Source organism: Borostomias antarcticus (assembly GCF_949987555.1).
Source record: "Borostomias antarcticus genome assembly, chromosome: 12".
Taxonomy (NCBI): Eukaryota; Metazoa; Chordata; class Actinopteri; order Stomiiformes; family Stomiidae; genus Borostomias; species Borostomias antarcticus.
The window spans coordinates 15084428-15139427 of record NC_140245.1 but is presented as its reverse complement, the minus strand read 5'-3'; the positions used below and the strand labels follow the sequence as shown (position 1 = coordinate 15139427).

Sequence of the window (55000 nt, the reverse complement as noted above, 5' to 3'; positions counted from 1 at the left end):
CTTCAGGACAGCCTGGCCACCTTCATCAACCGGCTCGCGGACCCCGCCGCTCCGCCCAGCGCCCAGACCCGGACTCCTCCTGCCCAGCTACTGACCCGGCTGGGGCCGGACGATGACATCGAGGCCTACCTTGAGCTGTTCGAGAGGACGGCCGACCGGGAACGCTGGCCCCGGGTGGAATGGGCAACTCTCCTCGCCCCCTTCCTGACGGGAGAAGCCCAGCGAGCCTGCCGTGACTTGGGAGAGGACGAGGCCGCGGACTACCACACCCTTAAGGCTTCCATTCTGGCCCAATACGGAGTCCACCTACAGGCACGAGCCCAGCAGTGGCACGCGTGGGACATGGATCTCCACGGCCCTGTCCGAAGTCAAGTAACACACCTCGTCCGACTCACCCGCCGATGGCTCACCACCGGAGAGGGACCCACCGCCGTGGACCGGCTGGTTATGGACCGTTGCCTTCGGTCCCTACCCCCCGGTGCTCGAAGACAGACGGCGCTGAAAAACCCCTCCTCCCTCGAGGAGATGATCACCCATCTGGAGAACTACCAGGTGATGGAACAAATGATGGGGCCCCCTGGTCGGAAGCAGCGTGAGGAGGGCTCCCCACTGGCTGATCCCACGCCTCCTGGAGGCCGCCGGCCGACTCCCCCTGCCCCCCGGAGACGAGGGGACCAGCCCGAGGTCTGGAAGTGCTTCTCCTGTGGCCAGCCTGGACATCTTGCCCGGCAGTGTCCCCAGCCAGACGTCCACATGGCATCCGCCACAGGGACTGAAGACCGACCCACCCCAAGCCGCAGCCTCCACACCACCTGCTGGGCCCACCAGGGGGCAGAGGCACCCCAACTCCCCGTCCGGGTAGGTGAAACTGATACCTACGCTTTGATTGATACGGGTAGTGGGGTAACGTTGGTACGCCCCAATTTGGCCCCAACCCCCCAGGGACCTTACATTGATGTTGGCTGTGTCCATGGTGTAACCCGTTCATACCCTACGGCGGGCATACAAGTGCGCACACCTAGGGGGATGTTTTCAGTCCAGGCTGGGGTTGTGCCGGAACTTCCGGTCCCCCTCCTTATTGGGAGAGACTGCCCCCTGTTTGAGCGGCTGGTGTGGGAAGGTGGAAGGGCCCAGTCCCGACTCAGACGGCGACGGCGCCACCCCACGCCGGAGCTAGCCATGGTCACCCCGCCTGCCGCCCGCTGCACTCCGGCCGACGAGAGCTCGCCATCCTCCACACCCTCTGAGGATGAGGGTAGCCCCGACGAGGCGGCCCCGACCGCCACCCTGGCTGCCCGGCCACAAGAGGAAGATGACCTCAGCTCGCCACTGACCGGGTTGTCAGACTTCCCCTTCCAGCGCGAGGGACACAAAGAGGCCGGCGGCAGTTTCGCCACAGCCCAACTCCGAGACCCCAACCTGCAGCATGCCTGGGCGAGTGTGGCAGCACGTGATGGTGTTCTCGTCGACCCGGTGAGCCCCTTAAACCCTCCTTACTTCTGCACCAAAAACCAATTGCTGTATAGAGTGGAGAAGAACAATGACCAGACGGTGGAACAGCTTATCGTACCGAAAGCCTATGTCTCCAAAGTGTTGTACATGGCCCACCACCATGTCTTAGGAGCTCACCTCGGGATGGACAAGACCCGAGATCGTATCCGAGCGAGGTTCTACTGGCCGGGATTGACCCGGGCGGTCAGTGACTATTGCAGACGCTGTGAAAGGTGCCAGATGAACGCGCCTCGACCGACCTACCGTCATCCCCTCGTCCCCCTGCCGATCATAGAGGTACCCTTCGAGCGTATAGCCCTTGACATTGTGGGTCCGCTGCCTAAGTCCAGCCGAGGCCACCGGTATATCCTGGTCATTTTGGACTATGCCACTCGTTACCCAGAGGCTGTCCCCCTCCGGGCCGCTACCGCTAAAGCCGTGGCCAGAGAACTGGTGTTGCTGTATAGCCGGGTGGGGATTTCCAAGGAGGTGCTAACGGACCAGGGGTCATGTTTTATGTCCAATGTGTTCAAGGAGGTCCTTGGCCTCCTGAAGGTGAAACACCTCCGGACCTCCGTCTACCACCCACAGACCGACGGGCTGGTTGAGCGCTTCAACCAGACCCTGAAACGTATGTTGAAGAAAGTGACTGATGTTGACGTCCGTAACTGGGACCGCCTAATCCCCTATGTCCTCTTCGCTATTCGTGAGGTACCCCAGGCTTCTACAGGCTTCTCCCCATTCGAGCTCCTGTTCGGCAGGCGTCCCCGAGGCCTGTTAGATGTCGCCCGGGAGGCCTGGGAGGCCCAGCCCTCTCCCCACCGGACGGTTATCGAGCATGTGGAGCAGATGCAACACCAGCTTAAGCAGGTCTGGCCCATCGTCCGGGAACACATGGAGAGAGCGCAGCAGAGCCAGGCACGCACGTACAACAAGAAAGCCCAGGTACGATCATTCAGTCCAGGGGATTTGGTGCTGGTTTTGATCCCCTCAGCGGAGTGCAAGTTTCTGGCCCAGTGGCAGGGGCCATATGAAGTGATCGAAAGAATAAGCGATGTGAACTACAGGGTCCGGCAGCCCGGAAGGCGCAAGCCTACCCAGCTATACCACATTAACCTCCTTAAGCCCTACCAGGAGCCCCGAGAACCAGTGAGGGAGCAGGTGTCCAGTTTCACGACCACCCCGGCCCTCCCCGACGTACCCATGGGGGAGCAGCTGGGGCCCACCCAAGCCCAGGATTTGCGTGAGTTACTCCTCCAACACCAGGGCCTCTTCTCCGAGCGGCCCGGCCGGACGGCTCTCATCCAGCATGACATCCACACTCCCCCCGACCAGTGTGTACGGCTGCGACCATACCGCATCCCAGAGGCCCGCCGTGAGGCCATCCGGAAGGAGGTGCAGGACATGCTGGAGCTCGGAGTGATAGAGGAGTCCCGGAGTCCCTGGTCCAGTCCCATTGTCCTGGTGCCCAAGCCCAACGGGACATGGCGCTTCTGCAATGACTTCCGCAGGCTCAACGAGATCTCCACCTTCGACGCCTACCCCATGCCGCGGGTGGATGAGCTGATTGACCGCCTGGGCCCGGCACGGTTTGTCTCCACCTTGGACCTGACAAAGGGGTACTGGCAGGTGCCCCTGGCCACGAGGGCGAAAGAGAAGACTGCCTTCTCTACCCCAGACGGGCTCTACCACTACACCGTGCTACCCTTTGGTGTGCATGGCGCCCCAGCCACCTTCCAGCGCCTGATGGACCAGGTGCTACGGCCCCACCGTGAGTATGCAGCTGCCTACCTCGATGATATTGTCATCCACAGCCCCGACTGGGAGGGGCACCTCTTGCACCTGCGAGCAGTCTTCCGGGCCCTTGTCCAGGCCGGCCTGAAGGCCAACCCCCAAAAGTGTCGTCTCGGTTTGGAGGAGGCCGCATACCTGGGGTACCGGATCGGAAGGGGGTGCGTCCGGCCACAACAGGAGAAAGTGGACGCCGTGGCCTCCTGGCCCCGCCCCTCATCCAAGAAAGAGGTGAAATCCTTCCTAGGCCTGGTTGGGTATTATCAACGCTTCGTCCCTGGTTTTGCCTCCCTGGCCGCACCCTTGCACAGTCTCACCCGGAAGTGCCTGCCGGATAAGGTCACCTGGAGCCCGGAGGCGGAGGTGGCCTTTGCGTCCCTGAAACGGGCCCTGTGCCAGGAGCCGGTACTGGCTGCCCCAGACTTCGCCTTGCCCTTCGTGGTCCACACCGACGCATCGGAGGTGGGGCTGGGTGCCGTATTGTCACAAGAAAAGCGGGGTGAAGAACACCCGGTCGTGTACGTGAGCCGAAAGCTCCTTCCCCACGAAAAGAACTATTCCACCATTGAGAAGGAGGCGCTTGCCATTAAATGGGCCCTTCAACAGTTGAGGTATTACCTCCTGGGTAGGCGTTTCACGCTGATAACGGACCATGCCCCCCTCCGCTGGCTTAGCGTGGCGAAGGACACTAACCCCCGTATAACCCGGTGGTTCCTCAGCCTGCAGGAGTTTCACTTCCAGGTCCAGCACCGGCCCGGCAGGGACCATGCCAATGCGGACGCCCTCTCCAGGAGGGCGGCGTCCTACTGGGCTCTCTACGGGGACCCCGGCTTGGATCTGAGGGGGGGGGTGTGTGGCATTCCCCCGCCGGTGGGACGTCGCGGGCCTGCCACGGGAGCCCGCAAGACTCGGGTAGGCACCCGGTCGCTGCCACTTCAGCACCGTGGAGAGCGCCACACTGGGACAGGCAAACCTTGCCCTCCACTTCAGAACCCTGGACAGCGGGGATCTGTGGTGGAGGGGATCTACAGGCCATTCGCCACACCTGACCCTCATCAGCTCATCAAGGACCAACCCAGTTGCCAGCCAGCTGGGTCCCATCACCTAATGACGGCAAGGAGAGGTGAAAAGGCCAGGCTGGACAGAGAGGAGGGAGAGAGGAACACAGACTAACCCGAGGGATCCACGCAGCCCGGCTGACCAGCCCTCGAGGAGCCGCCCCACCACCGGGGAATCTTCTGTTTGATTTTGACCTGGTTTTTTCTGTTTATCGGTGGAATAAATACGCGCCCCGGCGCTAAAGAGTACAGCCCGACCGGAACCTCCCATTGTTTCCCCCGGGACTACCACAACAGCATAAGTCCCAACTGAGTGGTGGTCAATGAGCAGTTCTTCTCCATTGTTCTCTTGTGCTCATAGCGACTTAACTGACCCCAAACTGCTCAGAAGCGGATACAGCAGCTAGATTCTGTAGGCTGAGAGGAATCCAATGACGTCCATCTCTTGACATTTGGTTGATTTTACAGGCAGGTCTCAATAAGAAACCTCTGAGGGTCACAAAGTACGACGGTGGCAGAAAACAGCGTGACACCAGAACCCAGCTCGTTATATGTGCAGGTGTTATAGAGAAGTTCAAATCTATCTTCTATCATTTCATGTCTGACACTGCAGAACCAGAACTCTAAAGGCGTGTTAGAAAAGTTGTCATCAACACCCCTTACCTCTCTAGCCTTCTATGGTTAGCCGTTGTTTATAAGGAAGGGGGTTGCTCACCTATTTTTTCGACTCTTCTATGTCCTAGCAGCTGAATCCTAAGGCCATAAACAATGACATGGGGTCTTCACATACAGGTTAGCTGCTGACCTGTAGAACTGCCCTATTCTCTGATCATCCTCTCATATAATTGGTTAGTGGAGTTTTACATTCACGCATATGGTTTATGCCCATAGTGGATATAATGCTGTGTTTAACAATATGACTCTTGGCAAAAGATTCACGAGTCACTTCAGGATCCGGCGCAAATTAAGCCCTTGGTCTGGGGAGGTAAATCAGGAACGGTTACAGAAGGTCGGACGGGGATCAGCTACCGAGGCGAGCGCAGACGTAGTAGATGTAATTAGATTGTTGCATTTGAATGGAAACATTCTTGAAAAACAATGTGAAATCTCTCTCACCCACTCAGGGATCACCACTGTGCTCACGATGACCACCATCAACACACACCTGAGGGAGACGCTGCCCAAGATCCCCTACGTCAAGGCCATCGACATGTACCTGATGGGCTGCTTCGTCATGGTCTTCCTGGCCCTGCTGGAGTACGCCTTCGTCAACTACATCTTCTTCGGTAGAGGCCCCCAGATGCAAAAGAGGCTGGCTGAGAAGGCCGAGAAAGCCAACAACGAGAGGGCCAAGTACGACTCCAACAGAGTAAGGCTTTACCCATGGCTTTTTAGACGTTTGTAGACGTTTGAAACGCTAACCGCCCTTCACAGGTCCCTTCACAGGGTTTTTTCAGGTGAAGACGTTGAGATTGGAACTTGTGTGAGATGTTGTTGTTGTTGTTGTGGGGACGTTTCCTGGTCAGCGAGTCTGACCCCAGTGTTTTGTGTTTGTCTTGGTGGATACGGCCAGGAGGGGGCTGGTAGAACGTCTTCTCTTAAACGCTCCAATCAGGTGAAAGGGCTCCGCCACTCACGCTCGGTGAGTCTCAACCCAGACGCCGGATGCCGCCGCTCAACTGTTTTGTTGTTCCGGTCTGTCGGCGTGTCATTGGTCGGCAGGCTCTGCCTTTCTTCCATCCTGTTTCTCCATTAGGATGTCCTGACTTTTTCTTTTTTCACTTAACTCTAGCATTGTCACATGTCTTCAGCGCTTTAGCTTGCATGTCTACAGATGACTGTCAATGCCGTTGTGGTGATGTACTGAACAGTATCTGTCATTCAGGTTCTCATTCTGGAATAAGAGGTGCTTGTGTTTATTCCATTAAGTCGACTGTCTGTTACTCTCATATCATTCCTCTGCTTTGGTTGCCTTTGGACATAAAAACTAGAGTATAGTACTCATGCCTTACTCCACGAAGCAACGCATTCTAGTAAAACTCTTCAGTCAAGATTAGGGTTGCAAAATTCCAGGTAATATTCACAAACTTCGACATTTATGGGAAATAACGGGAATACATTAACGGGAATAAATTAGTTTTTCCAGTTTATTCCCCTTAATTCTCCTTAATTCCCATGCATTTATGTTAATTCCCACGGGAAGTTGGTGAATATTCATGGGATTTTGCAGCCCTAGTCCAGAGATCCTGTCCACTAATATCTGCTCTGCTATTCGCCCTCATCCCCACAGGCGGAGTCCCACGGGAACATTCTCCTGACCACCCTGGAGATCCACAACGAGGTGGCCGGGAACGAGGTCACCACCAGCCTGGCCGACATGAGGAACTCCACAACCCTGAGTCTGGACAGCACCGGCGTGCAGTGCAGGAAGCAGAGTGCCCGTTCCGCCAGTCGCCACAGCCTCGACCGCAGCGGCCAGCTGAAGAGGAGTCGGCTGAGGAGACGCTCCTCACAGCTCAAGATCAAGATCCCGGACCTGACGGACGTTAACGCCATCGACCGGTGGTCGCGCATCATCTTCCCCTCTGTCTTCTCCCTTTTCAACCTCATCTACTGGATGTACTACGTCCACTAACTGACCGCTCGTGTTTTAGATGTTGTTTTTTCTCCTTTCATCATTGCTTTTTTACGTGATAGGAAATGTTTTACGAATGAAAACACTGCCTGTATTCAGCATGGACAGAATACTTTGACCTCCTTGTCAACATTTCTACAAAGTATTCGCCGTCTGATTAACTCTTGTTAACTGGTTGTATACTGAACAGTGTGCATATGTGCACTGAGAATTGGAACAATCAACATTCCATCTGTAGTGGTCCTCTCAGCAACATGTAAACAAAGAGCACAGCTGTTGAGGATGTGAAACTGGCAAAAGAGACAAAAATGCTACATTTCTATGATGACCCTGGTATTCAGAGAAGGTGTAAGCGTGCAGAAAAGACGCTTGAATAGTGCAGAACAGTGTTTGTTTGTTTGAATACCCAAGAGTATGCATCGTGAATGTTCATTATGTTCAGCCATGTCAAAGGGGGGCTCAGGAAGTCAAACGTGGTATCTGGTTTCTGACTTACCAAGGCTCCTGGATTCATGCATGTCGTTGTAACCTTGGTACGTGGAGAATAAAGTAACATTGTTTGTGGGTTGAGCCCATTCCTTGGATTTTCTTTTGCCTTGGGTAGATACTATTTATAAAGTGCACATACAGAATTTAACAACTTTTATGGTGAAGTGGTCCTGTTTGTGTTTTTTATGTACAGTGTATTATTATTATGATTATTCGACTGACTATATAATTGTCACTATTATGACATATTTTCCTGGTGAATCTTTTCAAAGCAGTTTAACAGTATTTCCACTGGATGATAAAATGATCTCAGGTTTGGAATGTGCTATTTGGCATTTATTAGACAAACATTCAAATCTTTGAAAATGCTTGTAGATAAAGTATGTCCTCAATGACTATATTCTTACTTCTATTATGACTGAATTTCATTTATAATTCTAATTATTTCCATTTGAAATAATCAATGAAATCCACTGCCAAGGGCCTTTTGCTGTAACTGTTGCTGTGTGTGAAATACAACAATATTTTTGTAAGACTATTGTGTTGGATAAAATCTACTTCAAATCGACTTGCAACATTCCAAGGGAGAGGTTAAAAGTTTTATTGTAATTTTTGATTGAAAATGTTGTTGTATATTTTAAATGATATGCATTACTGGAATGACTGCAATTGTATATACATGTGTGTATCCTGTATGTAAAACCAAAAATCAAAATGATCACATATTCAGCATAATTATTAAGCATATATATATAGTATTTATATTTGCTGACTATATGTTCATTTTTACTTTTGGTTACCTAATGCTTGTTTATTTTACATGACAATATAGATCACATACAATTAACTAATATTCTGGAAATAACAATGAACTTAATAGAGTTACAGTACATAGTACATTACATTCCTCTGATGTTCTGTGTCAAGGCAGCGTGTGTATATCTGCAGTATGTATCGATTCACGTTGAGGTGTGCTGACCCAGACAAGAAGCGCAGCAGAAACGCATGCTGACCCAGACAGGAAGCGCAGCAGAAACGCATGCTGACCCAGACAGGAAGCGCAGCAGAAACGCATGCTGACCCAGACAGGAAGCGCAGCAGAACTGCATGCATGCTGCGCCTCGCGTAGTGAATAACATTGAATGTATGCATTCCATTCAGGGAAAGGATATCGAGCCATTATTGTTTCTAGAATGTAACAAGCACAATTCAGATTTGTGAGAATCTTATGAGAGATATTACTACACACACACACACACACAGAGAGAGGGGGGGGTGGCAGATAGCATTCCTTATGCCAGTCTCTCATCACTGTCTTGCATGCTTTAGTTGTGGACCCCAAACAACAGCCCCCTCCCAGCCAATGACAACACACATTACTGGTCCCTAGAACCCTTTATGGCTTGTGACAAACTGCTGTTCTCTCCTGGGTCACAGAACGGATGTCACGCCCTCAGAATAATCTATCATTTCACTAATCTGCCATACCTGCTCTTCAATACTAACAATCTATTAGAGAATGTAGCCATGTCGCTCTTTGCAAGATAACAGCATCAGACTGTCAGTCCATTTTTGCGACCTGATGGTTTTGCCTGTAGTTGGTTCTGGGTGGGATTGTGAATGGGAAGGGAGGTGCATGGTGATGCTGGTCCAACCATCCGCACCATCAGAGATGTCCTCTCCCTTCTCTACTATGCAGATGGGGAGGGTTGATTTGGTCATGAGTGAACAGGGAATGCTTTTTAGTCTATAATGCATTAAACGTGCACCGTGGCTGGTGTCATATGTCGTGTTTTGGGGTGGGTCCATGATGGAGGGTCACATGTCCACAAGTGTATTTAGATATAGAGATATTCATGTATGTTTTCCCTTTTTTTCAATAGGTTATGATGTTGATATATTAAAGAAATAATATCAATTATAGATCAACGTATTCGTTTTTATATCCATGCATTGTTTGTAAAGAGCATCGCTGTCATATTACATATATGTCGTCATGGCATCCAGAGCTGAAAACGAAATGAAAATGTGCTAAGTAGAACCAACAGAGGAACCCTCTGACAGAAGGTTCCATAATGGATCCACACAGGTCCCAATAGAACCCTTCTCAGCTCCATTAGGAACCTTGCAGGGTTTTTTTCTGACCTGAAAAGGGCTCTATAAAACATCCTTATCGAACCGAAAGTGGGTCTATTATAGACCCTTTTTTCAGAGTTATTTTATTGGTCCCAACGGTTCTATAGCACCCTTTCACAGAGCACCTCATGCCTCGTACTCCCATTCCTCCTGGATTCGCTATTAGCTTAATAGTCAGGCTCAACATATTGCTTGAAGATTAATCACACACACTCCTATTGGAGACCTCCACACACACACACACACACACACACACACACACAATCACACACACACACAGTAACCCCCCCAATAAAACCCCCAAACACAGAGTCAGCCATTAGAGTAATGATCCCACCATTACGTCCTGATGGGGCCCTGGTGTCGTGTCGAGTTGTCATGCAGAGTGTCGACTCTGGCGTGGAGGCGGAGATGATATATTGGTTATAATCTTGTCGCAACAGAAAAACTGAGATTTCCCGGGGGGATTTCTCGCCATCGTTAGGGTCTGACTCCGTCACCATGTTGACAAAGGGGATTTTCTTGCAGTGGGATTGATGATGCGGCCGTGGCCGTGAACGGGGTCAAGCCTGCCATGGAGGATTTCTCCTTCCTATCAATCAGGCAACCTTGTGTTCACTCCTCCTCTGGATACTAGCTATTATCAATAATGCACAGCTCCCCTGATAATTCAGTACTACAATATATGTTGTGTTCTTTGTGAATAGGAAATGCAAACAGAAACCCCAGCGAGCTCGCCATGGACTCCATACTGCTCTACGAAACTTTTCAGAGCCATATCTCCTCTATGCAGTAGTGTGTATTTTTTCAGGGACAGGGGCTGGGGTTTAATAATGCAATATTCAATATTTTTCCCACTCTCATGTCGAGTGAAGTCTTGACACTCACATACTGTATAGAACGTGGATTAATTTATCCACAGCACACCAGTTCTCTCAGGTAAAAGCCATATAGCGTATACATAATTAGGAAGAAAACTGCTGTGGTCGGCACTTCCACCCCCCAGCTCCCTCCCAAAGGAGCCCTTGGGGCGCTCATGGTAGATTTTTAATCTCACTTAGACCCTTATAAAGGGGATATGGATCTAGGTACATTATACAGTACCATTATTATTGTCATCTTTAAAATAATTTATAATCAGCACTATGTGTGTGCAACAGTTTCAATTTGCCCTTGTACTGTACGTTTCCCCTAAGAAAACTCATGCAGCCTAAGATGAGGGTAAAACAAGTTTAAATTGTTGGAAAAATAATAAATAAAATTGTTGAAATAAAAAATAAATAAGCTGTTATTTCCCTTGATCTCTAATTAGCTATTTTGATGTCAGTAATGAAGGTCATGGCTGCTGGTGGAGAAATGTTTCCGTATTCCGCCAGTTAGCAGTGATGCTCAGCTGACCCTTCAGCTGCAGTGAAACATTATCTTGCCTCACCTCGACATTGCCTCTGAAAAACAAACTGCAAATTAGATGATTCATTAGGGAGTTGTTCTTACAGTCCACTTGTTTCCTACAGATAGTTTGTATATATATATATGTTATATATACATACGAGGTGCGACCGACTCAAAGTAGTCCCCCCCAGAGTTAATGCACTGCATTCGCGTTTGCCACCCATTGAGAGCACTTGAGCACCCTTAGAGGGCTCAAAGAGGAGGACTTAGCCAAGTGCTTCCATGGGTGGCAAAAGCGAATGCAGAAGTGCATTAACTCTGGGGGGGACTACTTTGAGGGGGACAATGTGTAATTTCTCTGCAGATTCTGTAGTAAAAATGTTTTGAGAGTGTACTTTCTTTATTGTAATAAAATTGTTGAGTTTTGGGAGTTGGTAGAGAAAAGTGCCACAACTGTGACAAACTACCCCTGCGACACTCTACAAAACAGCCTGTCACAGAAGCACTGATTGAGTGAGGTGAACAATATTATACCAGAATAGTTATAGGGCAACAAAGGGATATAATTGTTTTTTTCAATTCAAATAGAGGCATGAGCGTGGCTGACACAATCCGGGGACTTTTCGGTCGCACCTCGTATATATATATACGAGGATATATATATATACCCTGCCCTTTTTTGTCAGCCTCTGTTGTTGTGTCTGTTTTGAAAGTGGCCATCCTAATGTCCTGAGATGATCTTAACTGATAAAAAGTATGGAGTTCACTGCCATTTAGGGGCTTCCAGAGATGTGTTTTTGTAGAGACAAGAGGGTCTGCTACAGTACGGAGTGACCGACTAATCCTGATAGACTGCCTGAGACTAAACAACCCAAAAGCACCAACCACAACAGACCCTAACGATATGAAGATCTTCCTCTGCAGAAGCAGATATGATCTGCAGAATCCATCGCAAAGTGACCCTCTAGGCTACTGTCCCGAGCATGGGTTGACCCAATTGTTGTTTATAATTTTTTATTTTAAACTTTTAACAGTGCGAATTTGCATCCATAAAACATTCAGTTGCTGAACTTACTATAGCCTAATTGTTGTCTAAAATCAGATGACCTCACATTAGTTCGCTAAGAAGGGACAATCTGAGCATGTCTTGTGGCACGTACTTTCTCATGTCCCTTTAGATGCCAAACCATGTAGTTATCTAAATATTCACAGCAGCCTGCAACATGGAAACCGCTGATGGTTTGCCCTGTAGAGGTCAATGCAAGGGCGATGGATATGCTACAGAAGACTAGCTCATTTTACATGCCTTGCCTAGAGTTAAGTCTAATATGTTGAGAGGAGATAGTAAGAACACAGACAGCAACTCAGCTGATACTGAGTCTTACTGTAAAGTGTAAACGAACAGAATATTCCAGAGACACCACTCTTGCCTGAGTGAAACAACGAAGCCAGTAGAGATTGAATTGAAAGTGCCGCAGTGCATTTCAGCATTTTGAAATACAGCGCTATGGAGTCAAAATGAGGCCAGAAAGCATTGTAAACGTAAGTGAAGTATTGTAAACAAAAACATATGAATTGTAAACGTAAGTGAAGTATTGTAAACGTAAGTGAAGTATTGTAAACGTAAGTGAAGTATTGTAAACGTAAGTGAAGTATTGTAAACAAAAAATATATAAATTATTACTTAATTATTAAAAAATAAAATAAAAATTGCATTTACAATACTTTTTTGCGTTTACAAAACCTTTTCTGCATTTACAAAACTTTTCTGCCTTTACAATACTTTTTCTGCGTTTACAAAACATTTCTTGCGCTACAAAACATTCTGGCCTCTCTTTGACGTGGGGGCGGGGTTAGATGAGTGGCGTGTCCAGAGAGGAAGAGGCGGAGTTTCGGGATGCCCACCGCCATATGAGCGCTGCTCAACGTTTTTTGGACTTCTTCTATGGTTTTGATTTATATATGGTGGTGGGCATCCCGAAACCCCGCCTCTTCCTCTCTGGACACGCCACTCATCTAACCCCGCCCCCCCGTCAAAGAGAGGCCAGAATGTTTTGTAGCGCAAGAAATGTTTTGTAAACGCAGAAAAAGTATTGTAAAGGCAGAAAAGTTTCGTAAATGCAGAAAAGGTTTTGTAAACGCAAAAAAGTATTGTAAATGCAATTTTTATTTTATTTTTTAATAATTAAGTAATAATTTATATATTTTTTGTTTACAATACTTCACTTACGTTTACAATACTTCACTTACGTTTACAATACTTCACTTACGTTTACAATACTTCACTTACGTTTACAATTCATATGTTTTGTTTACAATACTTCACTTACGTTTACAATGCTTTCTGGCCTCATTTTGACTCCATAGTTTTGCAGCGCAAGAAAGTTTTGTAAACGCAGAAAAAGTATTGTAAAGGCAGAAAAGTTTTGTAAATGCAGAAAAGGTTTTGTAAACGCAAAAAAGTATTGTTAATGCAATTTTTATTTTATTTTTTAATAATTAAGTAATAATTTATATATTTTTTGTTTACAATACTTCACTTACGTTTCCAATACTTCACTTACATTTACAATTCATATATTTTTGTTTACAATACCTCACTTACGTTTACAATACTTCACTTACGTTTACAATGCTTTCTGGCCTCATTTTGACTCCATACAGCGCCTGATGTTTCTCTTGTACGTTGTACACAACACTGTTTTGTCATTTCAATCAAAAAGGTGAGCGAGGGCCAGGGGGATTAGCTAGATGTCTTTTTGATTGATCATGCATCTGCTTTCTCTCACCTACGGGATCTGATCTGATCCGGAGTTTCTGTCTGCACAGCCCCAAAGGACATGTTCCCCTGATCTCCTGGCCTGGTTGGGGAGAAGCTTCTGTTCCGAAAGCCCAAACCGAAGCAATTCTCCTTCAGCCGTTGTTGATGGAAAGTTGATGGCCGAATATGACCGGTCAGGGTCGTTATAGTTCTTCCTTCTCCTCACGACCTGACATTACGTTACATTACATTACTGACCTGCAGCAAGTTCTACTTATTGACCTAAAAAATCTGCCTGATATATACATGCTAATGTTTTTCCAGCGATATGTAGATCTCTGTTTCGACACAGAGCCTCTCTGAATAAATTCTTTCTGATGTCTTCATCTTGCCTCATCTGACACACTTTTCTTTAATTCAGCAGCAGAGTAGCGTGCGATGGGGGTGGGGGGCGTTTCTCCATCAAAAGAGCGCCTGAAGAGACCGGGGGAATGCGCTCTCTCCTCAATGTGCTTTTGAAGATGCCTTTCTGTTTTAAGCACCCTATTGACACACTTCAACTGGGTTGCTGGATTCCCTCTCTCCTCTGCTAGACAGTAAATATTAATCCAGCAATTGTCCTTGTCAACATAATAACTCCCCCTCACTGCCTACTGATTCAAATAGGTAGGCTACATCTCAGTAACCCTCGACACGTTTAGTATTTCTAATTTAGCAGACACTCAAATATGTCCCTTCCACAACTTGTCCCTTCCACAACTTTAAGCCCAACTACTGTTATGTAAGGATATGCTTTAGCTTTCCTACGGGAGGTGCCATTCACTGATCTAACTTAAAAGGCTTTTCCCCAAGTAGCCAATGCAATGGAGAGTAGCAAGACTTTGCAGCATGGCTGACCTAGATTGGAGTTGTGCTTGTTGTCCGTACAGTAGCTAGATCTGGAGTCACACCCGGGTATCTGGAGAGAAGAGGATGGCGGTGGACGTCATATGTCACAGTTTGTCCCTCGTTCAACCTTGAACGGGCACAGACTCCGCTCACCAGAGTGCATTCGTCTCCCTCTGAGCCACAAGGTCCATCAAGGTATTCCTCATCTGGGCCCTCATCCAGTTCCTCCAGGCTCCTGAGAGCTTAGATATCATTACGGCTGATTGATCTCCAACTTCACCCCGATCAGCATGTTTGGGGCGACCGAGCACTTCATTGCTGCTGGCATTAGTTCCCCTCCCACCACCCCCTCCCAGTGACAGAAGCAATATCTGTCCTCTGGACTCATTACAGGGCGTCAGAGAGCGGAGTGAGCGGTAGCTGGCACTGGGAAGCAGGATCTGGATGACGTTTCTCTCGGCACGTGCCTTCAGAAGGTTAGCCATTTCCTCACATCACGGTGGCTTCCATTAATCAGCGTGAGAGGTGTTATTTATGACTGGCTGCTGTCACCAGGATGACAGAGGTAGAGGGAGGGAGAGAGAGAGATAGAGAGACAGAGAGGGAGGGAGAGACAGAGAGAGAGAGACAGAGAGAGAGAGAGAGTGAGACAGAGAGACAGAGAGGGAGAGACAGAGAGAGACAGAGAGAGACAGAGAGAGAGAAAGAGAGAGAGAGACAGAGAGAGAGTGACAGAGAGAGTGAGACAGAGAGACAGAGAGGGAGAGACAGAGAGAGACAGAGAGAGAGAAAGAGAGAGAGAAAGAGAGAGAGAGACAGAGAGGGAGACAGAGAGAGAGAGATACAGAGAGAGACAGAGAGAGAGTTACACAGAACGAGAGAGAGAGAGATACAGAGAGAGAGAGATACAGAGAGAGAGAGACAGAGAGAGAGAGAGAGAGAAAGAGAGAGAGATACAGAGAGAGAGAGAGAAAGAGATACAGAGAGCGAGACAGAGAGAAAGAGAGAGAGAGAGATAGAGAGAGTGAGAGACAGAGAGAGAGATATAAAGACAGAAAGAGAGAGAGAGAGAGAGAGGCTGAGTCTGCACTGTGACAGTGTGGCTCTGTCTTGCCGTGTTGCCAGGTTTTCTCGTGGATCTGTTTAACCCCCAGGAGAGGAGGAGTGTGTCTGCTCAAGTAAACAGCCCCAATGAGAGAGTGCCAAGTGAGCCCATAATGGAGAGCTAAGGCTCTGTCATGGCAAGAGAACTAAAGCGGATGTGATTGGACAAATAAAACTGGAACAAGAGCACAAAGGGATTATTTTGATACAGTCGCATGCCACATCTCACAAAGAGGGCACTGTTCGTGCAAGCCTTTTCCACTGTACGCGTATTTGAGACAAACTTTGCACCTAATTTCATGATTTTAATATGTCGGAAAAGGGAGATTTATGTCAGATTGAGTGCTTGTTTACAGTAGGTGTTATGTCACCAGGGGACTGTTCATCTGTCCTAGAATTGTGAGCACAATCTGGAGTCTTACTCCCTCTGCTGGACACTCTATGTATGGTATGTGTGTACAGTATTGATGATACAGTGTGTGTGTGTGTGTGTGTGTGTGTGTGTTTGTACTTGTGTGCCTGCATGTGTGTGTGTGTGTGTGTGCGTGCGTGTGTTTGTAATTGTGTGCCTGCATGTGTGTGTGCATGTGCGTGTGTGCCTGGTGCATGCATGGTTAACTTGTACATGTGTGAATGTGTGTGTGTGTGTGTGTGTGTGTGTGTGTGTGTGTGTACGTGTGGGTGTGTGAATATATGCGTGTTGGTGTATAAGTTTGTGTGTGTGTTTGCCTCAGGTGTTTCCTCTGCGTATAAAGCCCCCCCCCCTCTCCTTAACATGTGTGATTAATTAGGATCTCATGTGGTGATTACTGACGGGTCCCCATCTTGATTATTAACACCGTTATCAGGGCATATCAACAAACCCCCTGCTCATTAAAACCAGCTCACTAACTAATTCTGTGACTATGACTGTATTCATATCGACTTTATGTGGACGTATCAATAAATTATGGGATGATTACAGGTTTATTTAGCCTGTCAGCACATTAAATATATGACAATTGTTTTCAAATCCAACAACGGTCCCTCTCCAACTGAGTGGTTGGCCTCTCTCATTGTTCCTCGCGCAACCAGGAGAGCCTTCCACACATTCTGGAGATATTCTAGCCACACAACTCATTTCATAATTCATCTGGCTCCATATGTTTGCAGAGGGCTGTTATTATGCATACAAAGGCTCTCCTTGAGACAGCGATTCACAAAGACCAGGTAACAGCAAAAACTGGAGTGTTGAAATTCCAGGGTTGAATATTTCAGAGTTGATTTAAACTCCCAGAGTGTTATTTCAACACATTCTGATTTAAATGGTGTTTATTGTTGGAGTTATTTGACAGAGTTGATCACATCAGTGTGATTTCAACTCACAGAGTGTTACTTTAACACTTTCTGATTTAAATGTCTTTTAGTGTGGGAGTTATTTGACAGAGTTGATCACATCAGTGTGATTTCAACTCACAGAGTGTTACTTTAACACTTTCTGATTTAAATGTATTTTAGTGTTGGAGTTATTTGACAGAGTTGATCACATCAGTGTGATTTCAACTCCATGGAGATGTAATTGAGTGGTTATGAGTTGACCTCGACTCCCAGGGTGTTATTCTGATTGGACAGAGTTGATCACGTGGTGTACCCAACTGTTCAACAGCGCGCGCCTTTCTTTCACTTCAGTTCGTGCTTGAGCCATTTTCATCTTCCATGCATGGTGCAACCGCTAACTTCGTGGAAGTGCAATTACCGGTGAGTTAACTTATTAAAACAATTATAATTTGGTGCTTTGTGTAGGTTACAATACAATGAAACATCTATGGGGTGCTATACTTTACAACGTTGTTAATTGGCCCAGGTCATCGACCAGAATTAATTAACTTAGCTGAGCGAGCTAGCTAGCTAACTAGCTAACGTTAGCTAGGTAATGTTAGCAAATGTCTCCAGTCCAATTTAATGGATTTAGCAATTTGCATGGAAAACACAGCTTGTTTCTTTTTCCATATAAAACTGTTCCAGGCTGGAGAAACAGACTGAAAATCCGTTTGTAATCATAGTAACAGTCTAGATTAGCTAGCTACACTCCGACCTTGTGTCTGGGTCTAGATAACTTGGCTAGCATTCATTTTAATTTGTCGAACTTTCTTGCATTTCTGAGGAAAATGCTGGTCCAGGTGAAGTGCGGCCAATGTCAGAAGTATGTGAAGTTGGATGTTGAAGATGGACGGTTTGACTTCAAGCAATTCAATGAAAATGGTAATGTTAGCTAACTTTAAACATTGTTTAGGCTAGCTGTTTCAGGTTTAAATATTTCAGAGTTGATTTCAACTCCCAGAGTGTTATTTCAACACATTCTGATTTAAATGTTGTTTAGCGTTGGAGTTCTTTGACAAGAGTTGATCACATCAGTGTGATTTCAACTCCCAGTGTTATTTTAACACTTTCTGATTTAAATGGCTTTTAGTGTTGGAGTTATTTGACAAGAGTGTATCATGTGATGACTCCTGGCTCCCTGTTGGGGGTTGGCTTGGTGTGTTCTATGTCCTACTGGTGGTGATTGGAGAGGTTGTGCACCTGTGATTGCAACCAGCTGCACCTGTGGCAGGGGTGCCATAACTGTTAAAAGACCATAACTCCCAGCCCTCGCTCTCTTCCCCCTCCAGAGCATTTTGATTGTTTGTTTGATTTCACACCATATAACACCCACCATACTGTTTTCACTACATCCATGCACTGCTAAACGCTACTGATTCTCATTAACATGCCATCTTGAGTATTTGTAATTTAGCTTAGTATAGGTTAAATAAATATTCTTAACTTGCCTTGGTTGTGCGACTCCCCACTTTGTTACGGCCCAGCTTGTTACAGGACCGCAACAAATGGGGAGTCGCACAACCAAGGCACGTTTTAAGAATATTTATTTAACCTATACTTAGCTCAATTACAAATACTAAAGATGAGTTGTGTTAATGAGAATCAGTAGTGTTGAGCAGTGCATGGATGTAGTGAAAACGGTATGGTGGGTGTGGGTGTTGTATGGCGTGAAATCAAATAATCAACAACCAAAATGCTCTGGAGGGGGAAGAGAGGGAGGACTGAGAGTTCAGAGGCCTCACTCATAATGGCCGTCCGCTCTTTTCTCCGCAAAGGTGTTGTCCCGAATTCTCACTCCCTGCAGATTTGCACTCCCCTCCACGATTCCTCCGGAGGTAGCTTGCGGGGCTATGGTGCGTGGTGGCTCCGGGAAATGCCCCTACCGCCTCACACACCTACACCAGGCACCTTAGCCCCGCAAGCTACCTCCAGAAACGTCAGGTGCAGTGGAGGGGAGTGGAAATCTGCGGGGAGTGAGAATTCGGCACAACACGTAGAGAAAAAAGGGAACGGCTGTTGTGAGTGACGCCTCTGGTCTCTTAACAGCTATGGCACGTCCTCCACAGGTGCGCAACCTCTCCAATCACCACCTGTAGGACACAGAACACACCAAGCCAACCTCCAGCAGGGAGCCGGGAGTAGTCAAAATCACATCAGTGTGAGCAGATTGTGAGGGACAATTCTCTTGGTCTGTTTAATAATTATATAATGGTGGATGTATTTAAGGTGAATAGTCATTTGCTGTGAGACAAGAAACAGTGTTGACCTTAAAAGCATCTTCAGTTTAATCTCACTCTAGTCCCATCTTTTCCAGTTATCGAGAGATTTTGCCTGCCACCTGATGCAAACGTTACATACAAGGATGCATCAGGGACAGAAGTTGATGATGAGATATTCAGTGACCTCGTTGGTCAAGGCAATGTGGTATTGACAGTTTTCTCAGATGAAGGTGAGGTTTAAAGGCAGATATAATGATGGATGAATGAAGTGATGTCCGCACACCAGATTTGGGTTCCCAACGTGAATTTATGTGGCTGTCTGACATATTGCCCGAATGTTACCCTTTTGACTCGGCGTCAGTATATTCACTTTGAGAGCTCAGATCTGGTGAGCGACATCACTTTATTACTGAAATTGTCTTCTGTCCAGAACTCTGCCACAGTGTCTGGATGTGCGTGCCTCTATGCTTTTTTAGGTATATTCAAGCACTCTACAAACTACTGAATCAAATTATTAAGCTAAGATTTTTTCTGTTTTAGAATTTTCTGGTCCAAGCACCCCTGCTTCTGAGATGTCTGAGATGTCTGACTCAAGCTTCAGCTCAAATGCATCAACTGCAATCCTTGAAATCGAAGAGGTCCCTAGCAAGAGACAAAGGATTGAGGATACACCTGGAGCAATGCCTGCTAAACGGGTATAAAGATTTGATTCTAATGGGTTCCTTTACATTTTTTCATTCTTAGCCCATAGAAAAGTTAACCATGTTTTGTTTTTGCTTTTCATTAGATGGTTGAAGCAGTGCTAAGAGGCAAGTCTGGTGGTGAAGAAGTACTACAGGAGTACCAAAGAACAGAAACCTTAAAAGATGGCACAAGACGCCGAATGGTTAACATCCTGGTGGCTCATATGACTGATACTCATGGGTATGTGTGTTTCTTCATGTTCTTGTTTGCACCAAAACCCAATACTAGAAGGTTCAGTGAAATTTGACTCTGTAGCGGTACATACTAGGAATGTGGGAAATGGGGCTAGATGTCCAAAATAGCGAACTAACCCTTTAAATTTGATTTAATATCTCCTCTCAGTTGCCTCCCCACCAAAGCAACCAGAGAACATTATGCTCTTGGTATAGTGACACTGTTCCCTTCCCTCAAGGATCCATATTCAAAGAAAGGATATGTAAGTCATTATTGTTTGCATGACACTACTTGCATGATGTGACATGAAGCTGTGTGCATCACACTGGCGTTTGAATTATCTGACTTCTTATGAGCGAAGTTTAACAATGTATTAATTTATTTACATTTCAGGAACACTTCTATGATGCTGCAAGCCACACAGGATTCCTTTCTTGGCGTCTGAAAACCGTCAGCAGAAGGCAGAATCGTCAATCATCTGCACTGCCAAGCAGCTCTACTGACCTTCCTTCAGGAGGTATAAGAAGAAGAAAATCCATACACAATAGCTCCTTTCTCAATGTAATCTAGTGACATTTCAAGCCACTGCTCTTCGAACAATGTTTTTTTTTAATCCAGCACCTGCCTGTGCTAAACTTTTTACTCTTTCTTTATCCAGGAGGCCCAACTTCCCAGAGGGCTGGGAAGAGCAACTTGGAAGAGCAACTTGATGGAGATGCTTGCAAAGAGGCCATGTCTTTACTCAACCATACCGCTGACAACTCCCTGATTTTCCAGAAGATGAGAGAGACCTTTCAGCACCGCCAGAAGCTTGTTAATGACCCAGGCAAAGGTGTTGATGTCCTCTCCCTTTTCCCAAGATTCCTGGATACAAAAGGGCTGGTACGTTTGAAATGCGATCTTTAGAATACTGCTACATTTGAAAGTAGTTCCTATTATTTATTATAGCGTTTTTCATGATACGGAAAATGCTTAAAATAAAGTGAGGGGGGTACAGAGGGTGAGGGGGAAGGGAGCCAACCTCATCACAAACCGAAACTACTACACAGCAATTTAATGTCATCTTTCTTAAAGGTGGAGCAAGACTTCACTCTCCTGTTTGGAGATGAGACCGCCTCCCAGCTGTTTCAGAAATGGGATGTGCTCTTCAAGCCATGCATCATCAAAGAGGCGTCACAGCTCACTTCCACACCAGAGTTGCAGCGCTTGGTGCAGTCAGCAGAAAGTCCCCCAGGAAGTGACCTTGATGATGCAACAAGTAAGTTGTATTTATTTAGCTTGTTGTTAACCATCGAACAGAACCAAAAACATCACCTGCCCCCAGATTTAATACCTCTGTTCTATCTATTCTTGTGACTCTTGTCCTCAGCTTACGACCCAGAAATGGCCTCCCTGTTGTTGCTGTTGCATCTCCTTCCACCACCACCAGGGGGACCGAAGTCTCCAAAAGTCTCTGCCTCTGATGCATTTGAGAGACTTTTATTCTTTCACAAGGTAATATTTATTATTTGGGATGACTGTTTAAATAATCACTTCTAATCTTTGCAAATCCAGAATGACGAGTGGATTGGTTAAACTCACTCCGCTTTGCCAAGGGAGCCAGCTCTCTTGGCACAGTTGGTAGAGTAGCTTGACCATTGACATGTCCGTGTCTGCATGCGTGTCTGACTCTGCCCCTGGGCAAGGCCTTTACAAGGGTTACAGCTGCACATTATTCTTGTCTAATGTTCATTTTCCTTATGTCAACCCTAGTCATGCTGCAGTTTGGACGAGCACCTCCAGAACCAGCCTGGTCGGCAGCCATACCTCCTTGCGGTTGGGCGTCAGAAGAGCAAGATTGACTGCTTCTACATCGCCATGGATAAGCACCTCATCCCATGCCAGGCAAACCGCTCGCTCGGGGCATTTGATGAACTTTTCAAAGTTCACTTTGTGTTTAACGTGTCTTACGATGCTGCCCTTGTTAGCTTCTACACATTCTTGCAGACAACGGTGTACAACATAGATGTGGGAAAAATGAAGGAGACACCCAGAGTCAGGGAGCTGAGAGCCAGATTCCTTAACCAATATGTGCTTGCATCCTTTGACTAGACAATGCTGATTTGTTTCCTGTGTCAGAATGTGTATCCCAGCAGTCAGCAGTTGATTTCACATTTAAGAGTCCAACATGGTTACTATCCTGGACCAAAGTTCAAATTATTTTGCGCTCAGCAAGGCTGTAGGCATCAGTTTCTAACATATGCAGGTTTTCGGAAGCACCTTAATGGAGTTCATAGCAATGTACAGCAAATGTCTCAAACTTTATCTGTTGCGGGTTCCAGTGAGCCAGCTGGAATGTCATCTCAGGCAGATGTTCTGATGGACGAAATAAATCCCCCAAGTCAGTGTAGCTCTTCCAGTCTTGATTCAGACTCAGGAATTAGTAAGGATCCAACCAAAGACATGTGTGCATCAATCGTGGCCAAATTACAGGGGAGTGGGATTTCCAACAGTTTGGTATCCTCCATTGTAGGGGATTTGGAGGAACTAACAAGCGAGCTTCGCTCACAAGCAAAGCAGACAGTTATATCCATTTTGCCTGCAACTGACCTCAATATACCTGCAATAAATGCATCTTTAGGCAAATTTGAAAACCCATTCACAGATTTGAATACAGAATGGAAACGAAATAAATATTTCAGCCAAAAGTGGTCAGTTGTAGAGCCAGTACAAATAACTCTGGGAGTGAGATATGACAGCAGACATAATAAGAAAACTGGTACTTATGATCAGCTGCCTGTGAAGGACACTTTCATATATGTGCCAATAAAAGAAACACTAGAGTTTATGTGCAAAAATCCAGACATTTGTGTTTTACTCAAGAGAGAGTGTAGATCGGAGCCTGACACTTACACCGACTTCTGTGATGGCAGTTATTTTAAAACCCACCCATTGTTTACAGCTAAAAGAGACACATTACAAATTCAGTTATACTATGATGATTTTGAAACGGCAAATCCCCTTGGCTCGAAACGTGGAATTCACAAAATAGGCGCTCTGTATTTTATTTTAAGAAATTTCCCCCCAAAATTTAATTCGGTTTTGATGAACATTCATTTGGTATCACTTTTTCATGTACAAGATCTCCAGAAGTATGGCTTTGATGTTATATTGGAACCATTGATAAATGACATTAAAAGTCTAGAGAGCCATGGTATACGTCTTCCATTTTCTGATGAGCAAGTATACGGTACAATCGCTCAGATCACAGGAGATAATCTAGGGATGCACAGTATTCTTGGTTTTAATGAGTCATTCAGTGGCCATTATTTTTGTCGCCTTTGTTTACTTGAGAAGAGTGATACTCAAACAGTATACAGTGAGGATGATCCTAAAGTGATCCTTCGTGGAAAAGATGTGTTTGAAATGCATTGCCAGTCTCTCCAGGAAAACCCCCAACTGAAGTCAGTCTATGGTTTGAAAAGATACTCTACACTTAATTCATTGACATATTTCCATGTGAGTAGTAACTATTCATTTGATATAATGCATGATCTTCTTGAGGGCGTGGCTCAGTACGAGATTAAGTTGCTTTTTGGATATCTCACAGAACACTTTCTATCAGAACAGGACTTGCTTTCTAGGATTTATTCTTTTGATTATGGATTTTTGGAACGAAAAAACCGCCCGACAAAGATTATCTTGGAGAGTGCTGGCAATGGCATTGGTTTGAATTCTATTCAGACACTGTGTCTAGTGAAAAACATTCCATTGTTGTTTGGTGACATTATTCCTGCAGGAAACAAACACTGGACTTTGCTACTGTTGTTACTTCAGATAATGAACATTGTTTTCTCACCTTCTCTCACTAGTGGTATGACAACATATTTAAAGCATTTGATTGCAGAGCACCACACACTGTTCAAGTACCTGTATCCACACAGAAGCTTAATACCCAAGCATCACTTTATGATTCATTACCCGTCGTCTATTAGAAAGATTGGCCCGTTGTTACATATGTGGTGCATGAGGTTTGAGGCCAAACATAAGGTATTTAAAGATTACTTCAAAAATTTCAAAAACATAACCAAATCTCTGGCGAAAAAGCATCAGATGGCCATTGCCTATCACTGGGAAACGTTCAACCTCAAACAGAAAGAGTATGGGCCAATTAAACCCTTTTCCCTCAGAGGTGAAAATGTTGTCGTCAATGAACATTTTGAGATGATGTCCTCAAAAGAGCTTTTCTCTTCTACTTGGGTTAAAGTTGATGGTGTTGAGTATAAAGCTGGACTTGTAATTTGCAGTGCAATGGAGAAAGACATGCCTGTCTTTGGTCAAATAAGTGAAATACTTTTAGTTGAAGAGCATGTTTATTTTTTTATGAACAAGTTATTCACAGAGAACTTTGACGAGCATCATCATGCATTCAGAGTATCACGAAGTGAGGAAAATTGTATAGTTGCATTGGCTGAACTCAAATTTTATACACCGTTTGATGTTCAGAGCTCATACAGTGTGTCCGATGTGAGTTTGTATGTTATACCATCATTTACAATGTTTTGAGTGAATGAGTGAAAGACTCTTGACTGACTGCATTTTGAGAAGCCTGAATAAATTCAGTTAAACTCAGAGCAGTGTTGTGTCTAATCCTTTAACTCTGGTAAAGAGTAAATCATAACTCAGAGCAGTGTTATGTGTCTAATCCTGCAGTGTTATTTTAACTCTGGTAAAGAGTAAATCATAACTCAGAGCAGTGTTATGTGTCTAATCCTGTAGTGTTATTTTAACTCTGGTAAAGAGTAAATCATAACTCAGAGCAGTGTTATGTGTCTACTCCTGTAGTGTTATTTTAACTCTTACCCTGTAGTGTTATTTTAACTCTGGTAAAGAGTCAAACCTTTAACTCAGAGACACTGGCACTTTAACTCTGGTAAAGGGTGAAAGAAGGAACTCTTGACATGGTGTTAAATGTTTAACTATTTTGAAAGTGTTGATTTGACTCAGGTGAGTGTGGAGCTATATAAACCCTGAAAAAGTGTTGAAATTGACTCTGTAAGAGTTAATTCAACACTGGACTTTTTGCTGTGTAGCCTGCTTTGACATGTTGCCAGGTAACTGCAGCTTGGGAGGGTGTTGGATCTGTGTTAAATGGAATTATTGAGGCCTGAAATAAGATTTGACCAGCGCTGAGAAACAGGTTCTCTAGCCGTCCACTGTGGCAGTGGTGAGAAAGCCTGTGGAACATCTATCACTGCACATTAATCCCTAATGCGCCTGATGGCAGCTCCTCTAGGAGGGCAAAGCTCATCCTCGTCCATCCTGGGCCATCCCCTCTCGAACCTACTAATGTCAGATAAAAGTGGCGGGGGAATGGCTCTCAGTGAAGATCTAAAGGCTGCTTAACCAATACATGCACCGGTTTAATCTGACGCAAGTACTGGATCAATCTAAAAGGCCCGGAGTTTACGAGCATCCCGCTGTGATCAGTGCTCAGATGTTAGTATAGTTTTTCCAATCGTGTAGAATAGGCGTAGGCTATAGTAAAAATACTCGTTTGATTTTTTTTTTCACTGTAAATGAGGCCCACACTTCAGTTGATTTTCTCAAGTCAAAATAAAGGTAAAATGAAAAAAAGATAAAAGTGTCATGACTTCTCATTTGGTCCAGTTCCTCTTAAACAGAGAGTGATAGGCCACTGATACCAAACTAAATGTATTACATAGGCTAGCACAAACATGTCATACATCTCATATCTCCTCATCCTCCTTATCATTTTCTGCCAAATCTTCACATGTGGACAGTAGAGTGTTGTATCCGTAGGCAAATGTTTCCAATTTCTTGAAATTAGACAGAAGTCTGACGACCAAGCCTGGACTCACAACACCGAACCCATCCTGAAGAAAGCAAAAACTGGGGTTCCTGTGTAAATTAGCACACAATTGCTTCTGAACTTCTACTGCAGCAACATTGAAAATGTCATGTCGCAATTATACTGGATAAAATAATTCTGATTCACAATATTATCCCAATAAGCATCGGAAAAAATAAATATGCTTACAACTCTTCAAATGGCACTAAAACATACTAGAATCACTTCCATTTTGTTAAGAAACCAATATTTTTATTGCATCATAGCTAGAGGACACATATAATTACTGGACCTTGAAGGTTGTTTATCAGCCACACGGCAATTGCACACAAATACACACCGTGTGTGTGACACACGCATGGGTGAGCAGCGACCCAGGATACGCGCATTAGCGGTCGCCAGTGGAATTAATCGTCAACATTTCTCCCATCCAAGCTGTCCTCCTCCAGGGCCAGCCAGGAGCAGTGAGCAGCCTCGTCAGTGGCGTCCGGGGACCAAGTCCAAGTGCTCAGTCCACGTCCTGGTCAGGGACAGGACTGAAGAGCATCTGTTCTCCTGCATGTTTCTCATATTGTGGTTCTATGTGGAGGGAACCTGAGTGAGCTGGGGGAGAACATGCAAACTCCACACAGAAAGACTCAGGAGATAGCCCATGCGGGAATCGAACCCAGGACCTTGTCGCTGTGAGGTGACAGTGTAATGCGCCACTGAGTCACCCACACCAAGATCTTGATGAATACAGCAATCAAACAATCTTAAAGGGATAGTTCAGAATTTTGTACACAGAGCTTCATATACAACTTCATGTGGTTGATTGATTGAGATCATTTTCAGCTGCTTCCATGCTGTCCACATGTTGCTAATGCTAACGCACTGGCACTGGGGTAACATCCACCATAAACTAAATTAAACACTCCATCGTGCTGGATAGCAAATAAAATCCAAGGACAGGCTGTAGGGTTAATTTGAGGGTTGTACCATCATTCTTGAAGTCAAACATTCCTTAGTTTCAATCAATAGTAGTCTGTGTTGACCTAATGGGTGCTGATTGAAGAAGGGACGTTCACCTAGTGAAACTGTTTCGCCTGGCAAGAGGGAAGCGGGAGAATATTACAGACATCTCGTCTTTTGGGCTGCAGCTCGATGATATTGGAATCTTCAGGAGGTTCGGGGTCGTGACCTTCAGCGCGTGAGAGAACTTTAATTTCCCTGCCTACGAGTGACGTTCCAGAGCTCCTGGTCGCTGACGAGGGAAAGACGCTATCGTTTAAAGTTGTCTTAACAGAGACTGAGTATTTCCTTTTTGAACTATAGTTTCATAGTAAGGTTCATTAATCACACTGTCTATGTGATTGCTTTTGGGAACAGTTTACATTTTGGAATTTATATGGACATTTTGCGTGTTTCTTTCTGTTTGAATCACTTAGACATCTTTGAAAAACTAAAGTGATTCACTGTTTAGTTATGGAAGAGTTTTCTTGGCCCTGATTCTGGTAGAATAGAGGGGTTTAGTAAATTAGTGTAATATAAGAGTTTATTGAAGGGTGAATGCACTAACCATTTTTTTTCTTAATTCTGTGAATCACTTCAATGCAAATCATTAATTGAATGCATAATACACAAATTGATTATTATTGAGAATAGTGTACTTGTACAGTGAATATCCTCTCTGGAATAGTGGCTTGCTGTAGGGTTTCATGGGGGAGCTACACAGTAGCCTAAGTCACACGTTCTCATACCATTTCAGGTTAGCCCCGTGATAAGTAAATCCTGAAGCTCGCCTTATTTTACCGGTCATTTACTGCAAGGTGTGGGAGGGGGCAGGGACTAGGATCCCTTTGTCACCTCAGCCATCCAGAGAACAGTGAGATATTTAGTAGCACCCCTATAGGCGGATATAGCCCTGTCCCCTACACATGCATGCTAAGAGAGTGAAAACACCACTTTCATTCTCGATCATTCTGGGAAACTTGTCCTCTCATTTGCTACCTTGCTGAAACTGCGGCTTCAGCCATGCTAAGCTAACGCTAATGCTAACAAGTCTTAGTGGTTCTTAAACGTTTTTGTCATAAGGGTATAATATATTGATGAGGTGCTTTCCATTTCATTTTACTAGAATTTTGACCTTTAATATGAATTCAAATTAATCGCTAAACAGGGTAATTACAGTAAAGTAGCTAGGCTCTATCGTTAGCTAACGTACCTGCCGCCCCTCCTGAAAGACCCAAAAAGCCAAAAATAGCAGACTTTTAGGTCGCTAACATTTTTAGCATCAGTCAAAGGAGTGTAACATAATGAAAAGTAGCAAAGCGGCTAGCGGACATTTTCTTACTGGGAATGAGAGATGATGAAATGAAAATATTTTCTGTTTCTGTTGCTAGCTACATAAGTACTGTAACCTCAATTAAAGGTATAATATGTAATATGTGAATTAGGCTTCGGCTAGACACGGCAGTGAAATGTGACCCAAATCCGATCTTTTTGCCTACATGCGACTCAGGTCAGATTTTTTCATGACCGTCTGAACAGCGCAAGTCACATGAAATCTGATTTTTTTTAAATCCAACCTGGGTCGCTTTCAGAGATGGTATTATATCGGATACATGTCTGATGTTTTGCAACGCGCCCGCCGTCTGAACGGTCAGTGACTTGAGAATTCGTGAAGCATTTCACTGTGGTGTGCTTGTGTATGGAACGCCAAATGGGTCATAATTCGCCTTGATTTTTCGCCGTCACCAGGCGTATTTTCGTTGAAAAACGCCGTATTGGACAGCGCAAATCCTCGCAATGCGCCGTTTAATAAGCGCCTGGCGCCGCCAGGCGTCGGTTATGGTTAAATACGCCTGTCGCCGTCAGGCGTTTATTAAACGCCGCCAGGCGTCTCATAAGCAATTTTTTGAAAGGTACGCCCACTGGCCTCTACAGTGACTCAGGTAGTACAATTTATCTTTTTCCTCCAGGCTTGTGATGTCTCTGTTCCAATCAGGCCATTATGGCCGTGAGTGTCATGTGGGTATGAAATGTGCTATACAAATAAAGCTTTGATTGATACTATTGATTTAGCTAATGTATATCTAGCTGGCTAACGTTAGCTAACTGGATAGCTTGCCAGCGATTCCTGGCAGACAAAAATCTCGGTGTTATTACAGAAAACATTGTTTAATTAGAATATAAGACAAACTCCAAAGTATTATCACTCATAAAATGATCTGAGGGCTCCCTATCACATGCCATGAGCTCACAGCACTTCTAATCTGACAACTAACTGACAAGTTGAGCTAAGGTGAAGAGTACACAGGCCAGTGAAAGTGATGACGCAACATCATTTTAAACTTAAACAAACGGTAACAAAAATTAATTGTGTGATTTATTTTAATGGTTACCATGCAATGACTGTATTCTTTTAACAATAAAGACCAAGAAATATGTAAAAATATATTAAATGTTGATGATAGATGTGCCGAGGTTGAGCTCCGGCTGATGATGTTTGGGAACCTATGTGCCGGGGCTGAGCTCCGGATAGCCCCGGCCCAATTGAACCCCTGATTATACTTGTTGTCAGCACTTAAGCCATAAAAGCCCGGTCCTGTTGTACTCACTAACAAATAAGTTAGTGTACATAACCGGCGAGACCTGCGGTCGTCACGTCTGATGTTTCCGCAGGGAAGACATCCGCGGCTCGAGCTAGACCCCCATAGCCGGTTGTTAGCGCATGTTACGTTCCATGTAGACATGTAACAGCCGCACCAAACAACCAGATTCACTTACCGGAGGGTTGAAGAGGACATTCTTGATCTCTTCACGCAGACCTGTTAGCGACAACCTAGAAGAAGGCCCGAAAATGTGAAAGGAGCAGCTGAGCTGTGCAGGTGAAGCCCACTTATTCAGTGGTGCACCGGACCTGGTTGGACACAGGTGCGTGTTTTTTTTTTTTTCTTCAGTCAATTCGCCTTATTCACCTCAGGTCAGTCTGACATAATTGGGGGTGTGGATGCGGAAGTGCCCGTTGACTTCAATGTTAAAAGTTCACTTTAAAAACACCACTTCAAGAACCAAAATAGTCAAAATAACAGGCTGAATACACTATTGGGGTTACAAACTCATCATTACCAGACTCTGATTGTTTTTCACTGCTGTTGTTTTCGCGTTTGGAAATACATGGGGGTGAATGCAGCTGACGGCTAACTATGGCTCATTCACCTCCATGTATTTCCAAACGCGAAAACAACGGCAGTGAAAAACCATCAGAGTGGTGTTTTTACAGTGAACTTTTAACATTGAAGTCAATGGGCACTTCCGCATTCGTACCCCAAATTACGTCAGACTGACCAATATGGCTGCCAGGTGAATAAGGCGAATTGTAGCTGGCTAGGTTTCACAAGACAATAGAAGCTCGCCCTGTAGGGCAGAGCTCCACAAAATAGAACTGGCGTTGGGTTTGAACGCTCTTCCGTGTTTGTTATTGGTGGTGCACCCTGCAATCCCTGCACTTGCTAGAACCATAACGACCATTTTTTAGGCAAGGCAGTTTACAAGAAGTCGAAGATACATTTAACATGTTTATGGCTGTTACACTGTCATAGGACTGACTTCGACCAAGGTTCTATTAGTCGAGCAATCGCAAAGCTTTGTTTGTTAGACAAAAAATACATAACACTAATAAAAATAGAGGGGCAAAACAGGAGCTTTTTTGAATTACCTAGACATGGAACATCATTTTACAGCCCTGAGTGTGATAGGATAATCTTTTAAAATTGTATGTTGTTTTTGTTGCTAACCTTCAAGGCTTTAGGCTACATTTTTCAATTCAGAAAGAATTGAATGCGCAGCCCTTTGCCATCGCCCCTTAGGCTATCATGTTATTTTGATTTTGATTATAAACTATGTCTGGCGCTAATTCACATTTGGTGGATTCAGGTCTAGTGGGCCTCAGGCCTGCATGGAAAAAGATTACATTTTATTCTAATAAAATACCCCGAAAAAAGAGTCTGAATATATATTAGCTCTCTCTTTTTAGCAGGAGTGTGTTTAAGTCACCTCTAACATGCTCAATGCCGATAGATCTGAGGGAGGCCAATGAATGATTGGCCTACATTGCAATGGCAATACATTTTCTGTACTTTTTAAACTGTTTTTAATTGCATGTCAATTAGGTTAGACTTAGTCAAACCCTCCTGGGTGCTGAGTCATCACCTGCCCCATTACCCTTTAGCCTATCAACAGAGGAGGGATGTGGGCTTGTATATATATATTAGGTGTTTCTGACGTGCCAATCATAACTAACCTAACGAAGGTCCAGATAGGACCCAAACATTGTTTTGTGCATTAAAGTTCTTTGTGGCATGGAGCTATAGTGTGCGGGCCTCCCCCTTTCCTTCTCAGTCTGTGTGATAACCTTAAGCTTATGATGATAAATACCAAACAATTCCTTTAAGTCCCTGGATGGGAGCTACACCATGCTGCACACAGCACTAAACATCACCCAGAACCAGCATGTTACCAACACACATCTGCATGGGGGACTACCAAGGGGGTTACCAACACACATCTTCATGGGGGACTACCAAGGGGGTTACCAACACACATCTGCATGGGGGACTACCAAGGGGGTTACCAACACACATCTGCATGGGGGACTACCAAGGGGGTTACCAACACACATCTTCATGGGGGACTACCAAGGGGGTTACCAACACACATCTTCATGGGGGGCTGCCAAGAGGGAATAGGACCCAGGAGAAAAGGCGGGCTGGTTGAGACACCAGGAGCTTCCAGCCAGCAGACTGGGAGCGACACATGGGCATGAATCACGAGGGCGTCCCACACTAGCATGGATCACGAGGGCGTCCCACACTAGCATGATCACGAGGGTGTCCCACACTAGCATGGATCACGAGGGCGTCCCACACTAGAATGGATCACACGGGTGTCCCACACTAGCATGGATCACGCGGGTGTCCCACACTAGCATGGATCACGAGGGCGTCCCACACTAGCATGGACCACGAGGACGTCCCACACTAGCATGGACCACGAGGGCGTCCCACACTAGCATGGATCACGCAGGTGTCCCTCAGGATCACGAGGGCGTCCCACACTAGCATGGACCACGAGGGCGTCCCACACTAGCATGGTTTACGAGGGCGTCCCACACTAGCATGCGTGGACGTAGTCAAGAAAGTGGCAGGGCAGGAAGTACTGGTGAGCTAGCCAGATCCTCGGAGGATTGGGATGATTGGAAACGGAGAGCTTGTACAAGGTCGACCTAGAGAGAATATATTACTGTGATGTGATCAGTTGAGATGAGAGAAAAAATGAGAATCTTTTTAAATTATCTCTTATCGATCTATACTCTCTTTAGAACACTGACAAGAGTCATGAATAAATTAATATTTAAACCGGTCATTTAATCTTCCTGCATCAAACAAACATCAAAGCATGCGCTTGCCAGTGAACTTGTATTCATTCTTAGCCCTCAGTTTAATGAGCCGCTCAGTTTCTTCATCAGTCTCTTAAAGAAGCCAACAACCGTACAGCGTTTCTACCCTCCAGCAGAAGAAGGAACTGTTGAGTGGCGAGCCAGAAGCCACAGAGCTCCTGGTTGAAGATGCTGTTCTTCCGTTCCCTGGGGTTTCCCCGGGGGTTCACTGAGGGGTACCCTGGGGTTTCACTGGGGGTTCACTGGGGGTTCACTGTCGACTGAAGAAGGCAAGTGGCTGCCGGGTACCTCTCACCCACTGCTCGTGCACCGCGCCCACGTCATGGTTCGAAGTGTGACGGTGATCAGCACAACCATGATAGCCGTGCTTGCCTTGACAGCAGCCTTGACCTCCACCAACACCTTGACCTCCACCAACACCTTGTCCTCCACCAACACCTTGTCCTCCACCAACACCTTGACCTCCTCCAACACCTTGACCTCCACCAACACCTTGACCTCCACCAACACCTTGTCCTTCTCTGCCATCTAGTCTCTGAGCCGCTAGAAGAGAGCCCGGAGGTGGGATAGGAGTTCATCTCTGGAGGTCCTGCATAACGATGAGGATGTGGTCTCGACAGACGAAGGAAAAGAAAGATAGAAAGGTTGGTCTCTTAGCACAGAGTCCGTGAGGCGCTGGAAGGTCTGTGCCGTCTTCGTGAGGCCGAAGGACATCTATAGGAACCTGGAACAGTCCGAACCAGGTGATCAGTGCTGGGGATGTCCAGCGGGCGGACGAGCACCTGGTGTTATCAACGGACAAGGCCCATTTGGGAGAAGATGACCTTACCCGCCAAGTGGGCCGAAAAGTCGTGGATGCGCGGGACCGGGTAGTGGTCAGGTGTCCTTGCGTAGTTGAAACGGCGGTAATCGGCGCACGGCCGTAATCGCCCACAGGCTGCCGAAGCGGCGAAGGCTGCCGAGGCGCTCCGTGTTCTCAAATTCCGCCCTGGCGATGGAGAGTTCGGCAGGGTCGAGGCGCCGGGGCACGGGTATAAAGTGACAGGCGCGTGGTGGCAATTCGGTCTTCCACCCCGTGCTTGGCGGTGCATGATGAGAAGGTGGGCAGAATGAGTCCATAGACGGAGGGAGTGGTCCGCTGTGTGGAGCATGCTAGACAGCCTGACGGAGTGCGCTCCTCTGAGTGTGCAAGTGTAGATGGCCCGGCGGTTTTTCACGTCCACCAGCAGTCCATGGGTGTATAGGAAATCTGCGCCGAGGATGTGTGCCATTTATTGCTAGCCACGAAACCAAAGCTGTTTTTCGGAATCGCTCCCTCGTTCCCTCACTCCCTATATGGGGTTCACCATGTAATGAACTACCTAGGGAACGGAGAAAATGTAGGGTACATGCGCTGTTCCCTGGAAATCAAGGTGAATTGTGGGTAATAAATAGTGGACTATATAGGGAACGAAAATTCCGTGGAGAATTTGGACACTACAAACAAAATGTCTGACGCCCCAGTGCACTATATTGTGAATAGGGAGCGATTCCGAACACAGCCCAACCGACTAAACAGGAAGTGTCACACACAAACAACAGAAAGAACGGAAACACTAACAAGAATAATAGTTCCGTGTTACTCAGTGTCCAGTGAATTATGTACAGCCTCTTCAGACATTTTTTGTACCCTTCCCCAGATCTGTGCCTCGATACAATCCTGTCTCGGAGGTCTTCAGACAATTCCTTTGACTTAATGGCTTGGTTTCTGCTCTGACATGCACTGCCAACTGTGGGATATATAGACAGGTGTGTGCCTTTCCAAATCATGTCCAATCAATAGAATTTACCACAGGTGGACTCCAATCAAGTTGTACAAACATCTCATGGATGATGAGTGGAAACCAGATGCACCTGAGCTCAATTTGGAGTGTCATAGCAAAGGGAGTGAATACTTACTGTATGTACATGTGATATTTTATTTTTCATCCATTTTGTAATAAGGCTGTAACATAACAACATGTGGAGAAAGTGAAGGGGTGTGAGTACTTTCCGGATGCACTGTACATGCAGATATATGCAGATAGAGATCCATTACATAGCTGATGGTTCTCAATTTTTTAAAGCTTTTTTTAAATTATTTTTTGTAATTAATTACAGGAGCAGAGGAGGGGTTTATTCGGCCACATGTGAGACACACATAGCACACAGTGAGCGGCGACACAGCACACACACACATGCACCATCGGGCGTCGCCAGTGGAAATGGTTCCCTGCATTTCTTCCATCCAGCCGTCCTCCTCCAGGGGCAGCCATCATTCATGGCGACCCCGGGACCAAGTCCAAGTGCTCAGTCCAGGTTTGGGTCAGGGACCGGACTGAAGAGCATCCGTTCTTTTATCTGTTCTTTTATATCTATTGGGTTATTTAGGAGGAAACCCTTGCGAACATGGGGAGAACATGCAAACGCCGCACAGAACGGCCCGGAGACCTTCTAGCTGTGAGGCGACAGTACTAGGTACTAGGTACTGCGCCACCGTGCCGCACATGAGTGATTTTGGGGTTCAGTGTCTTGTTCAGGGACACTTTGGCACACTCTGGGAGCTGAGATCGAACCGGGGACCTTGCGATCCCCAACTGGCTGCTCTACCTCCCGAGCTGTGCATCCAGATCCATTGTGTAGTTGGCTGTGACATGAGCAATGAGTATTAATATCTCAAGAGTGCAAAGTCTGTCAACATTTGTATATGGACCATTGTATATGATCGTAAATAACCCTATAAGAGGGCTTACGATGCTAAATACCAAACTACTCCTTTAATATTATATAACTCAACTGTAATATATTCATATAGGCCAGGGGTCTGCAGTCTGCGGCTCTTTAGCCCCTCACCAGCGGCCCCCTGGCTTTCACAACAATTATATGGAAATGAATAATTAAATAAATGTATTACTATATCAATAAATGTATTACTAAAATAAATGCTCATGTTGGCATTCAAGTTAGCTAACTAGCTAGATAGCAGCAGACAGGCTAATCCAGCACAAATAGGTGCAAACAAGTTTTCCTGGGGGAGGACCTTGAGAGACCCCCCCCCAATGTGTCCCCCCCTGGGTGTGTACCACCAAGCCTGACAAAAAAATCTAAGGAAAACACTGCCTTCGTTATAAGGCTCAAATATGATTTGCACTCCAGTGAGATTTTGTATTTAGTTTTTGGCCAAAAATGTCTCTTTTGATAGTAAAGGTTGCTGACCCTGATACAGATTAAATTTTTAGGTTTAGGGTAATATTATATTATTAACATTTATATTATATTGTTATATAAGGATATAGTCAGGAATTGATAAGCAACTGTGAAGGGGAGCAGGGCCAAGAATTCAAATGTAGCTGTTGCCTACTTGTAGCTACTTGTTGCATCATCTCTGATCGATTTGGGTCTGGGTGAAATGAGTCTTGAAGCCCGGTGAGCTTGGAGGCTGGTCCTGTCACAGTGCTGTCTGAACAGCTGTGAGGAGAGATGTTCTGTCCAGAAATACCACCAGCGCCACGGTCCTGTCCGCTCGGAGAGCCTGTCAGACAGGCATCACTCCATATTACATAATGACACGTCCATTTTGGCGTTGCTCTGGGCAACCAAGATACGTTTTTTTGTTGTTGTTCTACTGTAGCTGCAGTCTGCAGAAAATATGAAGGCTGGTCACTAGATGTTTTGCCACAATGGATATTTCTACTTTAATGTAAAACGACACAATATTCTATAAAACTATGTGGGCCTACACAAAACTCTATATGAATTGTCTCTGAATTTAGATATTAAAGCAACATATTCATACGTTGCTTTAATAACAGGCTCCTTCCGTTGCTCTCGACCATTAGACAAAGATACTGACAGCTGTTTAGTTTAGAGATCTCCATCTCTAATAGTCTCACGTCACCTGTAATGGAAGAAGTGGACCTGCGTGTAAGTATTCTAACCTGCGTGTTAGTATTCTAACCTGCGTGTTAGTGTTCTAACCTGCGTGTTAGTATTCTAACCTGCGTGTTAGTGTTCTAACCTGCGTGTTAGTGTTCTAACCTGTGTGTTAGTATTCTAACCTGCGTGTTAGTGTTCTAACCTGCGTGTTAGTATTCTAACCTGCGTGTTAGTGTTCTAACCTGCGTGTTAGTATTCTAACCTGCGTGTTAGTGTTCTAACCTGCGTGTTAGTATTCTAACCTGCGTGTTAGTGTTCTAACCTGCGTGTTAGTGTTCTAACCTGCGTGTTAGTATTCTAACCTGCGTGTTAGTGTTCTAACCTGCGTGTTAGTATTCTAACCTGCGTGTTGGTATTCTAACCTGTGTGTTTCTGTGCATGCAGACTCTCAAGCACAAGCTGATTCTGTTTCAATATAACCTCTCTGGGCACTTTTAGGTGGAGTGCTACTGCACGCGAGGCCTTGTCGGCTCGTTTCATCGAAGTAGCCTATACTGCAGACAGATTTCCTGATGGAAAACCAGTTTGAGCAGGCTCTCTGACTGAGCCCCTGAGAGCACTGAGTCTCTGGAGAGCCCTGGGGGTCCGGATCTGACTCTGGAACAGCTTTTCTATGAGGAGATATCAAGACTATGTTTGCTTACACAAACAATCAACAAATAACTGTTCGCATGTTTTCCCTTGCTCTATAGCCAATGGATTTCTTTACACATGAAATGGCTAAATTACCTTACTAATGAATGTAATAATTGAATATTCATATGTTCACTAGCAATATTCAATTCCCCCAGGAAGCCATCTATTTTCAGAAGGGTATGATTACACTGCCCCCTTGTGTCTGTATTTGGGCATTGCAAGACTAGTGTCAGATAGCACTCACTAGTATTCTTGATCATGTACTTTTAATCACTCACACACACACACACACACACACACACACACATATATATATATAAGCGCACGTACACGCACACATACACATGCGCGCGCACACAGACACGCTATCTCTCACTTGGAATGTCTAACACAATATATCACAAGGGCAGTTTGGGAACAAGTTGTTAGGGGGCAATCTCACAGTAGCATGATGAGCCAAAGGAGCCTGCGTTCTCAATAAAATCAGGGCCTCATACATTTCTAATCCCCCATGTGTTTTCTTCTAGGGTCTCTGTGCACCACCACTCAAAGCAATAGTAGTCTATCCAGTTCTGGTGTAACCCAGAACAACCAAAAGGGCGTGTGGTTAAACCCAAAACTCGAATATATCAAAGAAACCAGCTTCAACTTGTCAGAGAATTGTGTTGGCTGCTAAGGCCTTTCACATTATCAGGCTTTCAAATGGGATACTAATGGAATAGCCTCGCGTCACCAATGGAATGGCATAAACTAGGTAATTGCCACCCCCTAGTGGTGAAGTTCAGAATGACAAATTGCGTCACAAGTCTAAAGAGCCCACCCGTACGGAAATTTGCGTCAAATAGAAACAAAGCCAATGGACCGAACGTTGTTTCTATCGCGCCTGTATGTTTAGCTCATACACTTTCTAGCGCTGGAGTCACTTTAAGTTCTGTTGCGGCTACTTAACATCAAGTTAATCGACTGTTTGCTGGTTGGCGAGCTTGCCAGCTGAGTCTAACGTCGAGATGGACCAGGCAGCAAGCCGTTATCAAGTGGTGAGTCAAAACAAAACGACTTGGCCTAAACGTAGCTTATAGCTAGCACTAGCTAGCTACCTAGCTGTCTCTGATAATTAGATAATTTACATAGGTAGCTTGCAATGGGCTTTTGTCAATCATTAAAAGCTCACCAGCTAAGCAAATTAGCTTGGAAAGTATGTTGTCAGACTGGCGTTACGCAATTTTCCTTATTTCACTTTACGTCACCATATACACACCGCGATGCACTGTGGGATCGACAGTTTATTTTTATCCTGTCAAATTCAAGCTCTTCGTTGGATTGATCTGTTTAGCTTTTGAATTTAACGAGTCCGGCTCATCAAATTGCACCTTTTGAGTCGATACCACAGTGTATCGCGGTGTTTATATACACATTACATTCACATGAACTGGTGTGCTGGTTGAGCTAACCAGTTAGCTTAGTGCTAGCTAGCCAGTTAGCTTTCGTACCTGCTACTTCCGCATCTGACTGTCAACTTTCACATTTATACATTATAGTAATTTAACAGACGCTTTTATCCAAAGCGACTTACAATTTTTACATTTAATATACAAACGTACGTAGTCAGCGTTCTCGACAGAACTCAAAAGTGCACCCCCTTTCTAAGCAAGTGACTAGTCTAGTGCTAAAGGCAAGCTAGCTAGCTTTCTAGCTAATACTGTCACAATAAACGCAATTTAAGAAATTAAAACTATTTGAAGATGGCATTCATAATGCAGCCAGATAGCTAGCTTTCAATATCCTCTTATAGGGACGCGGTTGTTAGACATATACTTAAAGTGGGAGATCTGAGCATGTTCAACATGGATGCTAGCTAATGTGAGCTAGTTACTAAGAAGAGTCAGCTGCTCTCTAGCTGGCTAGCTCCATCATCAGCTGTCAACGAAATCCATTTAAGCTCAGATTTAGATAATGTTGTAATGACTAGGTTACTCATGAGTATTGACTGTCACAAGCATGAACATACGGCACATCAATCCTCGTGACCTCTTTTGCATTTTTACATCTTGAACGGAGGATGCATTGATATGAAACAGCACCATTCAACTGTAGCTGTAGAACACCTATACTGATTATTGAACATGCTTAGTATTAAATAGTGTTTAGAAGTTGAATTAGTTCTCAGCGTTGGAAGGTAGGGCATTGGACATGGACATGGACACATTTCCCCCATGTCTTTGCAGAGCCAGGCGCCTCCACAACCACATGCTCAGTTTTCATCTGGGCTTTTCAGGGCAGCCAGTCGCTAGGCAACTGTGGTTTTGCGTTTGTGTGTCACCACTTGTCAGGTTTTCCATTTTACAGTCTAATCTGTATTTAGATGCTCCGCGGCTGAACATGTACTCTTAAGAGTACACAAGGTTTACTATCCACTCCACACACACACTCACACGCACACACACACACACACACACACACACACACACACACACACCGGATCGCCCAGCACTTGGGCAGCCTGCCAGTTACCACAATGCCAACATGTTTTATCTTGCATAATGCCATTAGACCTTAACATGAGTCAGAACTGGCCTTGATGTAGGTCTACACTGTCCCCATTCATTGAACTTGCACACTGACCCCCAGGGCATAGGTTAGAGATATGAGCTAGGATGAGATTAGGCTAGAGATATGAGCTAGGATGAGATTAGGCTAGAGATATGAGCTAGGATGAGATTAGGCTATCTTAACTTTAACCCGCTAAACCACAACCCTGGTCTGGGGACCTTTGTTTCTCTATGGCATGCTATTCAGACACAAGGCTATGCCCGTCCATATAGTATATAGATCTGTAATCTAAGTGTGCCGTCATTGAGATCCCTATGATGAGATCTCACTGTCACTGTAAACGAGGGAAACCTCAGTGTACTCTCAAGTGTAAATAAAGAATGAATGAGTTCTAGAGGCCTCTGACAGATGTAGCATGGCGACTCTTCCTGTATCTCATTACTAACATCTCTCTCAGTCCGACCACATCGCTTTCAAACTCAGCCCCGGCAGTCAAATCACATATTTCAGCACGGACACTTCCTACTTCAGAGAGAGGCCCCTGCATTGCAGTCTGGCTCGAGAGCGAGAGTGAATTAAAAGCCTCTAAATCTGCCCCTGTCCCCTGATAGGCCGCCCAGACCTATTTATCATGGAATTGCCCTCCAGAGAAACCCCTGCTTCGCCCACTTATCCTAGTCTAAACAGGTGGGATCTGATTCCACCCTGTGAAGCAGAGCAGGGAGAAGATGGCGGACGCCTATAGCGCGTCCCTCTAAGCAGCCTCTCAGCAGCGCTCCATTCAGGTCAGGCTGGGCTACTTCCTGCTTTTCCTTTTTCCCACCCTCGTGCGCACTCCTCTCTCCCTTTCTCTCCTCTCTCCCTTTTTCTCCGATTTCTGTTGCATAACTGGCAGTGTGAGTGGGCCTGTGGGCAGGGAGCCGAGTGGTTTTTTTTTGGGGGGGGGGGGTTAGCCAATCAGAGGCTCACTCGTCCTCTGCGTCTCCTTCCGAACCCTCTTCCAGTTGCACAATGAGGATGACGTGTCCGAGGCTTCCACCAGCGGGGGCCAGCCCCAGCCGTCCACCTCGGCCCAGGCCGGCCCGGTCCATGAGCCGGCGCTGCGGGAGGAAACCGAGGCGCCGCCGCCCCCCTACGCCAGCATCGCTCTGGGGGCCACCGCTGCTCCCGGTACCCCAGCCTCCACACCTCTCCCTCTCCTCTCCTCTCCTCTCCTCTCCTCTCCTCTCCTCTCCTCTCCTCTCCTCTCCTCTCCTCTCCTCTCCTCTCCTCTCCTCTCCTCTCCCTCTCCTCTCCTCTCCTCTCCTCTCCTCTCCTCTCCTCTCCTCTCCTCTCATCTTTCCTCTCCTCTTCCCTCCTCTCCCCTCCCCTCCCCTCCCCTCCTCTCTCCTGCTGTTCTCCCCTGTCCTGCTCTTGATTCAGCCCGTGTGCTGCTCTACTAACAGGCCGTGTCTCTCCCCAGAGGGCTCGTTCGGGGGGGACTTCCCCGTGCCGCCCCCCTACAGCGTGGCCACCTCCCTGCCCACCTACGACGAAGCGGAGAAGGCCAAGGCTGCAGCCATGGCTGCCTCTGCTGTGGATGTGATGCCTCGGGTAAGACCAAGCGTCGCACACGTGACGCACACACACACACACACACACACACACACACACACTTGGGATGTGTGCAGCGGCTGTTTTCACTGACGACTATACTGTTGTTTTGTCGCCGGCTACACAACTAGTCTAACTCGTTTTTTTATATGGACGTGTGTCTGCAATATCTATCTGTCTAACCAGCCACTCAGAGGCAGCCCTCGTTACAAAACAGTAGTTCAGGCCGTGTACAGCTTATTACTTAGCAAAGGTCTCAGTGTGATTGATTTAGTTTACTTGAAGAAGAGCAGGCTAGCCTAGTAGCCTGTGATATTTCAGTAGGCTAACATTAGAACATTGATATTAGCCTATCAAAGGTAGGCCTATTAGCCTATCAAAAGTAGGCCATATATCTCATCTAAACTAAGCCTTTGAAATAGAATTAAGCAGAGCACCATGGAATGGCTGTTTCATGAACGGATATTTGCCGTTTGTTAAGCAGTTGAAAAACAAACAAACAAGAGAAGCACGATGTGGCACAATGTGACAAAATTAAATAAAGAGCCTACTTCATATGGACGTTGATATACATCCTACGCATGTCCAGACATATTTCAGGTAGGAACATGCCCATGGAACAAGGCTGCCCTCCTAGCCCAGTTCTGAACGCTGCGCGGGGAACAGAGCTCCACGTCTGGCTTCAAACACCATCTAAGCGGGGCCACAACTTTCCCAGCTGTTAAGGAGACACACTTTTTCTTCGCAACCAACTCCATGTTTGCTTGTTTTCTACAATAGTGCAGCATGTCAGGCCCACATCCGCTCCCCTCAGCTCGGGACAGAAACTAATGTTTGTGCACAGAAGGAGAGGGCTCAGAAGGAAAGGCTCTGCTTCGTCTCTTAATACCCAAGAAAACACGCAAACTAATAGCCTGGACTCCGTGTGAAGAATAGGTCTCTATTTAGTTTGAATGCCGATGGACACCATCGGACACAACATGCGTGAAACTTTCCCGTCGTCTTTCAAATCAAAGTAACTCCTGAATTTAGCTGGTTTTATGACCAGAGCTGCGGGACTCAATAAATGCTGTAGTAAAGATTGAAACTGCTCTCTCTCCCTCTCACTCACACACACATACTCACACACATACTCACACACATACTCACACACACACACACACACACACACACAGGTGCGCACTCACTGAAATTGACAGGCAGGGGGTGTGACTAGTAAACAACTCTCAGTACTTGGTTGCTCATTGTTCAGGTTGTTATCAGGTCTGGTCCAGTGAAGACTGATGTGCGAGGTGACTTTGCACTTATTCTTTTTTATAGTTTAACCCACTAGTATTTCCTAACCGCCTAGCAGAAGCAGCGCCTTGTATTGGTATAAACGACTATCCGCGCACATCCCTAACACACACACGCACACACACACACACAGGCCCACACACAAGAGCACGCGGTCTGAGGGAAGTTCCGTTTGAACTCCCCCTTCTGTGTCGTCCTCTCTATTAAACGGTTTTAGAACATCATTTGTCAGCAGAGCAGTAACGCGGTCGAGGACGCGGCGGTCTAGGAGGCCGTGGTTTGGTCCGGTGGTGAAGGTGTTCCTGACCTCAGGAGAAGCCTGGAGAAAGAGGACTCTTCCGCCGCTGTGCTGGTGTTGCAGACCCTGTTGTCCTACCAGACCAATCCCACCGATGCTGCTGGTGTTGTTGTCATTGTTGTTATTGTTGTTAAACGGTACACTGTAAAAGCTTGTTTGTGTTGTAGGATGACGACTTTCCTCCCCGGGATGACTTCAGCGACGCAGACCAGCTGAGGGTCGGGAACGATGGCATCTTCATGCTGGCCTTTTTCAGTGAGTACAACCCAAAATATTTTTGCACATGTGTGTTGGGCTGTGACGGTATGGAATTGTTCTGCAAAAAGTTTACCGCCAAAAAAAAAGAAGTTGGCCATTGTGCTTGAGACGTCCTTGTGGAGTGGGCTATTTCTGGAGCAAACAGCCCAAAACATTTTTATAAGCCCTTTTGAGTTTTTGATTGATTTTGGTAGGCTACTATCAGCCCTCTAGTTTATCGTAGTACAAAATAGGTTTTATTAAACCGAATTGAAGTAGTTGAAGAGTTTCTGGATGTAGAACGCCTGAGAGTGAAAGTACATTTGTGCGTTATTACTAGTCCCGTACATTCCTGGCCACACACATGATGAAATCATGAACAAAATACTCAACCAGAAAGCTAAACTGCAATACAGAACTGTCACTTGCAATCTACAAAGTAGCAAATGAGGCAAAAGTTGCTCATTTGGACACTAAGGGAGGTGAGCGTCTACTATGCAGTGTGCCTCTGCAAACAAGCGCTCTCCTTGCCTGTGGTCTCAACATGACACACTTTCCATTCCACTTTCCGGCTCTTTTGATTGGCCAAATGGAAACTGGGCTGGACTGGACTGAACTATTAGAATGGATATGGGCTCCATCCCTACAACCTGCCGAACGAATAGTCAGGGCATCCCTACACACATACATCACACATGCACTCTGGTAACTTTCACCAGAAGAGACACATGAAATGAAATAGGCCTACAAAAAAAACAAGTGAACGTTGTGGCGTTGACGATAATGAGCTCTGCTTTGCTGTCGGCATGACGACCGCGGTGTTGGGGTCATGTGGTTATGGTCATAGCCCTGGATGTGTGCCCCTCAGCACTGTAGCATGCAGCAGTGGCAGTCAATATTCTATAGTATAATCTAATGGGTAATAGATGGGGGTGTAACCGTTCGGTACATACCTCGGTACGGACGTCTCGGTTCGGTTCAGGAGCGGCGCGCCTGCACTACTCTGATTCCTTTTCTATTCTTTGAAAATGATCTTGAATCAATCTTTTTAATATAATTTTATTTACAAACAGCAATACCTTTCAGGCTGCATCACTGCCCCTCCCCCCCCAAAAAAAAACTACAACAACAACATAACAAAACAAAAAAAAAAAGTTGACCAGTGGAATAGCCTACAATGCTGTGTCAAGTAACTTTGCTGTTTCTTTTTCTTTTAAGTGTTTCCCCCTCATTCATACCCCATTTACCCCACTTCACTCAACCTTCATATTTTTGGCCAGAAAAATCAACTTGTCAACACTGTGAGCAGACAGGGAAGACCTGCTGGCAGTGACGATGTCCCCAGCAGTAGAAAATACCTTCTCACTTGGCACAGATGTCGCAGGTACAGCAAGATAGTGCTTTGCCAACTTGGCCAGATGAGGGAATGTGGGCTCATTGGTCCTCCACCATACAAGTGGGTCGGAATCCTGGGAAATGCAGTCCACAGACTTGTAGGAGGCAAAGTAGGCTTGTCTCTCACCTTGGGTGTGAAGAGCTCACCAAACAGTTCAGCCATGGCCGTCTTCTTGGCAGGAGGAGATGATCCAGAACCCTCTGTCTGTCTCTGGGGATGAACTGTCTGCTGCGGTCTCCGTGGCCCCCTCCTCACTCTGCAAGATATAATGGCAAAACTACTGTACTGACACTGTAACAGCAAGTGTTTCAAAATAAGCAATGGAGACATTTCATGCAAAATAAAATGAATTCAATAGATGAGGCTGTTGTAGGTTCTATCACGACAGGCATCGTCTACATTAGGGCTGCACAATTAATCGTGAATCGCGATTATGACCTCCGCAATTAACTAATCGCAAAAGGGCACAATTAATGTGATTAATAATTTTGCTTTGAATTGAGTGTGCTAGGACACGGACGAATCACACCCGCTTATTCTGCCTGACCAATCACATGCGTTCCCGCTGAGTGCGCTGTGCGTAGCACTTTCACTGAAGACAGATAGCAGTAGGTCAAGACAAGTGTCACAAGAGTACCTGCAGCCGTGAGTAGTGAAAAAATTAGCGAAAACGAGGTCAGTGAGTTAGTAGAAAGAAAGGGATCAACGTCCGTGATTTGGGAGCATTTTTATTAATATATTTTATTTATATATTTTAAATATACAGTAGGACCCCACTCATCCGAACTTCAGAGATCCGAATCTCCCGGTCTACCAGACAGGCTTAAAATACTTCTTTTTTTTTTTTTTTGCCTGCTATCTGGTTACTGGTGGGATTTTCATTACAGTACTGTATCCTACTATGAATAAAAACAGTACTGTATGTAGACCTACATGTTGCCTGTAGGCTGTAGCCTACTGTCACGTTTCATTTCTTTGTTACTTTAATGTCGAGCGCAAAACGCAAACGAGTCTGCTGCGCGAGAGCTGCATTCTTTGGTAGCCAGAAAGCGCATCAGCAACCTGAAGCAGAGGAGCATCGAGTCATTTTTCGTTCCCAGTTAATGGACTTCAGGAACACAGACGTGTTGTGGGCATGTAGATTAGCCTACTAGACCTACTGTATTTGTTAAATAATACCCTACAGCCTAGCCTACATCTTTCTCTTAGGCTACAAAAGGCGACGACTTGTCTGTCATTTCATTTATCTATTTCTTGATTATCATTTGCTCTAATTGTTCTAATGTTGGGTTGTTTTTAGGCTATACCATGTTGTTCTGCGAATACAGTAGCCTATCGATGCAGCGTACGCCTCATTGGAGAATAAAGTACTGTATTTGATCAAAGCACGCACTCAAGTGGAAATCCGGTTATTTTATTATAGGCTACTGTAGGTCTATTATAGGCTAGGCTATATGAGTTTACTTGGCTATTTGATTGCAATTTTGATGCATTTCCACAAGTAATTAAGGGTATTTATTGGTCTATTATGAGTCTATATGAAACAAGTATACCACTTATTGAATTTGGTGCATTTTAACATAAGTTTCAGTCATCCGGACATTTCAGAGATACGAACGACCTTCGGTCCTGTTGGGTGCGGATAAGTGGGGTCCTACTGTATATTATATATTAATCACAATTATTAATCGCAATTACCATTTTGAAGCAAATAATCACAATTATTATCTTTTGTCATAATCGTGCAGCCCTAGTCTACATGCGGAAGACCTTTGAACCTCGGATCAAGAGCTGTGTGTCCTCACAAGCAGAGTGTCTGTCCTTCAGGTTCTCTTTGATAGACGCCTTGACTTCTCTCACAGTGGGACTGTCTTTCTCCTTGGGTTCCACTGAGTTGAGCACTCCGGTTCTGAGAGGCAGGATCATTGATACCGAAGCGGTGGTCTCAGTGCTCATCAGTGTCGTGATGTTTTCTAGTGGTTTGAGGACCTCCATTACCTCCTCTGCCACTCTCACATCCTGATCAGACAACATGTCTTTGTTCTTCTTGAGGGCGTTTTCTGTGAGTGCCGAGTACACAGCCGCTCGCTGTTCGAGGTCTACCTCCTCTCCAGCATATCATAACTGGAGTTCCAGTGGGTGGAGACATCATGGATGAGGGTGTGTTTTGGCATTTGGAGCATCTCCTGTTCGGTCTAATAGACCATGATTATTAAGGCTCTGCCCAAAGTCAAGTGTATGCTTTTGACTGGTTGTATTTTGCGTAGAACTGCGTGGGGTGAAAATGCCCTCTATGGTGGAGTCGCAGTTTCATAGGTTTACCACAAGGTGGCAGCATCCAGACTGTTCCGAGATACCTCTGAGATAATCTCTACCCATTTCTATTGGAGCAAAGAACAGACCGGTCAGACACAGGCACTCGAGGTCAGATGTCTGTCTCACTGTCGCCTCATCATCATCATCATCATCATCAAAAGCGCTGAGCTTGAAGACGGCGTTCTTAGATGTGTGTTTTTGTTCTGTCCATCCGCGTTTCAGAGTGTGTATGAGCTGGACATGGGTACCGCACGCACAGCCCTGACCGTCTCCCTCGTGTCTGTCTCAACAGTGGCCTTCCTGTTCAACTGGATCGGATTCTGCCTCTCCTTCTGTCTCACCAACACCATCGCCGGTCGGTACGGGGCCATCTGCGGCTTCGGCCTCTCTCTCATCAAGTGGATTCTGATCGTCAGGGTACGTAGATGGCCGCCACGCTCCCAACATCTGAGGGGGGAGGGGAGGGGAGGGGAGGGGGGGCTTATCGACGTCAGAGTTCGGGAATGAGCCTTCCACTTCCTCAAACGGAAACGAGCGTTGGCCTCGTCAGAAAGCGAATCCACGATCCCTCCCTCCCTCCCTCCCTCTCACCCTCCCTCCCTCCACAACTCTCTCCCTCCCTACCTCCACCCCTCTCTCCCTACCTCCCTCCCCCCTCTCTCCCTACCTCCCTCCACCCCTCTCTCCCCCTCTCTCTCCCTACCTCGCTCCCTCTCTCCCTCCCTCCCTCCATCCCTCTCTAATCTCTCTCCCTCCCCCCCTCCCTCGAGGTCTGATGGTAGCGACGTGTCATGGCGTCAGCGAGTTGAACTCGACCAAAAAGGTAGCAGCTGCTCCTCCCTCCCTGGTCCCGTCAGCGGGCCCCTCCCCCGGTGCGAGCGCGTCCGGGGCGGGGGGCGGGGCGAGGGGCGGGGCCTGCAGCCCAGAGAGATAGTGTGTCAGGGTGAGGAGGACACCTAGAACCGGATCCGCCATCAATCAAAACCCCCCCACCCCCCACCCTTCTCACCGGTGCCCCGGGCTGGATCCCGATCCGGATGGATCCGGTGACGGGACCTGAGCGCGTGTGTGTGAGCGCGCGGGTGTGAGCGCGTGTGTTAGCGTGCGTGTGTCCGTGTGTGTGTGAGCGTGCGCGTTGCGCAACTGAAGAGCAGGCCCGATCAATGGCTGCTCTGGTTGAAATACTGCGCTAGCGAACCCTCGCTAGGAATCAGCCTCAACCGGCTAACTCAACCCAGTCTGTCACCACAGTCTGCCGCCCACGGCTTCACAGAACCCCCGGATTCTTAGCTGTGCGCTGAAGGAGACCCGTTTCTGGTTCTGGAAGCGTTATGGAAGATATCCGCGGTTTTCTTTGCGATGAGCCTGAAGCGCTGAACTCGGCCGCAGCGCTGCGCCGTCCAGCGAGGGGCTGCGATGGTCGCCGTCCGTCCCGGAGGCCAGTGGTTCCCAAAGTGGGGGTCGGGACCCCCTGGGGGGTCGCGAGACGGGGATGGGGGGTCCTGAGATGATGAGGTGGGGGGTTGCGGGGTTGCAAGATCATAAAAACAATTCAATATCCTATTAACCATGATTGTTACAAAAGGTGAAAATAGTATTTACATTCATCATAATACAGCTACTGCTATTGTAAAATATTACAATAGATTGTGTTCTTTTGTTGTTGTTGTTGCTGTAATGCCTATGAGTGCGTGTGCGCGCAAACATTTGCATTCTTAAATCACCTCCGGATATAGAGGGGGTCGCAAGTCTGGCACCGTTAGTTTGGGGGTCGCGGGCTGAGAAGTTTGGGGACCCCTGCCGTAGACGACAGTAGGAGCGTCTCGACCGCAGCTGGAGGACTGGTCCAACACTGAGACAGCAGCCCTGTCGTTTCACAGTGAAAAAAACAAACAAACATGTATGGTGTCTCGTCTAGGACATAGCTGCACATCAGCATGTGCTCAAGGCGGAGAATACTATTAACATGCTGGCGTGTGACCGTTTGTGCAGATTCAGTTTGATTATGAAGCCATGAACAGCATGGACATATGTTTTTATTTAATTATTTTTCCCGACGGGTCTCCTGGCAAATTTAATTTGATTTGATTTGTGTCCCCAGTTCTCTGATTACTTCACTGGATACTTCAACGGGCAGTACTGGCTCTGGTGGATCTTCCTGATTCTTGGTGAGTCTGTAGGACACAGTCTCTGTTGCGCTGTCCAGCTGGCTGATTACGGGATCATATCTTCCAGTTAATCCTGCTGTACAAACTACGGCTCCTCTGAAGGGCTGCTGTGCAGCAAATGCAAATCTGCTCTGTGTGGTTAGCACACTGGCGCCATCTGGTGGCAAAGTCAATTAACCGCTCATGCTATGAATTAATCCCCAAATCACATATATTATTGTTTATTGTTTGATATGTTATTGAGTTATTTTCCACATTGTTAAACATGTGGTTATTAAGTCATTGGAGGACAATAGACAAAAATATAGATTTACTTGTAGAGACCAATAGGTGAATTGTTAGTGTGTTGTTGACTAGTGTTTTCATTGGGTTGTTAGTGTGTTGTTGACTAATGTGTGTTGTTGACTAGTGCTTTCATTGGGTTGTTAGTGTGTTGTTGACTAGTGTGTGTTGTTGACTAATGTTTTCATTTGCATGGCCAGGTCTCCTGCTCTTCTTCAGGGGATTTGTGAACTACCTGAAAGTGCGCAACATGTCAGAAAGCATGGCCACTTCCCACAGAACGCGCTTCTTCTTCTTGTACTAGAGGTGAGGACAGATACATACGCTCCCGAGTCAACATCTATTCTCAAATATACCTTTAAGTTGTTACCCAAGTGGTTGTTCAACCTGCCTCTATGAACACAGCTCATCTTATGGATAGAACATTAATTTATCAATGGACTTCAGCAATCAGTGGGTGAGTAAAAATGTGTTGCATTTCTAACGGTTTTCCTGTCATTTTCACCAGGTTGTCAGACCAAACATTCTTCCTCAATGTGAAATTCTTTGATGATGTGCCACCCCTGAAGAGGCCGGGACTCAAACCCAGCACGAGAAGAGGAGGGAGGAGGGAACCACTGTTCCCAAAGTCTGACCTCTTCATTAAAGCAAAATGAACAAACTAACCCGTCTTTTAGAATATAATACATTTTAACCAAGTTGGAAATTGTGTAACATGTTCAGATTCTTACCGGCTTTGTTTGGCTGCTTTCATTTCAATTGTGTTCCATCTGTCTGTGATACGATACGTTATTGTCTCAACGTAATTGATTCCCAAGTCTAAGTATTCCCAAGTCTAAGTATTCCCAAGTCTTAGTTTTCCTCAGTCCAAGTATTCCCGAGTCTTAGTTCCTTAGTTCCCAAGTCTTAGTTTTCCCAAGTCTTAGTTTTCCCAAGTGTAAGTATTCCCAAGTGTAATATTCCCAAGTCTAAGTATTCCCAAGTCCAAGTATTCCCGAGTCTTAGTTTTCCTCAGTCTAAGTGTTCCTCAGTCTTACTGGGTGCTCGTGCAGCGCCTGCTTTAGGTCCTCTCTTGAACTGTCCAAGAGGGAGACGAACATCACGGTACTCAGACAGGAGGTTTTATGCAATTTTCTCCTTCCCTAAAGTGGATGTCTAGTCCTGTGGTGAGAATAAACTAGATAGTTGACTTGAGACTTTAACGTTTCTGTTTTGTCAGTATCCTAACTTGAGTTCCACGGTTTACTGAGATCATGCCTGAGATATGCGTCTGGATTTTCAGTTAGGATAGGTCTTTGAAATCGTCGAGGTAGTTTTAGTAATTTTCGCTTTACTTATACTTTTACCCAGATTACATTATGTTTCTGGGATAAGGATATGCTCTTTAATATCAATCAATGTTTTGATCCAGCTTATGCCAATTTGAAATTTGCACTTTTCAAGAACCTTGATATGAGTTGTGAATTGCTTAATTGTAGTATTAAGTAGACTGATAGCTTTGTCAATTCAGTTTGAACTGGAATTTGTATTTGTTCCAAAAGGATATTTGCCTTCTGCACTTTTTTGTGTGAAAATAATGTAATTGTTCGCCATTTATTTGATTGTCCAAATCAGCCTCAACTGTGATACTGTAATTTATGCCAAGTGTGAATGACACTGTTTTGATTCATTTATGTTACACAAATGCGTCCTCAGCAATATCTCCATTTTAAATTGAAAACCACAATGCATGATTAGACAGGCCAATCGGGTTGGTAGAGCAGCAGTCTTAGTATTCTGTTTGTTTGTAAAACAGCCAAACTATTTTTGTCAGAAATGATTATGTAACATCTATTGAGAGGTGATCATGTGTGCTTGTTAACGCGTATAAACTCTGAAGTCTTGCGAAATGCCAATAAAGTTTAAAATGCACCCTGGTGACTCGACCCAAGTGGGATTTTGTCTGGAGTTGGATCGCATGAAAAGCCTGGCGGCAGAATGTTCTCTATAGTCTTTTACTACAATATGCTCCTTAGAGCTTAATGTTTTTTAAATTTTTTATTTCATGTTGTAGCATGTTTTCTCCAGTCAATTAAGTTGAAAGGTCAATTATTTGAAAATCATGTAAATCTTTTTGAGGTGCGTTTGATTTTCCTCCCAGTTGGCAATGATGGGACTGACCTATTGGTGTCATTGAACTAATATTCAGCTCACCACAACATTGATTTCAAGCATTATTGACCTGGGTCTGGTTTTGTTACATTCCATTCCAGTCTAGGTCAATCCAACCAGATATACTCACTGTGAACCACAAGATTCTCTGAAGATTTCACCCCCCTCCCCCTTCAACCCAGCCTCTTTATAAACTGTTTTGTGACCCATTTACATAACTCCCTTCCGGTTGGCAAACGTTCTCTTTTATGAGGGTAGGGCAGAACCCCCCCGTCCCCGCTCGCGTGCTGCCTGTAACTGGGGCAAGCTGGAAGGGCACAAAGTAAACTCTTGTCACGCGCACCGCAAGGGAGCAGTGCTGACAATTGCTGTCAGCAGCATGTCAGGTCCCGGCGGAGGGCTACGGCCAAACCAAGCCTGCCGCCTCGGCCGGCCACAGCCCCCCCTCTGGGGCGGACCCTCCTGGGGGGGCTTTTGAGTCAACAGAGCTCCTCTCGGAGTCCGTCCACTCCGCAGATGACAGGGTCCTCCCTCTGGGGACCGCTGGGATAGGGTTCGCCCTGCGGCCAGTCTATCGCTCGCCTGTTTTCTCACCTCTCTTTGAGTGGCTCCTGATGACTTGTGGGAAGTGGATATCCCCTAGATTTCTAGGGATGTGTGTGCGCGCGCGTGTCAGCGCGCTCGTGTGTGCGAGAAGTACGTCATCCCTGCTACGGGACGCGGCTGCCAGCCTTTCAAGTGGGCGCCGAGCACCACGCCGCCGAGGGAGAGGCGCTTTAGCCGCCGCGTCGGTTTGGCAGGCAGACTCATGTCTCTCATTGAGAACTCAACCACAAGCGGTAGAGCCTTGGGGGGGGGGGGGCGGGGGGGGGTTCACAGCCGTGGAGGGTTTTGAAGCATCTCCTGAACACACGCCTGCGTTCAGTCAGCGCTCACGGCACCCTGTCACAAAGACATCCTGGACTGCTCCGGTGCGCCGTTCACCTCCTGAGCAGATGATGTCTCATTATTTATGTGAAAAATCAAGGAAATATCAGAATTAGTAAAACATTTCATGATGTCAAATATCTGATTATCTTGAGGACCGGGCACTGTCGGAAGATGACAGGTGCGTCGCTCAGGACCCAAGGTAGTGCGGCGTCAAGTAGGCCTATCACAGTGTTCGTTTGCGCGGCTCTCGGAAAGGGTGGGGGAAAAAATCTGCCCATTCCCAACGCTTGGACTCGGAACGGTTCTCGCAAAAGCTGCAAGCAGCGATACCGGAGGCCAAGCAGAGGCCTGTAGTCCAGGCGCCACGCCCCCCTGCGTCAATGTCAACGGGTGGTCCAAAAGGAACGTGTGTGTATTGTGTCCCTGTAGTTTTCACTCAGTATACCTCTACAGAATGCCATGGCCTTCCGATGCTTCTCAGAATTCAACTGTTTTGGAAGCGTTTTGAACGCAAACAGGGAACCTCTGCTGTCCAGATTCTTCCAGGCACACACGGGTGTGGTGGTTGTTGGACATTAGGCTACATCATAGGCTACTGTGATGGAAGGACCGCTCCGTCCACAAATGGCTTGTTCTGAACGTGCCCGTTTTGAACGGGCACTGCACTAGTTGAATTAATTCAACTCAGGGTGAGGCGATCCAGTCGTGTAGCCTACATATTTGAAACTCTTGGAGACAACAGATGAGAATGCTCAGAAAGAATGTCTAGTCCAGTACATGACCAATCAGTTATATCCTGGTGCTAGAATGAGTCAAATGAAAGAGCCAAAATATAAACACGTGCGTGTGTGTGTGCGCGAGTGTTTGCGTGCGCGCGTGTGCACATATGCGTGTGTCGTTAGCCAGACAAAGAGGGGCTTTGAGTTCAGAGCGGTTGTAAACCCACATAGGAACTTGTTGGTTATTTGACACATCTGTGAGCTTTTTGAAAAGCCTCCACAACATGAGCCCACGGTTATCTCAAATAAGCAGGGAGGAATTTAACACCTGGCTGAAGAATCCCGTTTCAAAGCCAGCTCTCTCTCTCTCTCTTCCTCCCTCTCTCTCTCTCTCTCTCTCTCTCTCAGCACCCATGCTGTGTTGCAGCTCAGGGCGGCCCCGGGCTTCGAGACAGGAATAGACCGTCAAACACAAACCCGTATGGAAGAAGGGAAACTATGCGTAACGCTTATCCAGATGGGGAAGGAGTGAACAGAAGAGGGAGGCCTTTGCGGTCTTTAGCAGTGTATGTAGGCCTACGGTACGAGCTCAGGCCCGAGGGCGCAGGTAAACGGGGCCTGGTTTCGGGTGCTGGGCCATCGTGTTCGTAGTTAAGCCAGGGAGAAAGGCACATCTTGGGCTCAGCGGCAGACGGCCAGCCCTCGTATCAGGGGAAGGATACGTGTCTGTTGCAGGCAGGGTTTGTGGTGTGTGTGTGTGTGTGTGTGTGTGTGTGTGTGTGTGTGTGGAGCTGGCAGCGAGTCAGTGGCGTTCGCTTCCCAAAGCCCCCCCCCCCCGCTTGACAAGGTTAATCTATTCTGACGCTGTGCAGTGGTGCTTGGCTCTGCTCCTCATAGATTCCTTCCGATAACCGTAACATGAACTCCGCCAGCGATAGGGAACCCGGAAAACGGCCTAGAAGGGAGTGTTGTTTTACACCTTCTGCCTGACACGATCCACATCCCGTAGGTCCCATCCTAGCGGAGAGCGGGGTTTCACCTGGTCGCCGTGAGCTGCGCTTGTTGGGACATGACCTGCCGTGTGCGGTTCTGGACCATGGGAACTGCCTGGGCGTGAAACAAAGGAATCCTAGATGTTATCTTTTGTCTAGATAATACGTTTCTGCAGACCGTGAAACCTTTGAATTGTTGAACTTTCTAGTCGTGTCAGCAATTGTTTCAAGACATATCGGCCTTTGTTTTGAATTGGAAAGAAATGTTCTAATAGCGCTGGAAGTCGTGTTGTAGTCGGAACAATGTGGCAGTTGAAGTTGATGAAATGAACGTGGGTTTGGTCAGTAGAGGAACGCACTTCTCTGAGCGTGTTGTGCGGCGCCCCTGTGGAAGAGTTCAAGTGCAGACCGTCTGGCACGGCGCCACCAGGAACAGGTTCTAGATGAAGTGAATCAAACCAGCTGTTGCAGGGGCAGTCGCCGTGGCAACTGCCACACAATATTTGTATTAGGACGCGCGAGAGACACATGATACAGACGGGCCCTGGCGCGCGCGGGTCCTAGAGCACACAGTGTTGCGCGCCCAGCTGTCCTCGGAAGAGAGAGAGAGAGAAAAACAAAACACACGCCAAACGGAGGCCGGCTCGATGCGGTCTCATCGGGTTGGCGTGAGGACGTTCGGGTCCGTGTGACCCGGTTCCGGCTCCCTCGGTATAAAATCTATCCTATTCCGTGTTTGTCTTCCACATCATTTACCCGGGGCCTGTGGAGCTACGTATCGCTCCCGACAGCAGCCGAGCGAGATATGAGCTCAACGTCTGCAAATATTGACATTCTTAGGAGGATGCCACCTGGCCGGGCTGGGGGGAGAGTTTCCCTGCTTAGTAGTCTCTCTCAGTAGTCTCTCTCTGTAGTCTCTCCTGGCTGCAGGCCTGCCAGCCAGAGGAACGG

The 55000-nt window shown here is 46.3% G+C and overlaps 3 protein-coding genes across 5 annotated transcripts in view; all 3 read left to right on the top strand.

Annotated features, from left to right (window-relative positions):
- The window catches only part of LOC311316270 (gamma-aminobutyric acid receptor subunit beta-3), a gene marked incomplete at both ends in the record, with an annotated part of 48220 nt that extends 41245 nt beyond the window's left edge, over nucleotides 1-6975 (top strand). For 2 of the 3 annotated variants that reach the window (XM_084447105.1, XM_084447106.1), the window contains 2 exons: nucleotides 5465-5709; nucleotides 6631-6975. In XM_084447105.1, the coding sequence (XP_084303231.1) occupies nucleotides 5465-5709; nucleotides 6631-6975 (590 nt within the window). Of the gene's footprint in view, nucleotides 1-5464; nucleotides 5710-5913; nucleotides 5983-6630 lie in introns of all 3 variants that reach the window. The other variant, XM_084447104.1, reaches the window with a different exon arrangement.
- A 10924-nt stretch (nucleotides 6976-17899) lies between these two features.
- LOC311315736 (uncharacterized protein) lies at nucleotides 17900-22332 on the top strand (the record flags this gene model as incomplete). Its single annotated transcript, XM_084446439.1, has 10 exons — nucleotides 17900-17986; nucleotides 19419-19553; nucleotides 19864-20018; nucleotides 20111-20247; nucleotides 20410-20503; nucleotides 20635-20758; nucleotides 20900-21123; nucleotides 21316-21499; nucleotides 21611-21735; nucleotides 21994-22332. The coding sequence occupies exons 3-10, from the start codon at nucleotides 19896-19898 to the stop codon at nucleotides 22330-22332; spliced, it is 1350 nt and encodes a 449-aa protein (XP_084302565.1). The 5' UTR covers nucleotides 17900-17986; nucleotides 19419-19553; nucleotides 19864-19895.
- Nucleotides 22333-37927: 15595 nt separating this feature from the next.
- ndfip2 (Nedd4 family interacting protein 2) lies at nucleotides 37928-51170 on the top strand. The gene is made up of 8 exons (XM_084446786.1): nucleotides 37928-38158; nucleotides 40676-40841; nucleotides 41134-41264; nucleotides 43026-43113; nucleotides 47100-47224; nucleotides 48909-48975; nucleotides 49458-49563; nucleotides 49766-51170. Exons 1-7 carry the CDS (start codon nucleotides 38129-38131, stop codon nucleotides 49559-49561), a joined length of 711 nt encoding a protein of 236 aa, XP_084302912.1. The 5' UTR covers nucleotides 37928-38128; the 3' UTR covers nucleotides 49562-49563; nucleotides 49766-51170.
- The last annotated feature ends 3830 nt before the right edge of the window (nucleotides 51171-55000 follow it).

Coding starts and splice junctions, on each gene's coding strand:
- ndfip2 (XM_084446786.1), top strand. CDS start 38,129: ATGGACCAGGCAGCAAGCCGTTATCAAGTG. Junction 40,842..41,133: donor GGGGGCCACCGCTGCTCCCG/GTACCCCAGCCT, acceptor GTCTCTCCCCAG/AGGGCTCGTTCGGGGGGGAC. Junction 47,225..48,908: donor AGTGGATTCTGATCGTCAGG/GTACGTAGATGG, acceptor TTGTGTCCCCAG/TTCTCTGATTACTTCACTGG.